Raw genomic sequence first — 70,631 nt, 5'->3', positions numbered from 1 at the left:
GTGATGCCTCACTAATGGTTGAGAATGAGAACCTCAAGAAGGTCACTAAGCTCACTCACACCTTAGCTAAGGCTTATGGTGGTGAGGACCGCTTGCTTATGTGCTTGGGTAGCCAAAGAGCTTTTCTCTACAAAGAGGGATTGGGCTATACCCCCAAGAAAGGCAAGGCGGCCTTTGCTCCTCACAAGACTAGTTTTGTGAAGAACAATGGTTGGTTTTGCACTAGTTGTAAGCAAGTTGGTCACAAAGAGCAAGAATACAAAAACAAGAGCAAAAATGCTAATGTATCCTCCATTAAGCTTGATTCATGCTATAAGCTTACTAAGGGTACAAATGGTGTAAAGGTTAAGTTCATTGGTAAACCATGGATGGGCTCAAAGAAGAAAGTCATTTAGGTACCAAAGAGCTTAGTGACTAACCTTCAAGGACCCAAGCAAGTTTGGGTACCTAAAAAGAATTGATCTTCTTTTGTAGGTTAATTACAAAGCCAGAGGAAGGCATTGGGTTCTTGATAGTGGGTGCACTCAACACATGACCGGTGATGCAAGAATGTTCAACTCAATCAACACCAATGGCAATGATGGTTATGATAGTATCACATTTGGCGATAATGGCAAAGGCAAGGTCAAAGGGCTTGGTAAGATTGCAATATCCAATGACATCAGCATATCTAATGTGTTGCTAGTAGAGAGCTTGAACTTCAATTTGCTATCTATAGCACAATTGTGTGATCTTGGATTCAAATGCATATTTGGCGTAGATGATGTAGAGATCATAAGTGTAGATGGCTCTAACTTGATCTTCAAAGGTTTTAGATATGAGAATCTATACTTGGTTGATTTCAATGCTAGTGAAGCTAGATTATCTACATGCTTGTTCACTAAGTCTAGCATGGGTTGGTTATGGCATAGAAGGATTGGTCATGTTGGAATGAAATAATTGAATAGATTGATTAAGCATGACTTAGTTAAAGGCTTGAAAGATATTGTGTTTGAAAAGGATAAGCTTTGTAGCTCTTATTAAGCCGGCAAACAAGTTGGAAACACCCATCCTAAGAAAAGCATGATGAGCACTAGTAAAGCATTTGAGTTATTACACATGGATTTATTTGGGCCAACACAATACACAAGTATCGGTAGAAACAAATATGGTTTTGTGATAGTGGATGACTACACTAGATACACATAGGTATTCTTTCTAGTGGACAAAAGTGATGTGTTTGCAACATTCAAATCATTTGTCAAGGGCATTCATAATGAGTTTGAAACAACCATCAAGAGAGTTAGAAGTGACAATGGTAGTGAGTTCAAGAACACTAGAATTAATGAGTTATGTGATGAATTTGGAATTAGACATCAATTCTCGGCCAAATACACTCCTCAATCAAATGGCCTTGTTGAGAGAAAGAATAGAACACTCATTGATATGGCAAGGTCTATGCTTAGTGAGTACAATGTGGGTCAATCTTTTTGGGCCAAAGCTATCAACACGGCTTGCTATTATAGCAACCGCCTCTATTGTCACCGATTGAAAGAGAAGACACTATATGAGCTCTAGAATGGTAGAAAGCCCAACATTACATATTTTTGGGTCTTTGGTTGCAAATGCTATATCTTGAAGAAAGACACTAGATTGGGCAAGTTTGACAAGAAATGTGATGAATGATTCCTACTTGGTTACTCCACTACAAGCAAAGCATATAGAGTTTGGAATTTAGATAGTGGTACTCTTGAGGAAGTTCATGATGTTGAATTTGATGAAACCAAGGGTTCATAAGTATAGAATGAGAACTTAGAAGATGTTAGAGGCATTCAACTTTCAAATGCCATGAAGAACATGGATATTAGTGAATTGAGGCCTAGGCAAGTAAATGATGATGAAGATGATCAAGTGCAAGTGCTCTCCAACTCAAATGTGCAAGATGATACAAATCAAGCTAGTGTAAGTGACTCTCATGACATTGATCAAGATCAAGTGGCTAGTACATCATCTCAACCCAATGATCAAGCAAGTGCAAGCAATCAAGTTCCAATCCTCCAACCAACCAATATTGCAAGAGATCATCCATTGAACACTATCATTGGTGATATTTCTAGAGATGTACAAATAAGATCAAGATTGGCATCATTTTGTGAACACTTCTCATTTGTGTCATCCATTGAACCTAAGAAGATAGATGAGGCATTGAAGGATGTTTATTGGGTGAATGCTATGCATGAAGAATTGAATAACTTCACAAGAAATCAAGTATGGGAATTAGTAGAAAGACCAAAGGGACACAATGTGATTGGAACCAAATGGGTCTTTAGAAACAAGCAAGATCAAGATGGGATAGTAGTAAGGAACAAAGCAAGATTAGTAGCACAAGGATATACACAAGTTGAAGGTCTTGACTTTGGAGAAACATATATCCCGGTAGCTAGATTGGAAGCAATAAGAATCTTGCTAGCCTATGCTTGTGCCCACAACATCAAGCTCTATCAAATGGATGTTAAGAGTGCATTTCTCAATGGCTACATCAATGAAAAAGTATATGTTGAGCAACCTCTCGGTTTTGAAGATGACAAGAAGCCCAACCATGTGTACAAGTTGAAGAAGGCATTGTATGGCTTGAAGCAAGCACCTAGAGCATGGTATAAGAGATTGAGGGATTTCCTACTCTCTAAAGGGTTCACAATGGGCAAGGTTGACACCACTCTATTCATCAAGAAGATTGGAAAAGATCTATTTGTATTGCAAATCTATGTAGATGACATCTTATTTGGATCAACAAATCAAGAATTTTGTGATGAGTTTGGAAAGATGATGGCTAATGAGTTTGAAATGTCCATGATTAGAGAATTGAGTTACTTCCTTGGTCTTTAAATTAAGCAATTAAATAATGGTACATTTATGAGTTAAGGCAAGTACATTAAGGACATGATCAAGAAATTTGGCATGATTGATAGCAAAGTCATTAGCACACCAATGGGAACAAATGGCAACTTGGATAATGATGCAAGTGGAAACATGGTGGATCAAAAGTTATATCGGTCTATGATTGGAAGCCTACTCTATGTGACCGCATCAAGGCCGGATATCATGTTTAGTGTATGCATGTGTGTAAGATTTCAAGCCTCACCAAGAGAAAGTCATTTGAAGGCTACAAAGAGGATATTGAGGTACTTGAAGCATACACCAAATGTTGGTTTGTGGTATCCCAAAGGAGCAAAGTTTGAGCTAGTTGGTTACTCCGACATGGACTATGCGGGATGCAAGGTTGAAATAAAAAGCACCTTGGGCACATGTCAATTGTTGGGAAGATCACTTGTTTCATGGTCATCAAAGAAGCAAAATAGTGTTGCATTATCAACCGCCGAAGCCGAATACATATCCGCCGGTAGTTGTTGTGCACAAATACTTTGGATGAAGGCCACTTTGAGTGACTTTGGAATCAAGTTCAAGAAAGTGCCATTGCTATGTGACAATGAGAGTGCAATTAAGTTGACCAACAATCCGGTGCAACATGTAAGAACAAATCACATTGATGTCCGCCATCATTTCATAAGAGATCACCAACAAAAGGGAGACATTTGCATTGAGAGTGTAGGCACCAAAGATCAACTTGCCAATATATTCACCAAGCCATTGGATGAGAAAAGGTTTTGCAAGCTAAGGAATGAGTTGAACATATTGGATTTCTCAAATATTTGTTGATGCACCCCCACTCATATGACATGCCTCTCCTTCGAGCAATCCAAGGTAAAAGTTGATTGGCATGGCATACATCCTTGCTAAGGACATGTTTAGTGCATCTAGTCATATTTTCAATCTTTTTAGGACCTTTCAAGGGGTTCTATTTTATTAGGCTCATTCATGAAAATCAAATGATTTTGATGTCTATATGGTATCACTATTGCTTCTATGCTTGACTTGATCTAGTGATGGCATATGACATGTTTATGGGCTTGTAAACCTAGTGTTTAATCTAGAAAATGAGCTATATGTGTTTAACTCAACATGGTACAAGATAACCCTTATTTGGAAGTATGAAGAAGCTTGTCCTTGGATCAAACCAAGTTAAATATCTTTGGCATATATTCTAGTTTGAACCAAATTTGAGAAAATAATCCTCACCTCATTGATTGACATTGATAATCTCGACCCTACAAGTAATACTATCTATATTTAGAACCTTTGTGGTCATTGATGACAAAGGGGGAGAGAAACAAAGATAGTAGCAAAGATAGTGAAAATGGGGAAGAAATGTCATAAAGGGAAAGAAACATATGATATCTTGATATACGACATAGGGGGAGAGATATGACAAAGGAAAGGGATCAACTAAAATTTTGAGCACACAAGTAGGGGGAGCAAGCTCATGAACTTGTATGGTGCATTTGAATGTGCATTTCATATGTTTGCTTGCATGGCACAAGTATTAAATTTAAACATCCATGCTTGTGTGATGAATGTTAGTTGTAAGATTGAATGATGAAATGAAATCACTAGATAACTTTCATTTCCAAGTAAGTCTTTACAGGTGGTATCTTTCCAAAGTATGTTTCCAAGTGATATCAAGTTAACCATGATGCTAAGGATGGTATAATGGTGTACTCCGATTGGTATCACGCTTCAAAGGTCCATCTTTTATACCTTAGCATCATTTGGTAGACATTGACTCCTATATTTCCTATCTAATCATATGTGCAAGCTACAATCCAAACTCTTAGCACATATGTAGGGGGAGCAATTGCTACCATATGGAGTTCATGAAACTTGTCCATATCCTCTTACACATGGTAAATACGCTTGGACAAGCAACATGGATTCAATTGAATTTTAATTCATATCTTTGTATAAGGGTTGTCATCAATTACCAAAAAGGGGGAGATTGAAAGCTCTAGTTTGGTTTTGGTGAATTGATGAAACCCTAAGTGCTAACCTAGTTTATCAAGTGATCATGAGATAGGTAGCACACTCCAAGTGGTGAAGCAAATGAAGATCATAGCATGATGATGATGATGGCATGGTGATGATCAAGTGCTTCGACTTGGAAAGAAGAAAGAGAAAAACAAAAAGCTCAAGGCAAAGGTATATTTTGTAGGAGCTATTTTGTTTTGGTGATCAAGACACTTAGAGAGTGTGATCACATTTAGGTTTGTTAGCCATACTATTAAGAGGAGTGAAACTCATATCGGAATGCAGTTATCAAAGTGCCACTAGATGCTCTAACTCATTGCATATGCATTTAGGATCTAGTGGAGTGCTAACACCCTTGAAAATATTTGTGAAAATATGCTAACACATGTGCACAAGGTGATACACTTGGTGGTTAGCACATTTGAGTAAGGGTGAAGAAGATAGAGGAGATGCCAGCGTCGGTCAAGTGACCGGATGCTGGATCTGAATGCACCGGACGCTGACTGCCTATGTCCGGTCATGCTGACCTGGTGGCACAGTAGCTAGGGTATACCATTGGATGCTGGACTGTGTCCGGTCGAGGTGGACCAGACACGTCCGATTGAGGAAAAACGGATTTGGACCCTTACTGTACTCGACCGGACGCTGAGGCTTCAGCGTCCGGTCAGTAATACTAGAGTGTCCGGTCAGCACTTAGCCATTGTGATCTAATGATTCAGTTTTAACTCAGAGTGACACGTGGCATAAATCAGTGGACCGGACGCTGAGTCCAGGGTCCGGTCAGTATGACCAGACCATCCGGTCAGAGCGCAGTGTGCCCAGTGAAGGGGTACAACGGCTCTATTTCATGGGGGCTTCTATTTAAGCCCTATGGGCGGCTATGGCTCATATCTTTGGCCATTTTCATTGACATAGCAACCTTGTTTGCTTAGCCAAAGTCCTCCCACTCATCTCCATCATTGATTCATCATCATAGTGAGATTGGGAGTGAATCCAAGTGCATTGCTTGAGTGATTGCATCTAGAGGCACTTGGTGTTCGTGTTTCGCTGTGGATTTTGCTTGTTACTCTTGGTGGTTGCCGCCACCTAGATGGCTTGGAGCAATGAGGATCGTTGAGCGAAGGATGGTGATTGTCTCCGGCTCCGATCGTGGTGATTGTGAGGGGTTCTTGACCTTTTCCCGATGGAGCACCAAAAGGTACTGTAGTGGATTGCTCGTGGCTTGTGTGATCCTCATCTTGTGTTGGTTATGTGGCACCCTATTGAGGGTTTGGCATGTGAAGCCAATTAGCGCGTGAACCTCCAAGTGAGTGAATCACCACAACGAGGAGTAGCTTGCCGGCAAGCAAGTGAACCTCGGTAAAAAATCATTGTGTTCATCCTTTGATTCTGAGGTGATTGGTCTTCATTGTTATTCATCCTTGTGATTGATTGGTTCACTCCGCGACACGGTGGTATAACTATCTTGATCACTCTCTTTACTTTACCACAAACTAGTTGATAAGCTCTTTAGTGTAGCTAGTTGTGAGAGCTTGGTTGGTTGGTTGGTGTGTCTCTTTAGTTAGCCTTTGAGAGCACACTAACATAGAGTAGTGTCATAGCTATTGTGTGAATAGACACTATCTAAACTAGAATTATGGTAGGTGGCTTGCATTTTGAGTAGGCTAGTGCAACACTTGCTTCGCCTCATAATTGACTAACCATTTTGTTAAGTGTTGTTGTAGAAATTTTATTAGGCTATTCACCCCCCTCTAGCCATTAGAACCTTTCAAACTAGCTAACGCCATGCATGTACCGCTTGTCCATTTGGGACAGATGCATCCACTCTCAATCTATCTCTGCACAAAAAATACTAAGATAGTAATTACAAAGAATTAATAAGAAATCGAGCTTGATGAACAATAATTGTAGCTCAAAAGTACCATTTTTGGAAAACATTATTGTACACTAATTATTGAAAAATTGAAATTGGTAGCCCCGGCCCTGTAAATTGAAAATCGTAGTAAAAAACAATTATTGCACAATATTAAAGAACAACTATTCTACTCTACTTCTAAGAACTAATTGTAGCATCACATACTAACAATGATGATCTTGACCACCATGGAATAATTAGCTAGGACTTTAAATGTGTTCATGGACACCAACCTTTTGGACGATGAATTCACCATAATTTGAGCCTTGTACAAATGTCCAATTGGAAAAGTGCTCTCTAGAATGAAGAAAGAACTAGAATAAGAATCAAGCAATGTAGCCATCAAAATGAAGCTAATTAAGCAACAAAATCCAAGGAGTGGATGTTTGTTACTAACCTTAAAGCAAAAAGATCAAGCCATTCTTCAAAATCCAAGCACTAGCTTTATGGTGAAGAGCAGCCACATCAATGGAGGGAAGGGTCCAAACACGAGCCTCTGTTCTCGGGATGGAAGACAGGAGGAAGGAGAGGATGGCTGCAACCTTTTTGTGTTGTAGGCTTATCACCGTCGGTTCTTGGCTAGAACCGATAGTAATAGAGCATAATCACTATTGGCTCTTGGCTTAAACCGGTAGTGATGAGTGGCCGCCAAAACACTGCCGGTTCAAGCCACAAACCAGCAGTGATGTGGTCCTTCACTGTCGGTTTTAGCCCAGCCCCAATCATTTTTTTCATTTTCAAGCTCATAACCGGCAGTGAAGGTACATCACTGTCGGTTCTCACAAATCCGGCAGTGATGATGTCGGCAGTGATGTGTAAATCTAGCATAGTGATTGTTTTTAGTAACAATTTAATACGCTCATATTTACACTATCTTGGTACATTTTTTCTATTACAAGGCACGGGTATTTACCTAGTAATACTAAAATGTGAAGATGGGAGCACATGCACATGCCAACGCTGCTTCTGTGGTGCGCCGGCGGTGACCGCGCCATGCCGCCTTAGCATGCCACAGCCACAACAGCGCCGGTGACCCTCATTGGTGTTGTTTATGGTTGGTGACCATAAAGGCATGGATCTGAGAGAAAGGATGAAGCTTCAAGCTTGTATTTATGGATCGAGTGTGAATTCACTAAGTTGATATTGTTACTTATTATGGAGTAGTCGATTAATCATAAGTTAGTATTTTTTTACGAATGCTAAGGTTAGCCGGTCTGATTACTAGCGTCCAAATCGCTAATCAAATGTCGTATGCCATTTGGTCGAGAAATTCAACGGTCGCACGTCTCATCGTGATGCATGCATGGCAGGTGATAGAGCTCATGCATGCATATGCTGTACGTGAATTGATAGTTGACCATACATGAATCTCCTATGACTAAAAAGAACAAAGTGTGGATAATTTTTGGTGCGACATTTATTTTGGTTCGTCCGTCTGCCCACGCCTGCGATCCCACGACATCTCCTGCATGCTGCTTGATTGAATATTGACTGCCATGTGATAGAGGAATCATGACAAAATAGAAAGTAGAAAATTATTATGCTATCCATATACACATTGCATGTTTGCATACACTAGCATACATGTCAACGAGCAAAAGGAAAGAGAATTAACACAGAAGGAAAGAGAATTAAGACAAAAGTAATCACTTTGTATTTCTGAGAACCTTACTAAATTTGTCTATATTTAATTACTTTCCCTCTTTGCATATGCAAAAGGGACAGCTTTTTCCTCCTTTCATTTGGTTTCATGCCCACATGTTCCATCGCCCTCGCTTGCTGTTTCTTACTGAAATTGTCCTTGGGTCTGTTCATTTTGAATCCTTTCCCCATATCCCCATTCCCCAATCCATGGTCCACCGCGACAGTAGACACCAGACACCATTTTTTGCGTGAACCATAGTTGATGTCATCTGTCTTCCATGGCTCAACCTCCCAATCCCAAGAGAAGGTCCCTACCTCTCCCTGACTGGAGATCCAGCCTGCTAGAGGATCTCCTCGAGTAGATTGGGCAGCGTCTCGTGTTAGGCCATGACGCTACGTCCTTCCAATCCACTTGCTCCCCATGGCACGCCGCCATCCCGTTCGCGACCTTTGGGCCACTGCTGCTCCCGTTCAACCTTGACTCGGACTGCGTTGGCTTCTACTATGTCTCAAAGAAGAAGGTCTTGTCCAAGATGCTGCCTGACGTGTGTGGCAAGGTGGCATGTGGCTCCTCATGTGGGTGGCTGGCGCTCATGGATGAGGCGACGTCCGTGACGCTGTTGAATCCATTCGTCGGTGCTCGTGCCCCTCGCGTTGAGCTCCCGCCAATAGGCAAACACATCATAGTGGTGTCCTCATCGAAACACGTGTCTAGGGTCCACGGCCAGTGGGTCCTCCATCCCACCAATGGCTATGGGGACGCAGATGCCACAGGCAGAGCCATCAAGCTAGAAGACATGAGGGACATGTTCTTCCGTGACATCATGCTCTCGGCAACGCCTAACGTTGTCGGTCGCGAGTGCGTGGCCATGGCCATGCTTGGGTGCTCCACAGAGGTCATGTTCTGCCAGGTTGGAGCCGACAGCACATGGACGCTGCTCAACACCAAACTAGAGTTCTCCATGGGGTCCATCGTCCACTGCCATGACAAGTTCTTGGCGATCGACTATACTAGAGAAATCTTCGTTTGCAGTAGCAACACCGTCGGCGCTACTCCAACCGCTGCTGCCACCTACGGGGCTCTGCCACCACAACTACCTAGAATCAAATAGTGAGCTACATATTATGGGTGCCATGGTGAGCATGTTTCATGAGACACAGAGCTTCACCTACAGCAGCGCGATCTACAAGTGCAACCTCCACGACCGTACACCAGAGTGGTTCAGGGTGAGGGACATCGGTGATCAGACACTATTTGTGTCTAAACATTTCAATGAAAGCTTCAGTAAAACAAGTGTATCAAAGTACAAGGAGAACAAAATCTACATGTCTGAGCCATTGTATGGGGATCCATACAACTTGGTCCATCGATTGGAGATCGTTGATATTGCTACCGGCACATCCGAAGTGAAGCCCATCTAGGAAAAGATATAGGGTTTCAAGGCTCTAGGTTGGATTCGACCCAATCTCTGGAAGGATTATTGCAAGACATCAATCATCTTATAGCTTCGGACAATATCACAAAGCTACTAAAAACTATAACCGTGCCCTCACCTCAAACATTGTCCAGATAAATGGATTACAATAAAAGAAATAAATGTCAGAGATTTTTTCCTGCCAATATAAAACATTATCTTAGCCGCATCATGGAAATATCTATAAAGTAGAGTTTGTGAGCCTACGACGACGCGCACTCTATGACTGTGTTAAATTCATAAACTTTGCTTTTTGGATTAAATGCCACTTTAACGTTGGTATTTAATTTTTATAGTATTATTATCTTATCATGCGATCCGTGTGTTTTAGTATAAATTGTTAGTTATCCCGTAGCAACGCACGGGCATGCTACATAGTAGATAGTTGAGAAGTAAAGCTGGCGGAAAGGGAGCCACCATTAGGGCTCGTTTGGGTACCCTAATACCCATAGGGATCCCCGCTCGATCTGTGGGTGGAGAAGCGCCCATGCATTTCCTTCCCTGTCGATCCCCAGTGTCCATTTGGAATCATCGCGAGCTAGAAAAAGCACGTGCCTTCTGGACTCTATCCGCGTCAATCGACGGGGAATAGAAAAAACTCCGCCGCACCCATTTATTTCTTTCCCCGTCTCCTCAGCACTCGCTCGGTCCTCCTCGCACTCCCGTGTCACCTCACCCAGGAAAGCATGGCGGCTAGGGTTTGAGCACCGCCGCCTCCATCGCTTGCGCTAGCCGTTGTCATCCTAGCCTATCACAGCGATGTCGCCGCCGCTCCTGTATCCTACTCCAACTTTGATCCGTGCTTCTTCGCGCCGCCACCGCCGCCGCCTCTAGCTATACCTGGTACTTCTTATGCTAGCCGCGTAGGTTGGGCACCTCATCCTCATCCTCTTATTGTGTGTTTCTTCTTAGATCTACTAGTCTTCAATCTTTACTTCTTAGAATCAAATCGAATGGATAGATGGATGGATGAACTAGGTGGTGGTTCTTGGGCATGGCTGGTGCTTTTGATTGAATCGTGTTCTAGGGGTGTACATCAGATTGTGTTTTTGTCCTATTCATTGATTGAGCAATTTATTTTTTGTTCAGAGATATTTTCACAGTGATGTTAGTGTCACTGGTGCCAGTTCCACCGACACCCAGGAACAATGCATACGGCTCATCATCATCAGTTATTTAGGTCATAGCGAGCTTTGAATCTTTGATGCATGCAGTGCAGCAGCATGCTTGGTGTGTGTGCTTCTCTTCTCCCGCCCTGCTTTCTGATTAGTTGCAACTGAATCTGTGGCGGCATTTTAGTTGAGCCACCCATAATAGGAAGTTGATAATGGTAGTGTGAGACCAAAATAAATGCAACAGAAATAACCTTGCTCAGTTACACATACTTCATGCATTCTTCATGCAATCCCCCACAGCTACTACACAAACATACCATACGGATACAACACCTTCTCTTTTTTTCTTTCTGCAATCTATTGTGCAGTCTAGCTTGACCAAACCTACTACTGCTATTAGAGTCAGTTTCACATGTAGTTTGGGAAAGCCTAGCTTAAACATACTAGAGTATCAAACTACAGTGTCGCTTTTAATTTGGGTTGGCTTGCAAGTCTGGAGAAAGGAAAGCAGACACTAGTTCAGCATAAGCCTCCTCACCATGTACAGCATCATCCTTGATAAGTAGCCTATTCGTTGCTACTCTGTTTCAACCTACTGATTGGCGGAACATTGCAAATATACTGGTCTAAATGTTTGTTTGGTTAATTTGAGCAGTACTCATTGATTCGTTGTGCTTCCCAAGTGCAGTGTATGATTTAGGATGATTTAGGCAGACACTACTTCAAGTCCTTGTTACTGCTATGCCTCTATTTGTTGTCAAATGCAATTTCATTCAAGTATACCTGCTGAAACATTCATTTCATGAGGCCTTGCAATGATTAAATGATGGGGCTTTTTGCAATATGTGATGCCATTTTTTATTCGTTCACGGAGATACTGACCTGAAGCCATTTTTATTCATTGAGATACAGATTAGTTATATGCTTTAATTTCATCAGTTTATTGGTTTGCAATATATGGTGACATTTTTCTATGCTACAACTCCATAAATTTATTTTAACAACTTTTTACCCAGCTGTGATGGCTGAGATGGGTGGGCATGACGTGCCTGTGGTCAATGCATAGGCCCAGCCTGATGTTGTTGAGGTTCCACATGGACCAGCAAGGTTCCAGTGGACTGGTTCTAGGGATGTAGGTGTTGTTAATTAGTGTTAGGATGACGAGCATCGAGACCGAGAGTAGTTTTGTTGGGATAAACTTGTACTGGACCAGAGCATCTTATCCCTAGATGTGATAAGATTTGGGGACTAGAATATTCAATAGAGTCTCAAATTCAGAGTGTGTAATAAGGAGTACAATTTCGACTGCATATTCAACATCTCATTTTCTAGTGTGTTAAAATTTTTGTTGTGTGTTCTCCACCAAAATAAAGAAAGAACCTTTTTTCGAAGACATAAACTTTTACCCTGTTTGCATGTGCCACTATTCCATGAGTATTTTAGTGGCAGGTGTTTGATACAGCCTTTCAGCATGTTGGAACCTGAAAGGAGTCTTGAGTCCTTGAATCTTTCTTTAGTCACTTTTTTCTTCTAGTGACATGCAGCTAATCAATTGAGTGGGCATATAACTAGATATTTTGGGTCTGATTGTATGAACATTCATGTGGCATATCTAAGATGGTTATTAGCATATTTTTGTTGGCAATTTTAAGCTGCCTTCATGTGGTATGTCTAAGATGGTTATGAGCATATTTTTGTTGTCAATTAACAGTACTATTTGCTGATTTATTGTGAGAGAAAAACACTGTACCATGGCTGATAAGCCAGGCTGATAAGTTCAAGAGAACAGGGCAATGTCACATTGCATCGACTAATAGTGCTTTTTATCATCTAATTGCAGGGTTGATTCTATATGTTATGGCCTGCTCGTGCTAGTTGTGAGAGAGATTGTAGTGGATTTATGCCTAGACACTCAAAAATTCTCTTTGGTTACGTAGTAAGATTAATGCAGCTTGTAGTTTTGTTGTAAACATATAGTCTTGTATGTTTTCTTGGGTTGCTTAACACATTTAACTGAAGCCAACGGCGATGAGACGGTTTTGAGTCGCTTTATGTTAGACAAAGTTCTTCTGTTTGTACCCTATGGGATGAAGAGTTTGTATGCTCTGAAGCCAATGGTGATGAGTAGCTTTCTGTTAGATCAAAGTTCATTTGTTTGGTTACCCTATGAGATGAAGAGTTTGTGTGCTTTGAATTAGTAAGTTAATTCACCTTTTAAATCTAATGTGTGTATTGTATCGTTGAAAGATTATTCATGGTACTGATTTTCCATATTACAATTGCATTTTTGAAATCCTTATTTTTTCTGAGTTTTCTGAATGTTTTTTGGTTGGCTGGGATTTATATCCCTGCGGTGCCCAAACTGTACCTAGGGAATTTCTCTCCAAGGGGGTTTATGTTGCCTAGCGGGATGGGGGTGGCATGTTCATGGAAGATAATCCCTTTGGAGAGCAAACCCACGTGCCTTTTTCACCACAGTATCCAAAGGAGCCCTTAATTCATGTACGATCGATGTACGATGGAGACTTTGAGTGGCTGCATGCATGAAGGCGGCATGTGCTCCCATCCCCACCAAACTGTTAATGTGTATGGATGTGCATGGCGACGGCTGCCATCGTAGCCATATCATGACCGCCGATGTAGGACTCGATGGTTAAGAAATCAGCCATGAGTTATAGTGTGTAATAATGTAGTAGGGTTTGTTCAACTATCTATTGGTGTATTGGTCGATACATTGGCCTCTAATATAGTGTGTACTGTAAGGTATGGTGACGCCTAAGAGGAGGGGTGAATTGGACAACTTAAAAATCTACTCTAAACTATGGCCTCTAATTTCACCTTAGCAAAACATATGCAAGAAAGTAATCTATCTAAATATGCAACTATCGGTCTAGCCAAGACTACACTCCTCTATCTAAGTTATCAAGCACCTTGAAAAGATCCTAAACAAGCAACTAAGGTGCCGGGATAGCTAGAGCTCACCTAACCAATCTAGTTTGCAAGGTCACACTAACCTATGCAACTAGTACTTCACATAACCGAGGAAGCCCCTACACAATCTAGTAAGTAAAAACACAAAGCCACCTAAACTTATTAGCAATGCTCAATAATAAGGCTACACAAGCCAAATTAGAGAGCGTAAATTACTTAGCTACACAAACTAAGCAATGTGACTAACAAGGTTACTAAAACCACATTAGCCACTCAAGGGAGCTACTTCTTATGCTACACAAGCAAGAAGGCAACTAGCAAGCTACTAAAGCTAAACTAGTCGCAAGAGGAACTACACAAGCACAATGTATATGAAAGTAATACAAGCTTGTGTTTTGTGGAATACAAATCACCGAGAAGATGATGAAGGCAATGTTGACACGGTGAGTTTCTCTTGAGGTTCACTTGGTTGCCACCAAGCAACATCCCCGTTGTGTCGACCGCTTACTTGGTGGTTCAACGACTAATTGGCATCACTCGCCAAGCTCGCACATGAGGCACCACAAGAACCTACCCCAAAAGTGAGGGTAGCTCAATGACACGCTCAACTAGAGTTGCTCTTCGTGATCCCCACGGAGTGAGCACAATCCCCCTCACAAATTCTTCTCCGGAGCACCGCACAATCTTCTCGCATGCTTCAACGGAGTCACAAGCCACCAAGCCATCTAGGAGGTAGCAACCTCCAAGAGTAACAAGCACCACCGACTTGCAACTCGATCACCTAGTGCCACTCGATGCAACGCACTAGAATCACACTCACTCGTAATTTGGATCTCACTCTTGCAAGTATAAGTGAGTTAGAGGGCATCCAAGCACACCTACACAAGCCACCAAGGCTTAAGGGTGCTCAACAACCGGTCTAAGGCTGGCCACCACTTCTATTTATAGCCCCAAGGACTAAACTAGCCGTTACTCCTTCACTGGGCGTTTTGCGGGATGACCGGACACGCTGGTCGCAATGACCAGACACGCTGGCCTAGCGTTCGATCTTGCTATGCCATCCACGTGTCGCTCTGTGTTCAGCTAGAGCCGCTTGGTCTCAACGGTAACTTCGCATGCCAATGGTCCAAGACGACCGAACACGCCAAACCCACGACCTGACGCACCCAAGTCGTGTTAGATCCCTCCCACATGCGTAGCCAACACCTGACCGGATGCGCCTCTGCTCCATGACCTGACGCGCTACCGCCTGAGTCCGGTCGTTTCTAGAGAGCTCCCCGAGCCTTTGTTTTGTGACCGGACATGTTAGGTGAGTCATGATCGGACGCAACATCTGAGTCCAGTCCTTCACCGCCTGCCATGTGTCAACGTTAAGCCCGCACCACTACGTCAGCGAACATCAGAGATGACCGGACGTGGCCCTTGCACGTCAGGTCACTCTTCGCGCTAGTGTTCGGTCATAAGACCGAGATCGCACGCTCTCGGCTACCACTTGACCAGGCGTGTAGGTCCTCCTAAGGCCAGCGTCCAGTCACTCACATTGACACTTTCTCGCCTTCGTTTCTTCACCGAGTTGATCCACAACAACTCCGACCACATCTCCTTTGTAAATGTGCTAACACCACCAAGTGATCAACACCTTGTGCATGTGTGTTAGCTTTTCACAAATATTTTTCCAAAGGATTAGCACTCTTTTCCCAATGCCACTTGATCCTAACACGTATGCAAAGTTAGATCGCTCAAGTGGCACTAGATGACCGATATGCAAATAAGTTTGCTCCTCTTAATAGTACGGTCATCTATCCTAAATCCGGTCATCAACTTCTCTACACACCTATGACCTGTGAAATGAAATGCCCTAGGTTGTACCTCTACCTTGCGCATTCTATTTCATCTCCTTTGATGTCGATGCAACACATGCACCAACCAATCACCAAATGATATGATCCACTTCATATCATCACGTGACTATATTGGTTCATCGATCTTGACATCATTTGCTTTTCATCGTTGCTTCGGTCCATCGGTGCCAAGTCATCACTCAACTTGCCCTTCACACTTGCAACTGGTTCATCGAGCCAAGTCTTGTCTTGATCTTCTCCACCTTAGTCACATGACTCAATGTTATGTCTCATATGCAATGAGCTCCTTCATCACATGTGTGAGCCTTGCAACAAATCCAAGCCATCTTCACCGTCATGGCATAAGTTGCTCACACAAGTATCTATGGACTAATCACCTGTGTATCTCACATTAAACACAATTAGTCCACCTAAGTTGTTACTCAATCACCAAAACCAAACAAGGACCTTTCATCTCGTCACCTCTGTCGAGCTCATTTCTTCGCGATCTTGCGTCCGGCTTGGTTCCCATCTTTATGCTTAGACTTTGTTTAATATCTTGGGTCTTCTCTTGTGCTTCTAGGGTCTTATGGTGTTGATCGTCGGATCATCATGTCGCCTTCGTCCAAGTCGTGTCTTGTACCCTATTGAACTACAAAACAATTACTTACAAATTCATTAGTCCAATTTAGTTGTGTTGGTCATCAAACACCAAAATCCAAAGTAAATGGGCTTAGGATCCATTTTCCTTACATGTATCATCACCGGCCTTATATATATTTGACAAATATAATTTTCATGAGTATGTACTGGCTTTGTCAACCATTTATTTATTTACCTCTACAATTGGGTTCTATGTCGCCCGTAGGCAGCTGGGCCATGTCACCAGGAAAACACTAGCCGTTCGTTCGCTCCTTTCTTCTCTCATGTCCATCCACGTAGTTTTTTCCTCGGCCTTATCTTTTCTCGCGTGGGATGTTCCGTTGCTTCCCCTTGTCTCCCACACGCTCCTCTTCTCTCTTCCTCCTCTCCCATGGCGATCGACCGGCCTCATCTCCGGCAGGCTCCAGCATGGAACTCGCTTCTTCTCTCTCTTCTTAAAAACATTGTCACATCATCAAAAGCACTTATGTGGTGGCTTATTTAAATGCAAATGAAACTCTGAGCAAGGTCGTGCGCTAGATATGGACTGTCGAACTGACCTACCCCTCCATCCCATTATTACTTCAAAGAAAATGAGATATTCTTAACTTTAATAACCAAATTTATATAGAAACATAGCAATATTTATAAGACATAATTAGTATTATTAGATAGATCATCAAATCTATTTTCATAATAACTTAGTCTAAGATATAAATGCCGCTAATATTTTCTACAAATTAAATCTACTCAAACTTAAAAAGTTTAACCAGCGCGCTTCACGTAGCGACAGCTAAACATGGACAGAGGGAGAATTATCATTGATGTTGCCGCTTAGGGCTTTCCAAACGCGACATCGTGTCTTTTAACCTCAAACACCACATCGACTTTCTAGTCTCTACATACACGTCACGTCAAACGATGATCTTGTAGCGCGGTGCGTCAAAGAAGCCTGTAGGGTATGGAATGCCTCGTCTAACAAAAAGTTTAGTCAGCTAGTGGAACATGCGTTATAGAAAAAATGGGCTTTGCGCTGTTTAAACGGATCACAATTGTCGAGTGCATCCAATCCTCGCGAGCCAGGCTACCAAGGATGACAGTGATGCTTTCTGCTAAGCCAAAGCAGAGACCACATATGAGCGATGGTTTGTATTGGGAAAAACATCAGTATGCAACTTCTCTGTCTAGGTGACATACGTGCAACTTTTGTTTGAGGTCATGAGAAGTGATGTAAGAAATGGCTAAAATATTGTAAGCTTTATTCTCTTATTCGTAATCCTGATGGAAAAATATGGATTTTCGGGTTCTCCCCTGAGGTGTGCTCGACGGAACCGCGTAATTTGGTGTCCTCCTTTAGGTACTTAGTGTCTAATGAAAGACGAGTACTCCTGGGAGGCATTATATTAGACGGTTCTGCCACATCTAGAGTCCTAAATATTCATTTTATTTACTCATATTTGGAGATTCAAATTTAGAAGTTTCAAATGACTTAGTAGATTTGAACAGTCTAGCTAATAGCCTACCTAATAAAAAATATAGTCCAACCGATTTTTTTTCATTTAGTAATTATTAATACAATATTTATTTTATGACCTTGTAGGAAGAGAATAGGAAGATTTCTAATGAAATATATCCAAATATGCCTATCAGGAGTAGATGCCAACGCATTTTCTAGAAATTAGAGAAAATTGACGAAAGTAAGGTGGCGTGGAGGGGGTTAAGTCTTCCCTGGTTTGCTTTCTCCTCTGTTATGTTCTTTTCAGTATATAATATCCCACCAGAAAGATTGTCCACTTCAACTTTTCCCCTCTGGTCGGTTTCATATGTTTGTGGATACCAGGTGCTAATTTTTCGCCATTACTCCCTTCGTTCTAAATTCTAAGATATTATAGCTTTTCATTATACATTGTTTTTACTATGTATTTATTTAAACATGCTTTGGAACGGAGGGAGTAAATTGACTAAAGTAGTGTATATTTAAATACATAACAAAAACTATGTATTTAGAAAAGCTAAAAACGTCTCATAATTTCGAATGAAGTGAGTAAAAATAGTCTTGGGTGGTCCAAATAGAAGATCTAAAAGTTAGTCAAGCTCTTAACTAGTTGTTAGTGTATTAACCAAACACAACTAGCTAACAATGGCTATAGGTTAACTACTCCCCGGTAAAAAAAAACTCATTTTTTAAGGAGTCAAATAATTCTAAATTTTACCAAAATCTATACAAAAATTATGCATGCATACACCTTAGCCATGGATCTAAACATGGGCGGACTAATGGTTAGTTTGATAAATTTTAGCTGAGCTAATTTTTAACTTCGGATAATAATTAGCCTTAGCCGCGTCTCATGTGCAGAGAGATGGACATGGCAGATTGGCAGAAGATATATTATATTATTGGATTCTCTGCCCGCTAACAGAAGCTAATAAAATCTTGCTCACTGCCAAACCCAAAGAGGCCAAAAGTGCTCTCATCTGAAGCGCCGAGCCAATTTCCACCGCTTGCACGGATGCAGCAGCAGTTCCCCAGAAATGTCCCTGTGTGTGCCTCGTCCTCTGTACGTCTGCGCCACGTGATTCTCCAGTCTCCTCAGCTGTTCGCTCTCCAACGTGCGAAACGGCGTTGTTACGGTAGCCGTTCGTGAGTCCTTGTTAGGTAAAGTACGATGGTCGCTATAGACCAAAACCGAAGGCAAAACGTCAAAGCAAGGAAAACAAACTGCTCCATGGATACATTCATGATCACGACTGGCTGGCGGTGCCGCATTTGCATCAGCCTAAGATCCCATAACATTTCACCGCGATCAACGGATTAGAAATGAAGCGACCTGAGTTGGTTTAGTCAAGCAGTGTGAGCTTGAAGTCTAGGCGGGTGAGAAGTCCACAGCAACCAGCAAGTTGTGAGAAGGAAAAGAAAAGGTACTTACACAGTACTTTTCAGCGAACAAATATTATTTTTCTCTTATAGTAAATCAGCGTAAACCAAATTTCAGCGGAACAAACAGGGCCATATCCGGTTATCTGAATTGGAAGAAGCGATGATATTTTGATTGGAACACTGTACCTATGGACAAACGTGCCCTTAAATCCGGCTTGATTCGCTTCTTTTTTTCATTCAAAACAGTATTTTCCTCTTACAGATTCATTCAGATTCCTCCAAAATGATACTGCCAAAAGATTTTGAGAATTCATAACCCCTTCAAGCAAAAACTTTAACTAGATTTGCATTCCGCAAATTAATTTTTAATTCAAGCCTAGAAGCACTTCAACCAAAAAGGAATTGAAATCCAGCGTAAATTTGTACAAGCTTATGCAGCATAACATGGGAATCAATAAACCAAGACCCTGGTGGCAGTCTCTTGTAAATTCACCAGAAAACAAAAAAACACAAAACTCACCGTGCCATGTGCGAACTGAGATTTGAAGTCAGTAGCTCACACAAATTTTTTTTATACAACTACCCGACCTGGCATAGTATACGTGTAGACGACACAGGTCACGCGACGACCTACATACAAAGTCCGCATTTACAATGCCTAAATTCCCTCAACCATCATGGAGTCGTAACACTCGTAAATTGCAGTAAAATTTTGACGGTTTGACCCCACCACTATCATGAAAGTGAGGAATCTCCCACTATCATAAAATTTCAACCACCCACACTTCCCGGCCTAACTTCTCCCTCCCAATCTCCCATGCCCAGCTCCACTACCACTACGGCCTACGAGCTGAAGTGAACCAGATTAGCCAGACAAAGCCATGGCAGACAGCGCAGACCCACCAACTCGAAACGAAACGAAACAATCACAGACGAACCGGAGGATGAGGAAGATAGCAGCAAAAGCGACGGGATTCCGCTCGCTTCTTCGCTCCCTCATACACCTTTGCCCACCACTTCCCTTAGCTCCTAAGCAATTGTTCATGGCTACCGATGAATGTAGGCATAACCATGGTCATACTGATAACTACTGATTGCAAGCAGCAATAATTCACAAAACCAGCAGCTTCCTCTAAAGTAAGAGCTCCAAAATTTACCACCTAACCACATGAACGAAACCAAACCCCACAGATTAGGGAAATTAGAATCGACGCACAGATCCACCCACTTAATTTAACCGTCTCCACTGGATTACAGCTTCGGCGGCAGCGGCGGCTTGGTTCCTACACGCTTAGCCCGTCCACGCCGCACTGCTTGTATTTCAGCGACTGGCTCCTCGGGCTGATGGCGATCGCGCAATCCACCGACACCTGTAGATTGGGGTTCGTTCACACATCGCGTCAGTTTCGCCCGCGGAGGTGTTTTTTAGCAGAGGCTAAAAACACTTGCGGCGGAAGAGAACGGAAGTTGTTGGTTCCCGTTGCGGGTGGCGTGTCGATTTCGTACCTGCACTTTTGGGGAGGAGAAGCCGAGCACGAGGATCTTGGCGCCGACGTCGCCGGTGATGCGGAGCTCGACGCGGTCGTTGATCGCAGCGTCGCGGATGAGATCCTGCGCGTCAGTCTGGAGCACGTTGAAGCGGTCCACAATGACGCGGGTCTGGAGCAGGCGGGTGCTGTGCGCGGGCTGCTCGAACCCGGGCACCGCCGCCACCCCGAGCGGCACCCCGTGGTACATGACGTCGAACGCCGTCGCGCCGTACCGGATGCCCACCTTGTTGGGGTTCTCGGCGGTGAAGAGCAGCGTAATGTTGAGGGAGAGGTAGGCGGCGCCGGGGGCCGCGGGGGGCACGCCGGCCGGGGACGCCGCCGCGGGGGACGTGGGCGAGGCCACCAGGAGGTACTGCACGGACACCTGGTTGAGGTCGAACTGCGGCTTGCGGGGCTTCACCACGAGCACGACGACGAGCGCGACGGCCAGGGCGAGGAGCGCCAGGAAGGTGAGCAGCAGGAAGAGGCAGCAGCAGCAGCCGCGGAAGGAGGCGGACCCGCCGCCGTACCCGTAGTGCGGGCGGCGCTGCGGGTACCAGGACCCCGCGCCGCCGTGGCCGTGGCCGTCGCCGTTGGATCGGGTCGTCATGGTGCCGGCCGCCGCCCGGGGGGTCGATGGGAGGAGGGTTGGGGAGGGATGGCTTTGGATTTTTGGAGCCTACTGGGGCATTTGCGACTGCGGGGTGCGGTGGTGGAAGTGCGGGCGGAGGCCGAGGGGAAAGTTTGGCGAGGCGAAGTGGAAGTGCGGGGTTTGGGGGGCCAGAGCTGCGGGCCAGAGCCTGGAAGTGGGGGGAAATAGGCGGTGGGGACGGTGGGCGTGCGTAGTGGGATGGGAGCGTGTACGTGTGCGCCGGTTTTCTTTCTTCCCGTTGTTCCTTCGAACGCCGTTTATTCCGCTTGGGAACTGGGATTTCAGGAGTCGAGATCTGTGTTTGCCTGTCTGGAGTAGGGGAGAGGAATGACGTGCCGATGTTCTTCCTCTCGCCTCTTTTTGAGTTTATATCATGGAAAAATGAATCCGATTTCAGGAAGGGAGGGAATAAGATTGCGATCTGGCCCCTGATAAAACACTTAAGGTCCCGTTCAGTTCCTGGGGATTGACCCCCGGGAACCACTCCCGGCCGAGTTTCATTCGACAATTTGAATAGCGTCGGAACTATTCTGGTCAGGAATGGCCCGGAACAGCGATAACCGAACAGGCCCTAAAGCGTCTAGCTTTTTCTGGTAGACATTCGCTCTATTCGTTTGGGCTGATTTGGATTATAAGCCATGGCTGAAAGTACTATTGGCTGGTTTGGTATGAGAAAAAAATACTTCGCGCTGTGAGTTTTTCTGAACAAGGAATGCGCCATGACTTGCAAGTTCCAACACATCCTTTGAAGCTTCCATGTCTGAACGATTGGCTATACGCGATTCCATTTTAGAAGTCAACTCATATTTGGATTTTCTTCGGCTTCAAACCCAATATGCCATAGCTGTGTGCTTGGTATATTTACCAAGACAAATTGCTTACATTTTCTATAACTATATATATATATATATAGAGCCTGTCTACCTGATACCTATGTGTTTTGAAGCCAACCAACACACAAGTGTTTTCAGGGAAGAAAACACATAGATTTCTCCCACAAAAAAATCGTGTGTTTTTTTGCAACCTAGCACCCAAATTTGGGCAGCCTAGCTAACAAGCAATTCCCACCTTACAAAGGAAAAAACGTGTGTTTTTTCCCTCAGTAGCACACAAATTCCATGCTGAGAGACAAACCATGTGTTTTACAAGAAAACAACACACGAATCTACTTGTAGTTATACTTATACTTGTACTTGTATTCTGCTGTAGTTGTACTCTGTTGTTGTATTCTGTCTGAGAAGAAAATACACAGATTAGTTGTCCTTGGGAAAACCTCTGCTCTCGTCTCCTGAGGGGCAAGAAGCAACAGATCGAAGGAGAAAAAGAAGCACTCACCTCGACAGACATGGTTAGCACACCCATCATTTGAATCCAATCTGCTTGTATGTGTTAGATCCATGGAATTTGTGGTCATGAGAGGGCAACAGGATGGCCTTCAGCATCAGCACTTGTGCTTGATCCAACAACAGGGCATTGTCCTAGTTCCTCACTGTGAATAAGGAGAGGATCCAGCATACATTACGTGAGATAAGAGCATCACATAGATAGCATAATCTCACACACGCAGAGAGAAAATCACAATTTTCTTGGCCAATCTCTATATACTTTGCAGGCACACCACACATATTTGTTATGCAAGAAAGGCAGTCTTGAGACAGGTCATAATGAAGGCCTGGGAAGTAGCGATCATTTGATCTGTTACCACTTGAATCACCTCCCGATTGAGCCTTCGGAATAGGTCCTTCAGTTCTTCACTATCCAAATCTGTAGCATATGGAAGAAAGAAATCTAAGTAGTCATTCCTGACCAACAGAAAGTAAGCTAGTATGTACTTCTGCCATCAACTCTGATCTTGCTGGCCAAACAGCCGACAGAGATGCAGAACCAAAGAGCCCAGAAGGGCAACCAGGCTTTTTGAGTTGCAATCTTGTAACTCTTCCATTATTTCTCTGATCTATGACAAAATTGAGGACTCTACGTCAGAAAGTTCAGAGGCACCCTCTGGAAAAATCAAGAGACAACTATCAACAAATGCATAACGTTCTTTGATAAGTTCCATACAAATTCTAGATTAAAAGCAGAGTATATAATAGATACAAGAAAGATACTAGGCTAGGCCACAACAAGATATTCAACTTCACATTTGAACTCTATGTAAGAAATATCTTCAGTGCTGATCTCAAGCTTTGCCGTAGCTAGAATCAACTAAAATTATAAACTACAGCGCTAAAAATCTCAAAGATACTCTCCCATAGAAATTCTCTTTGAGATAAAGCTACTCTTCCTTCGTTGTTGATTTATCAGCAAAGCAGCAAGAATACTGCTGCATGGCAGACTTCTAATATACGGCAGACTTCTAATTCAGTTAGATCATATCAATCAACCAATAAATCACACAAGAGCAAGTACTTGATGAGTCGTTACAAATTACTAGGCTACATTTGTAACAAAATAGCTGCACAAGATTTTTTTTTAAAAAAAATCCAACACAATGCTAACTCAACTGATTCCTGGTTTAACAAAGCTTAATGCGCATACAGTCTTAAACAAGTTTTGGGAGAGAAATACGGAGATGGGAGAGGCTTTTAATTGGCACGTTTCTGTTACCATTGTCTCAAAACTGAAGAAAATAAAATATACAGATGTCCCATGCTGATTATTGTTCCAGATGCAAGGCAAGACTTCCACAACGTTTAGGATGACTATTTCCAAGATAAACTGAATATTACTAGTAATCTTCTGGACCTGTAAAAACAAAGGTAAGTGACACCATCTCTTTAACAAATAAAATAATAAAAGTGCACAACATCTCTCTGAATATTCTCAAATATCAGATTCAACTGTTATACTCCACAAAGATACCATATTCAATTAATAATATCCACTTTGTTATATTGATGGATTTGGTGTCACAAAACCATTTGCATTAACAAATGCATTATAATGCCAGCTATAAATACAGACTAAGCATGCTACACACAAAAGAAAACAAAAGACAAACAGAAACAAAGGAGTAACTTAACACAAACATATTCCTATTATAAATAAATTACAAAACACAAATATAAAAATTGCACATTTCACATAGTGTAACTTCTAATTGCCACTAATGCAATTTACACACTAAGATAAAGATGGCCTGGGTGCAAAAGTGACCATATCTCAAAAGATAGCTCTTGGTAAAAGGCAGTCAGGAAATAGGAATAGAGAGAGCTAGATCTTACAGGTCCTCAAGCTGCTTGAGCTTGGAGATAGAGAAGGGCTTAAGTGCAATTCCACCTTTCATGATGATGATTGTCAGGATTGATAGGATATCTGACTTAACTTGCAATGGAACTCAATCACCAAGGATGTGAATAAGAGGTCTACATACACATGAACACACACAAAAGAAAAACTAAATTAGAGCTACAATGACAGCATGCCATAGAGCAAAGACAAAAAAAACATGCACTTAGATAATCAAATCATCTAGAATGGCAAAAAAAAAAATGCAAAACCGCCAGCCTTCAGTGGCATGTGTAGCACTTTGGCCTCAGCTGAACATTCAGATGGAGTCATTAAGAATTTTATAACCATTGGTGGCTACCATGGAATCCATCTAACCATCCATTCCCTGCCATGTGAAATGAGCGAGAAGAAATGGGGAAAGGAAGCGACCGCTCGGCTCCCAGAGCGAGACCCGAGATACAAATAGTGCACAAGGTGGTGGGGCCAGCCCATCAGCTTCACATCGAAACCAAGGAGCGGATGCGGCTGAGGGAGTGCACAGATGGAGCGAGAGACAGATCGGGCAGCCGTGTTGCAAACAAAGAAAACACACACGTGTGATATACCAATTCCGAAGAAGTGGAACTAGAAGCTCACAGCCAATGAGCAACTAGGCAGCCACCTCATTAACAATAGTTTGCATCATAGGCCTTTAAATTTTAGATTTAATAACTAGAAAACACAAGAAACAAGTCCCAACTCTTGTCCTACATCCAACATCCTTCATCTAACACAATCCTAAGCTAATCTTCTACCTCCAGCTTACTTCACCTAACACAAACACAGATTACAAGAGACAATTACAATAGACAATTTTTTCTGTGGAAGGACAATAGACAAAATTTTCTCCCTAGACTAGCACAAGTACAAGCAAAGATGGGGACGAGCAGCACAATAACAAATACAATAGACAATTTTTTTTTATGGAAGGACAATAGACAACATTTTCTCCCCAGACCAGCACAATTACAAGCAAAGATGGGGAGCAACAGCACAAAAACAATTACAATAGACAATTTTTTTTTCAATGGAAGGACAATAGACAGATATTGTCAAGAAATCAACACAATCACAGACATATATGGATAGGTAACCCACCATAGGCGGAGTTAAAAACTTTTAACAAACAAATAAACAATATAAATATATGTATGCATATAAAAAACAATTTATTACAAAGCACCCATAAGTCTATAAGTAGCATGAAGAAGGTATAATAAAAGATTAAAGGCCCAAATATGGTCCGAAGAGATTGCCCAGAAATATAGAAAAACAAAAGTAAAAGCCAAACAATTGACCTAGACCCAAAAAAGACTGAGTTTCCACTCATGGCCCAAATTTGCACAATAGACACACCAAAATTGCAGTAGTTTAACATTGCAATTTACTGGTAACAAGTTTGAAATCAAGAAAATGGTGACTAAGTTGGACCACTCAAGCAACCTCATAATCACAAGTTTACACAAAGATTTGCTTAAGTTCACAGAAAAGTATTTCACAACAATATATAAGGCATTTCCATCAACTAACATATAAGGAGTGGTCATTAGGCAATTAGGGGCTGCAACAACTCACCATAGAAAGGAAAGCCCATGCATCCTCTTTACAGCATCAGTAGCTTATGCAACATCTTCAAAGACAACACAAAGTTGGTCAAATGTAGTAGATCCAAAGTGGATGGAGTAGATCCATTGCCGATGATACAGAATACCTGAAAAAGTGAAAGAAAGTGTGTTCAGAACATTATTGTTTAACCAACTTTGCTGGTCCAATGTATAGCAGTACCAAGGCACAACACAAAGGCAAAAAAAATAAATAAAAGATAGAACATACAGATATGAAATATAGAGCACATACAGTGAAATAGAAAATGTGGGTGAAATACCCAATCCTTAGAACCTAATGCACTGCTACTAATATCTCCTTCTTAGAAACAACTAGCTGTGTGGAAATGTGGGTGAAAAATATACTCATTTCCAGGGAGTAGAACTATCATACTAAATTTATAGGACTGAAATATATATTCATTTCTAGGGAATAGTATGACATGGCAAACTACAGTCTATATATCATCAGCAAGCGCCGGCGACATCTCCAACAACAGATCCCCCACCCAAATCACAAATAAGTGCAAAAACAAGGGGAGCAAGTGCCAAACCAGGTACCTCCAGAGTTCTAGCAATGGCAGACGACGAGCAAAGCGGTGATGACCAGGAGCGAGACGATGGACAGAGACGGGGAGGGGCGGAACGGCGACGTCGCCTCTCAAATCGCCTCTCCGGCCAGGAGAGCTGCCGGAGGGAGACGACGATGGGTTATGGGGGAAATCATACAGGCGCGACTCTGATTCAAAACAGTAACATCCAGAGTGGGGCCGGCAAGTCAGTGTCACAAGAAAGCTAGGTGCGCCGAGGCGTCAATTGCTGATCCTGTTGCCAGAAAATTCATATGCTACAGAAGTTACTACAACATGGCATCGCCACTTTAGACATAACTGGAGAGGCATCAGATCAGAACAATCAAAAGACAAACACATAGTACTGGTGCATATGGACCACAGAAACTATACAGATGTCTATAGTTGAATGACAAGACCTAATATATAGCTGACGTACAATATAGCTGAATGACATTTCAGGGTCAGTACCAAAATGTGCACGTCCTACTCTAACTCAAAAAGACTTACCCAAGGCTATACACAGCTGAGTGGAGCATGTAAATCTTCTGGCTTCACCGTAGAGCGATAAAACATTCACTTGTGTGCTGGCACAAATCACAATTGACATGTTAAATTTATTTATATAGTATGACAAAGACAAATAACTGAAATGAACAGCTAGGACAAAGGTGGGCCAGTAAAAGACAGCACGCTTGGAGACAATGGAATGCATACTTGCCAATTTACTGCTAGGTATGCACCACAATCAGCGTAGATTAGCCCACAGAATAAGACATTCATGCATTAACTTGGAGGCACTGACCAACCAAATTTGATTCGCTCAAACCAGCAACAATTCATATGGAAAACTATATAACAGAAGAAAAAACTTACAGGTAAAGTTTTTAAAGATCACAAACACATACAAGCATGAACCTTGAGCTCTGACTTAAGACAAGCATGAAATTTGCACATATTTCACGTTCATTATAGTTCCACATATTGCACATGCTCATAACTAAAATTGCAATGCTCGTTACTTGCAATTTACATTATCAGTGATTGCGATAAGTGCCTTTGATCCAAGTAAGCAACCTAAGATCGGCACTCAAGATTTTTGGTTAATTTTCTGCTTACTGGACAGTACAACATGTATGTATTGGACATGATATTGTAAACTATGTTTTCCAGTAGCTCATCCTAGGAAGCCTAAACGAGGAGATATTAGCATGTGTATATATACGACATGTTTAAACTAAACAAAATTTTCAGAAATATGTACAATTGGCATACATCTACAAATTAGCATTGCAAAAGTTATTACCTTGCCAGTATAAAGAGAAGCAGAGTTGTTGTCTTCTGAGTTGATATCAAAACCAACTGTCATTGTCACCATTTACAGATTTACCGTCAGAAATGAAATCATCCTCCTCCATGGGTATCGAAAAAATATCAAATTTCTATTATGAAAGTATACAATGTGTAGTGCCATCCTAACTGAAATTTTGGACATTTCAACACTAAACTAAACTGCAGTTGAGTGGCAGTTCATATGTCTGCATAGTTGAATGACATCTCAGGTCAGTACCAAAATGTGCATGTCTCATTCTAACTCAAAAAAGCTTACCCAAGGCTATACACAGCTGAGTGGAGCATGTAAATCTTCTAGCTTCACATGAACTAGTCTCCACCACCATAATCAGTGCCATCTTCCTCTCACATGAACTAGACTGGTGGAGCCATAACAAAACAAAAATACAATTAATCAAGCAAATCGACACCACATCAGGAAAAGGGATCGAGGAAATCAAGCAACAAATGAGGAACACAGATCAATGGGCTAATCTAACACGATAACTTTCTGGAGTATCTTCACATACATTAGAATTTCATTATTTGTTCTTTTCCTAGTGTTTAAGAACAAAATACCTTTGGTTGGGCCATTGTACATTCTTCAGGCAAGAATAACTCGGGCTTGAAAACTCCTTCTGCAAGTAGTCCAATCAAAGTTACTAGAGACCATACTAGAGAGCACAAAAATGACAAAAATACAGCAAGTTTACATTTAGAAACAAAGAGAACACAAGTCTGCACAAAGACAGAAAACAAAGAGGACACGGTGAGCTGCTCAAACCTACAGAAAATAGAGCTGAAAATAAAAAATGTGGTTCAATACTAATCAACAATTGTACCTTTGGGCTATATATAGAGCAACGTTAGCTTCCTAGCTACAGAAAAAATTTAGGCCTACGCAAACTATAGTACTACACATTAGGATTATTCAGACATGTGTTCCTCACTAAAACATGGAAGGCAAAGGAAACACAAGATTCTGAAACAGAAAGTTGGATTGAGGTGGATACACAGGAATCAGAAATCACTGTAATGTTATTTGTTTCAAATGTGCAATTATAGGATGCAGCTATTGCAAAGCAATGCAATACTGTGATCAGGTGAAAACAAAGAATTGAAAATTAAATAAAGGCAATAGAAGCACATGTTCCCACTTTCCAACATGCCGGTTGCATACACATGCATACACAAAGTCCAAATATTATCAGCTCAAATTGCCAACTGAAAAGTTCTAACTTAATAGGTTCAAGCAATCAAGCTAAAGCCTAAAGGATGTTCTACTGAACACCAATCAGGAGTTTAGGAACAATTTGCCGATGAATAGAGTGACAAGCATCGCCTAGCAATGGAATTACAAGATTCAGTTAAAAACAGAAAGCAAATTAAAAGCAGACTCAAAAGTAGTGATGTATGCTGAACACACTAGCTATCAGATTGTGCATATCAATTTCATATCAAATAAATTACCCTTAAGAAGCTTGGTAGCAGTGTCATACATGAGACTACGCAGTCTATATATCATCAGCAAGCACACTAGTTCAACAATAAAAAGCCAAAGTGTCCATGGACAAATAGAGCCTGATCCTGTGTCCTGAACTTTAAATAACTTTAGTTGTCACTCAAGTAATATTGAAACGTCCAAACATGTGGTATCCAATAATGAAAAGTGTTTTTTTCTCATAAATTGTGGATCAACAAGTAACTAATTCAAGCCATTAGAGTACAGACTAACTCATCAGAGAAACACCAACGTGGAAAATATGCCTTACCTGGCTGCAGTGTGATCATAACAGATCAAGGAAGAAAGCAACAAAAAAAGATCACACATCCAAGAGCTATTTGACATAAGAATGCTAAATATACCATAATTACATGCCATGCTCGAGCTAACCAACACCGCCTCAGAGTAAACGACCCTTTAGCATCAAAATGTAGCAATGACAAAACCCATGCTACTTCAGTTACTGGACCAAATAAAGAACTTCAAAAATCATGTTAATGACCTCATTGCTAGCTCTCAGACCATGTTCACAGAACAGGAGTCATGCCTCTTTCATGAGCAAAAGAGCAGCAAGCGTATGGATCATATGTATATATGCTAAGTACAAAAGAAGATAATTCAGAGACTGCCTTTCAACTATCCTATTCGTCCATTTAGTATACTGGTAGGTAGTAGCTGGTAAGGTAGGAAATGCTCAGTCAACACAAAATTCCCACAAGGATTTGGAAATGCTCAGTCAACACAAAATTCCCACAAGGATTTGAAAATGCTCAGTCAACACAAAATTTCCACAAGGATTTTGCAGGCAGAAAATTGTTGTTTGTTCAGGAGGAAAAAATGTCAAAACAGATCTTGAGTTGTAGTTGCAAGTCTGAATACAACACCATAAGCAAGCACCGAAAGAAGCACAAAGCCTTGCAATATCTAAATGACTAATCCATGCCACTGCTTGCCATAGGCATGCCCCGCAGGCAAGTCCCACTTGGCACGATGCGACACGCACCTCCAGCAGCCGCCCCTGCCACAACCCTTGCCGCAACCAAATCCACAGCTAAACAAGGGGCCAACGGTTCCAGCTCCATAGATCCATGAACAGCAAGCAAAGGAGCAAAATACAACGCAAAATCCGACCTCGTCTACACCTGCCCCAACGAGGCAGCCGAGGCGTCGGCGGCGGCGCTGGTCCTCCCATCTGCTACCCCATTGATCCCCGCCGCCCGGCTACATCTCAAAATCCCCCACTCAAATCTCCAACCCGCCCACCTCATCACAGTACGAATCCACAAAACCTACTCCACATTACGAAACGGGATCGAGAACAGACCTTCGCCAGCACTCGGAAACGGGGAAGCACGACTTCGCCGGAGCAATCGCCGCAGCGCCAATGGAATCGCCTTGGGCGCGCGTCGAGGTACAGAAGGCGAAGAGGAAATGAAATGCTCAGAAATGGACAGGAGTAGGCGGTCAGCAGCACGGAAAGCGGGTAGGCGTCGACGGCGGGGAGCGCGTGTATCTGGGCAACACCGGAGGGGAGGGACAGCGCGGCCCAGGAGATGACCGAGGCCGGGATTGCCAGCGCGTGGGGCGATAGCAAGTGGGCCATCCAAATCATAGACAGAAACGGCAAGGTGGCATGGAGACACACGATGCCCATCCAGCGGCCACAAAATTCATGTGCTGCAAAACAAAAAAACACACGGGCAATGTATAGCATTCCTCGTTTTTTTATTGTTATTTTCTAGAAGATTACAGCCGTAGAAATCTTCCGGATCTTCCAATTCTGTTTCATGTGACGTACATGCGCTGCTTTTTCTTTTTTTTGTTTGCTTGTCTCATGTGACGTGTCAATCACTGATTTGCTGAAAATGTGGAAGACAACAAATAGCAAAATCTTCCATGAGATGTGTAGTCAGTCCCTTTGGAGATTCGGATTCGATGCGTTCTTAAGCACCTCCAAAAATTCCAATGGCGTTCGTGTTGATCTCTTCTCAAGATCCAGCCCAATTTAAGGCCTGTGTAGCAGTTTTGGGCCATGTACTGTATCCAGCCCTCGCTTTACCGATTTTGTTTGGAGATGGACAACCGAACCTGGCAGACAACTAGGTGAAGCCTACGTGGAACGTGGTCACTCGAACGAGCGGGCATCGTGAATGGACAAAACGGCCGCCGTTGCCTCGTGAAGGAAATCAGAGAAGTTGTCGCCGTAGTCGTCATACGCATAAAAGTTTCCCAAGCACAAGGCGCGATTCATAATCACAAGAGTACTGCTGCATATGCATCGCTTTGATTGGTATGCTACCCTGGGACTTCAGCTTCCCTTTTTTAAAAAAAAACTGGGACTTCAGCTTCCAGCATCAGTATCCGTAGTCAAAAATCAAAGCAGCAGATCAACAGAATTGTCAGTCCAGATGGAAAAAAGAAAAGCAAAACACGAATGAAGGCTGCAACGTTAGATTCAAAACACGTGAGACATCACATGGTCCAGATTTCAAAGTTTCGAACCATGTGCCTGATGTATGGCGTATGACTGTGCGAGGCACGCTTCTTTTGTCCACAAAATTCAGAGTGTTTCTTCCTCGTTTCCGCCGTGCGTCGCATCTTTTTCTCCGGCGCGGACCGCGGAAAAAAAACAGCCCGGATATGCCAAAATCACCCCGGCGCGCTCGGGCCTACCGTCCAGGTGCCCAGTCCCGTGAAGCGGCCAGCGCTGGGGTCTTTTGCCGTGCCCACGCCATCCGCGCACACAAATCTCGCGTCGGGGGCAGCAGCCGCGCGTTAGCGGAGCACACCAAGGGGCACGCCACTTTACACGCCCAGCAGGGGCGGCTGGCGAGCGCGCTGTCTCAGACATTGGGATGAGTATCTTTTTTTTCAAAGATCTATCTGTAGAAAAAATTATTTTTTAAATTTGATAGTTGAAGAAAACATAAAAATAAATATTAAATCCTGTGTCTATAGCGCTAAAAAAACGAAATTGTATTTTGGGTTACGGTTGGTTGTTGGAGACAGTCGGCAGAAATTGTACTTAGGTCGGGACTCGACAGGGAGCTCCCAGCTTCCCCCGAGCTAGGGGAACGACGCCTGCAGGCTGCGGCACCAACGCGGCCTTCGCCGCGACCCCTTCCACCTCTCCCTCCGCCGTACCATGCGCGAGGCCCACGCCCACGCTCTCCTGTCGGACACCCAGCTCCTCCCGTGCCTCCGAGATGGCGAGCCGCGACAAGGTCGGGTGCTCATCGGCCCCGCTGCCCCTCGACCGCGTCCTGGCCGCGCTGGTCGCCAGCGCCGAGCAGCTCGGGAGGCGGTGGGAGGCCGCCGCCCGAGTCCGATTCGGGAAGGCAGCTGGAGCGGCGGGGGTCGGGAAGGCGGAGGGGAAAGGGGAGGTTATAAAGATGCACACGCCGCTGTTCTACGCTACCTGCGCCCTCGGTGGCGTCCTCAGCACCGGCCTCACCCACCTCGCTGTAACGCCTCTCGACCTCGTCAAGTGCAACATGCAGGTCCGTCGCCGTCAGCGAGAGGTTCCTTTGCTTGTTCTCCTTCTCCATGTCTCAATGACTAATGTAATGGCGCTGCTGCTTGCTTCAATGTTCCTTCACTCAGGTGGATCCTGGCAAGTACAGGGACATTCCATCTGCCTTTGGTGTCATGTTCCATGAGCAAGGCCCCCGTGGCTTCTTCAAGGGCTGGATGGCCACACTGGTTGGGTACAGCTGCCAGGGGGCCTGCAAGTTTGGGTTCTACGAGTTCTTCAAGAAGTGCTACTCTGACATTGCTGGTCCCGAGAATGCTGAAAGGTTGAGGACTTTGATCTACCTTGCAGCTTCGGCGTCTGCTGAGGTGATTGCAGATGTAGCTCTCTGCCCCATGGAGTCTGTCAAGATTCGAGTCCAGACACAGCCGGGATTTGCCCGCTGCCTGATCGACGGGCTTCCGAAGATTGTCCAATCTGAAGGTGCCTTTGGGTATAGATACCGCATGGCTTGTATGATTATGATGTGTGTTATTGTTCAAGGTTTTGGAGAGCAACTCTTTAACACTGGGTGCAAATTTCAGGCTTTACAAAGGACTGCTTCCTCTTTGGGGCCGCCAAGTTCCCTGTAAGTCAAAATGTCTTGTTAGTTCTTCCATTACAGTTGCTTGTTAAGGGTCATCACTGCTCATTTCGTACACCCAGTATTTGTCATTTGGTCAGTACCAAAACTTCTGTAATTTAGTCCTGTGTGCAGCATTTGCTCTGCTGCTTTGTTTCATTGCTTACCCATGTGGCTGGTGCCAAAATACTAGTACGAAATATAGTTTTGGACTGGATGAATTGTTACAGTAACAGCTTTAAAGATCCATGCAATTCATTGTACTCTGCACTACTGTACTAGAAATCGATTTTTTTTGGGAGGAGAAATCTAAGTTATCAAAGCACATAATGATTACTAGTGTAAAGTATGTCTCTATGTATCAGATTTCGTATACTTATTTCATTTGTTGTACTTTCTGGTTCCTGTGCTAACCATGTAAAAAAATGAAAAAAGAAAAAGAAAAAGTATGTCACCAATTATTTGTTACATTTTTCTTACTAAGAGAAAAGTACAGAACTTCGAGTGTGGTGTTTATGGATAACTTGAATAAATAAATTGTTCAGATGACTACCTAATGTCCACTCACCTTTGAGGCACTGTGCACAAAACATTTGTCATGTAGAGATAATCTGCACAGAAGCCTTATATTGACCTGTGCTCCCTAAGTCCCTAATTACTTTATGTACTATCCTGCAGACACTATGATGAAATTTGCTTGCTTTGAAACCATTGTTGAGATGGTCTACAAGCATGCAGTACCAAAACCGAAAGACCAATGCAGTAAGCCACTACAACTAGCAGTGAGCTTTGCAGGGGGATATATTGCTGGAGTATTCTGTGCGGCTATATCTCATCCTGCAGACAATCTCGTATCTTTCCTGAACAATGCACATGGAGCCACCGTGGCCGATGTAAGCTTCTAGTCCTATCTCAAAATAAAGAATAAAAATTCAAGGTTGAAAAATTACTATATAATTTAAGATCACATCTAATTGTCAGACCATATTATTCTTTTCCATTTTGCTGAGTTGCTCAATTTTGGCTTCTGACCAATTCATCATACTTCCAGGCTGTAAGAACTCTTGGAATGTGGGGTCTTTTCATGCGCGGCCTTCCTCTTCGTATAATTATGGTTGGTACTCTCACAGGAGCGCAATGGGCAGCCTATGACGCGTTCAAAGTATTTGTTGGATTGTAAGTACACCATGTTACGTCTCTAAAGTGACTGTCTATGCCATGATATCAAGGCATTTCATGTTTTTTGGTTTTGTTATATAATTGTACAGGCCAACATCTGGCGGAGTGGTCCGTAGCTGTGCTGCTGCTGCTGCCTCCTCTTTGCGCCAAGAGGGTCACGGAAAGCAGAACTGACCACACTGAGAAGACTTGCTGAACCAACGCAGAATAGGAGATGTACCGCACTGAGAGGCTTTGCTGAACCAACGAAGCAGAATAGGAGATGTGTTGCAATTTCACTGAATTTTGTAGGAGTTCGAAATCAGATTGTTTAAGTTTTAGCTAGTAGAGCAAAAGAACATTCACTGTCAAGGGACTTTTGTTGGAACCTCTTGAACAGCAGACATTGTAATGATATAAACAGCTTTTAGAAATGCAAGTGGTTTAGCCATGCCTGGTATAGCAGTACGCCAGCACCCCGTCTCTATTAATCAGTGTCAAATTCTGCTTGTGTGAACATTCTATTCGTCACGCGTGATTAGGTTCGACGTTTGATTACGACCATGTAGCATGACCAAGTAGATACAATCGTTACCAAGAGCATGTGTGAAAGAACGAAAGAAAACGAGCTAGCAGCATTCTGCTCATTCACGAAGGTCACAAAGGCACAACTGTAACTGGTCGCAAAAAAAAGGCACAACTGTAACATGAGAATTTAAGCCTATGAACAAGTATTTGGATTAAAAGTGGATACAAAAATTCCAACAAGCTGGCATTTGAGTATAGTCCCGGAGACAATTTAAGCCTATGACAACATACAAAGTTTTGAGTTGAAAAGCATAAGGCAACACAAGCAAGCGTGAAACTTTTGCTGCCTGTCAATTGCTGGAACATTGCTAGCTAAGCAGTCAACTACTGCTGTTGCCCAGGAAAGCCTTGCATTGGAGGGCGCGGTGGGGGTGCTCCGGGAGTGAAGTTAGGCGGTGGTGGAATCATTGGCCGCGGACCATTTGCCATTGGTGGTGGAGGTGGTGGAGGTTGAACACCCCCAATAGGTGGTGGAGGAATCCTAGGGGGCATTCCCATAGGTGCAGGAGGCGGGGGCGGTGGAACTTGTGGCGGGGGTGGGGGAGCTTGCCCCGGTGGCCTTGGTGGAGCACCAGGAACCCCATTCCCATTAGGCAAAGTCCCAGGAGGAGCTGGTGGTGGTTTATGAGCTTCTGGCGGTCTTGGCTTGAAGTACAGTTGCAGCTGTTAGCAAAACACAAAGTATAGTTGTTAAACCAAGATTGCTAAAAAACAGCTAAATTCAAGGTAAAAAATTGTTAAAAAAGCAAACTCACCAGGTATTCCTTCTTGTCAGGATCCCAGTAAGAGAAGAATTTGCTCGCTGATTTGTCAATCTCTGTACTTGGTATCTGCAGCAACAAACAGTGTTAATAACACTAATTGACCAGTGTACCTGATGCCCTGACATTAAACTTCTGGAAGAGATTACCTTGAATGCAATGATTTCGTAGGGCTCTGCCGCAAAAAGTAGGTATTGATACCTCTTATCCCAACTTTGGACTTTCTGTACAAATAAGATGAATAGATTTTAGTGAACCAGACAGTACATACACCAAATCAACACAGCTATAGTTCAGAGGGCATGCTCAGAGTCAGAGAACAGGTTTACCTGTTCATATGATGACATGAAACGATGCCTTGGCTTGCAATTATCTTCGATTTCAGGGTAACCAATCTAAAATGAAAAATGTCAAAAGTTATTGATCCAAGCCTCCAATGTACAAAAGTATTTAAATGTATCGTAACAAAATAAATGTAAAGCAAAATTTGCAAATTATGAGGTATGATGTCGTTAGCTAGTGTTGTTGTATTATATTATTCAGTCAAATGCATAAAACTAATTACTTCTAAAGGTAAGAATAGTTTCAGATGAGAAAGACTAGTCAAGGAACAGAGTTAAGAAAATATAGGCAATTACTTGCATATTATAATTTGGATAACCTATCAACTATGCTAGTTTATCAGAGAGAATGCCTTATCAGAAGATAAATTCCAGATCAGATAAACACTTGTTCCAAAATTTAAGCTTAAGCATTCTTTATATATAAAAAGAGGCTACTACATGAAATGATCTGTAAATGCAAACAAGAAGTAACTTTAACTTAAATCAATATAAGATCATTGGCATATGAAACTTGTTAGGTGCCCTAAATTACATGAGAAAAATAGAAATACACCAAAAGTTACATGTAGATATGTCTGATTGAAGTTAAACCAAATTCCTGCATTTTTCAATATTCAACATATAACCATGTGTGAGGTGAGGACTTGGTAAATAATGCGAACACAAGGAATACTAACCTCAAAGAGAAACGAGTGTTGCTTCGTCTCAGGATCATATTGTTTGGTTACTTTATACCCAGGTCTGCCAATCTTAACTGCAAAGGGAGGAAAGAAAGCTAATGAGAACAACTGACAAGAAAATACAGTGTTGATAACTTCAGTTGTACTGTACTACCAAAAAGTGACAACAAAACAGGAGGGACTAATAGCTTATAAAAAAATTGCTCGCAGTAGAGCAATCACTACTCACTAACTCAGATAAATTTTGTCTCAAGGAACATCCACTGGTATCAGGGAAAACCAGAGAACTTCAACTTAACAGGAAATCTAGGAAAGAAAGCTAATGAGAACAACTGACAAGAAAATACTGTGTTGATAACTTAAGTTGTACTGTACTACCAAAAGGTGATAACAAAACAGGAGGAACTAACTCAGATAAATTTTCTGTCTCAAGGAACATCCATTGGTATCAGGGAAACCCAGAGAACTTCAACTTAACAGGGAAGCTTTTTATTGGGGATTGGGCAATTACAGAAGAACAAGTTCAGGTTTGCTCTTCATACTCTTAGGCCTCCTTTGGAACCCACAGATTTGACCAAAAATTTGCAGGAATCAGTTCAATTCCAGCAGAATTCAGGGGTGGAAAACACAATCCAAAGGGGATGTATTGTATAAAGTAAAATTATAAGAAAAAACATGGAAAGGTCGACACAGCAAAGTTGAAGTTGAATAATCTTCCAGGTCCACTTGCTATGCATCAATATTGGGTGAACAAAATTCCATTGATAACTTGATATGAGTATAGTTTTGCTTCAATCTTTCAACTTACATATTAACCACAAAAGGAAAGAGATTCTACTCGTTTCTTCATTCTAAACACTCTGAACAAGCATAATAGCATACTTCTAACTGATTAGACCATACAAAGTCCAAGTAACTGCAGAAAGTAAATAAGTAGACCTAGTTGGTAATTGACGATTCTAATTAACAACAACAATTTTGCGGATAAAAGGAGAGTGGAGATTCTGTTTTCTTTTTTTCACGCACCAGACTTGCGGGGGGCAAGCTTGCGCTTGTTGGGCTGGGGCTGCGCGGGCGCGTCCTTGGCCTCGCGGGCGGCGCGCTTGGCGAGGTTGGTCTGGTGCCGCTTCCCCTGCGTGTGGGCCAGGTAGTTCCCCTCGTTGTTGTGCAGCGTCAGGCACAGCTTGCACTCATAGCTACAAACAAGCAGAATTAGATCGAAGCAAATCGAGACGGGCGCGAGTTCGAAGAAGAAGCTAGGGTTTAGGGCGGGTTACCTGCCGAGGTGGTTGCGCATGAAATAGGGGTCCTTGGCGAGGTCGATGGTCTCGAGCGCCAGGCGGCGGAGGCGCTCCCGCCGGTCGATGGCCTCATTCTGGGCGGAGGCGGCGCCGCCGCTGCCGGGCTTGGAGCCCCACTCGCGATCCATGGCGTCCGCTCGGTTTGGCTCGCCGCCTTCTTTCCCCTCTGTTCGATTTTTATTTAGTTCGGCTCAGGTCGGTCACTACATTGTCGGCTAAATGAAACCGAGCCCAACTCCGCGGTCGCGGACCCTTGACAACAAGTCCTTTCTAATTCGGCCCAATTAGCGGGGAGTTTGGTTCCACCTTCTAAAAACTAAATATTTGACATATGAAGTATTAAATATAGATTATTTATGAAACTAAATGTACAGATTAAGACTGTTTTACGAGACGAATTTTTAAGCCTAATTAGTCCATGATTTGATAATGTGGTGCTACAGTAAACATATGCTAATGACGATTAATTAGGCTTAATAAATTCATCTCGTGGTTTACTGACGGATTCTGTAATTTATTTTTTTATTAGTATCCGAACACCCCATACGACATCCCCACATGGCACTTCCTAAACTTTAGTTACTGGATCCAAACACCACCTATATTATGTATCTCAACTCTAGTTTGAGAAATTTTTTTTCTTTCTCTGTATACCAGGTATATGTCCGTACATTTCATCGGGACCATAAATTTTTGGATTGAATCTCAATAATCAGATGTAGACGCGTGAGTAGAGCATCGAGAACTTATAGCCTGTTCGTTTCGGCTAAAACGATCGTGGATTATTATTGCTGGCTGGTTTGGAGTGAGAGAAAAATATTGTTATGGCTTATAATCTATAATCATTTACGACTAAGCGAACAGGCTGTTTTTATCAGACACGGATATGTTCATATTGAAATAAGGTATGATGCGAACGTGTGAGCCTCAAGTGGAACATTATTGACTTTGTATCACCGGGTATAAACGATGACATTGCAATCTTTTTAGATGTAGGTCCCGTTTGCTTGTCTTATAATCCGTACTTTTTAGTTTGTTTTTTACCTGAAATAGTATTTTTTTCTCGCAACAAATCAACCGGAACAGTGTTTTGGTTTATTTTTTCAACGAAGCGAACTGAACCGTAGAGGAGAGATTGAGATATAAATTTGTAACCTGGATCTCGATTTGACAGGTCCTTTACTCCAAGCTGGAGCAAATCGTAGCGAAGTGAGAACTGAACACGATTCGATTCAATTAGTATGCTGCTGACAGCAACAATGCCCATTTTTATGCGATCTGAATCTGTCCATTATTATTATGCCAATTTGACAAATACAAACAAGATTACGACCAGTCACTACATATTAGGAGGCATTGAAACAGGATCATGGCTAGTCCAAAGGGTAGGGGATGGTAGCGATGTGGTTGTGCGCCACGGTCCCGATCCACAGCTTGCGGCCCACCTCCCGCACCTCGCTCACCAGCTTCATCACCTCGCGGCCCCGGTCCTCGAGCACCTCGACGACGCACCCCTCGTCGTCGAGGAGCGCCAGCACCGTGTGCATCCTCTTGGCGGCCCTCCTCGTGAGCATCTTGAGCGTCAGCGGGAACTTGAAGTAGAGGGTCCGGAGCCACGGCCTCTTGGCGAACACCGCCTGCGCCGGCGTCCGGCAGCAGTCGATCGCCACCCAGAACTGGCCCTTGCCGTTGGAGCGCACGTTGTCGGGGAAGCCCGGCAGGTTCGCGAACACCTCTACCTCGCCCTTTCTTGGGCCTTCCAGCCAGTGCCTCATTATCCTGATCAAGGCCAGATGTGTGGTTTGTGTCCATATCACTCCTATGAATATGGTAGAATCATGAGCATCGTCAGATTATATTTTTGTTACCTGCAATTTGTTGTCTCGGAGAAGAGAAGAAACTGTTGGTCCTCTGAGATCTGCACGCCGTTTGGGAAGACCAGCCCCTTGAGCACGACATGGACGGCATTTGTTTCTGGATCATACCTGAGCAGCCTCCCGGTGCCTTCTCCTTCTAACAGGATGTTCAAATGGTCCCTGTAAATTCAGCTCTTGTCTGGTTAGCTAATCTTTCAGCAGAAATACAGAGGCACTAATTTTTAGTTTTTTACTCAACTGAAAAAGAGAAGCCAGAGTGTTTTGCTTTGCTCACTTTCTGCTGTATCTCATGCTCGTGTCAGTGAAGAATACGGATCCATTCCTGTGGACATCGAGGTCGTTCGCGAACCGGATGCGGTCCCCGTCGGCTTCCCTCGCGATGGAGGACGCCACGCCGCCGCTCTGGCCAATGACCATCAGACCGTAGTACGCGTCGGCGACGTAGAGCTCGCCGGTCTCCCTGTGGAACCTCAGACCGAGCGGCCGGCCGCAGAATTCCTCCTTCTCGTGTTGCTTTCTCGTCGTTGAGTTCACTCCATTGGCACAAACTTCCTCTGACCTTTGCCAAGAAATAACAAATTTACATTGCATGATGTTTTCCCAGTAATGCAGAAAATCAGATCAAATATCTTTGAGTTTGTAACTTTTGTATATATAGCAACAAACGAGTGCACGCCGGAGCGAGCACTTACCAGTCAGGATTCATGACGGCAAACGTCTCCCACCCGGTCTCCTCGCCCATCCACCGCACGACGCGGCCGTCGGCAAGGCCAGCGTACGGCCCGCGGCCCTCGAGATCGAACTCGATGGACTCCGGCCCGAACACCTCGCCGACGAACTCCAGCCTCCCACGCCTGAGCCGGCTGGCATTGTCTCTGGGCCAGCTGCCCATGACCTCCCCGTACGGCGCGAGCTCATGCTTCACCGGCCGGTAGTCGACCCCGGCCAGCGGACTGAGGCCGAACGGGTCCGCGACTACGAGGGCCAGCGCCAGGGCCGCAAAGAAGAGGTGAGGGTACTGCACGATGCCGTCACGCCCTCGCCGCCACTGCAGCTTCCTCTTCTCTTCCATGGTGGACGAAAAAGATCGGCAGGGGTTCAGTTTGCATGCAGAGGAGAGACGAGAGAGGGAAGCGGGGGAGGTTGTGATCTTAATGGATTTGTTCAGGAAACGTAGTGCGTGTCTCCATCGACTTGCATGGAAGTTGCATGAGTAACATGGATTGTTTGGGAGTAGGTGTCCTCTTGGTTCAGAAATCAGAATAGCCAGGGAACGTGGCACTTTATAGAGTTCTCGGAGTTCATGTTTTCGTTGCTTGGACGATGGTCCAAGACGAACGGTTGAACAAGCATGCCTGCCGTGTGAGATGACTATAAGCCTAAGCCTGTTTGGTTGGTGTCGTATTTTGTTACGCGTAACTTTAGGAAACTGTGGCTGCCACAGAAAATGTGACGAGCAAAATCGAAGCTACACTCGTGGCAAAATTTGGAATATAGTTGTGACAGTGAACCAAACAACTATAAAAAAAAACTATGTTATGATCAATCTTTGGCGTGGCAAGTTTTGGTCATCAACCAAATAACACTTAGGGTGGGTTTGATATATAGAAGAATCATTGCCAAACAACACGAAGAGAGTGTTTTTTGGACAATCACTCGAAACAGATTTCATCCTTTTTTTTTATTAACCTTCAAATGTTTTCAAGACTCACTCCTAATCTAAATTTTTTGGTTAGATTAAAAAACTGCTCTCTAACAACTCCTAATCTTTTTACACTTAGAAAAACAGTCAATCAAACAAAAATATCCGCGCGTATGTCGATACACCAATCTGGAGGTGGAAGGACATGAAAAGAATAAAAAGTATAATACGGTTCCCAATGCAAATGTACATGAGACAAAAAGTGCAAAAGTGATTGAGATGATTTACAAATAGTTTGAGATTTCTAATGTAAATTAAAATTGTTTTCTATATTTTAGGAGCGAGATTTTAGAAACTGTGGGAGGAATCCAACAAATGTGATCCGGACATTTTTTAGCCAAAGCATCTCCAATAGTACCAAAAAATAGTTGGTAAATCAATGAGTTTTAGAAGTGACAAAAAAAAGTTAGGTGCATATTTATTGTCTTCCTCTAACAGTTTCTAAAACCTCACTCCTAAAATATAGAAAAAAAATTTGCATCAGAAATCCTGAACTATTTCTAAAACACTCAACCACTTTGTACATTCTTTTTTTTTCTTGTACATTTACATCAGGAACCCTCTGACTTACTCTTTATTCTTCTCTCCGCCTTTGATTGGCACGTCGATTTAATTACTGGTTCATTGAGGTAGCCTTGGATAGCTTCTTGTCACTGACAGGGAGTCCCAGAAACTTCAATGGGAATTTAACCAATTTGCAATTACAGGCATCTACCATAGAATCTACCAACACCTCCTCTATGCACACTGTAAGCACCTTTAATTTGTGGTAATCATTCTGCATGCTAGAAAGTTCCTATAAAACAAAATAACAAGAACTTATAGTTTGCGATATTCTGAGTAGAGTTTTCCATGAAAAGCACACTGCAGTCATCATAATAAAAATCAATTAAACCTCCCTCCACCAGCTCAGGGCCTAAATAAACCTGCGACAACTCCTTGCTAACAATTGCTTTTAGTATTCCAGCCATACCATCGGCTACTAAGTTAAACAAAAGAGGGGACAACATATCTCCATGCCTCAATCCTCTATAGATTCTAAAAAACTATTTAGGTTAGCAGCCACTATACCTCCCCCATTGCTTTCATTACCCATCACATGAATTTTGATGTAATGGTACATTCCCACATTTTCACATGTGCACTTGTTATATAGAACTTCTCAAGAAAAAAGAACATCTAGTGAATACTCAAGTGTTTAAGGGTCTCTTAGCACTTGATTTATTGGATAAAAAATTCAAAGTCTCGGACGAAGGATCAAGGAATACCGACTAGGAGAGAATGAATAGAAGGTTTCAACTAAAAACACAAACATTAGTTAATTTTAATTAGGACAACAAGAGTCTTAAAATATTGTTCACCTCTCTTTTATATTTATAATGATTATTCTTTATCTTGAGCCAACTAGAACTAGTATCCTTTTAACTTTTGTAACTTAGCTTGCACTTTTTTCACCAATTTCTAATCCCATGTTTTACTCTATAGTTTGCAACTTTATTCACCTTCACTATCATCAAAAGTAGTTGTTTCCACCATGATCAATCTTGCATGATATCTCTCTTTTTTGGTTGGTTAGATCTATAATCCAAGGCTATATATTTATACCCAAAGCTTGGTACAATAGCTCATATGCTCTTGTACAATTCGCTTCAATATCCTGGTTGCATATTAATAGCTCTATCAATGTCGTCTCTTATCATCAAAATGTCAAAGCTTTATCATTAGCCCTACAGATTATCCTTCCTTAGTTGCCACGCTATCAAGCCTTATCTTTTTAACCTTTCTATGTTTATTTTTTAAATTCTCTCATTGAACTATATTTTTTCAATGAGGTTGTGCAACTGCACGAGGAAGGGTCGTATGTGAGGTGGACACTGCAGATCCATTGAATGATGAGCGTTGGATATGGTTGAGTACGGAAAGAGAATGGAGGAGAGATGATCTGGTGTGTACGTTTTTAGGATAATGTATTTCTGGGTGCATTTGGTGGTGTGGATGTGTTAAGCTCATCTCTGAAGAGCAAGTAATTGTTGGGTGGATGTACATGTAGAATAATTTGAACTGATGTTTATAGAGATAGAAATAGAGATAGAGATAGAGATAGAGATAGAGATAGAGAAGAGAAGAGAAGAGACAGAGATAGAGATATAGATTGGAGATGTTGTAAGAATCCGGTAAACTAGCCAAACAGTTTTACAAAAAGTGATTTTGATTTATCAGGACAACATTTTTTAAGAAAATCTAGATCTAAAATGTTTCTACGAGAATCTACAACTCTGCTAAACAGGCCCTTAAACGGGAAAATGACTTCATGGTCAAATTATAAAACCAAAAAAAAAATCAGTCTACCATGTGACGGTGAAGAAGAGAAATATATGCTGGAAAAAAGCAACAGGGAAACAAGATAAAAAAAAACAAGTCTGAATGTCACGGTTTATCTTTCAGTAGAATTGGTCTCTCTTAGAGTTTTTTAAGAGCATTTGTCTTTTTGCAATATACTTGGTTTTTTAAGAGGATTGTGTTTTCAAAACATTTTATAAGATATTTTTTTTGAAACATGATGAACCGCAATCACTTGATCGACTGCATGAGGTCCTTTGGCTCTCTTTTTCTAAACTTGTTTCTGAGCAGTGCCTCGATGCCCTTTTGGTGGAGCGTGGCAGCAAAACAACGTGGGGGGTATGATTTTCAGTTTTCTAGAATGCGCAAAAGCATTGCGTATCATTGCATTAAGAAAAAAGAGGTTTTTAGTTACTACACTAAAGGCTTGCAAGTGCTATTGGGCCGCACCTTTTGTTTTAGTTGAGCCACCAAGGCAAAATCTACTCAGCCATACCTCTCCAATGTCTCTTGCACCATCTACAACACTTGTTCATCATCTTACAATACTCCAACAGCAATAGATGCAACGACTGAGTTCAATGAAGCCACACAGGGAAAGAGAGGGCAAAAGCCCAATTTCGCCTCCACTAGACTTTACCCCCGATGCCCCCACTTAATCATCTATTGACTCTACCGCTCTAACCCACAAGAGCGAGTTCCTTCGGCTCCAATCGTCTCCGCTATCTATCCTCTACTAAGTCTAGATAAATTTAGGGTGTTAATTTGGAAATCCAAAATTTTATGAATCTGAATTATTTGACCTGAAAGGGTAACCTGAATGGCCACTCCTAGCGATAGGTATATATGAGTTTACCTTCATAACACCTATGGATTTCTTGGTGCTAGCATATATATGGAAATAGGTATCAATTTACCTTTATAGCACCTAGGGATTTCCTCGAGCTAACGCATTATATGGAAATCACAAGTAAATTTATAGAGCTTGTTTGGTTGTCTGCATTAGCTAGTATATAGGTTTGTGCAGTGTAGTTTGCTCATAGTTGATTATTCGCAGAGGCTCTTATACAGACTTGCACAATTTTTAAAAGCATGTCTAATGCAACATTAGCTAGTACGTCAAATTTGGACGTATTAGAGCATCTTCATTAGCTCTAAAAAAACAATTGGTAAATCAATGAGTTTTCAAAGTCACCAAAAAAATATGGAGCATATTTGTTGGCTTTCCCAAGAGGCGGCTACTAGCCGGACAGTGGTGGCCATGGCCCATTGGCCCTCCAAGCTGTGGTGTGGGTGGCCAAAAGCCTGTGAGAAGTCGCGGCAACCCCGATCCAAGTTGTGCCTACACGCGTATCTTTCCACGTGTCTCGATCGAATTTCCCAAGTGTGGAAAGATTGGGATTTGGGATAAGGAGTTGTTAAAGAGAGCTTTTTTTTCAATCCCGTAAAAAACAAGATTGAGTGAAGAGGGCCAATTTTGGGAAACCCTTAGAGATGCTCTTAGGTAATGCAGATCTGGTCAACCAATGTGCTACACAAAAATGTAATATTCTTAACTCCCTTATCTTTTCTAGAACTTACCTCTATTAGAAACATGAGACCTCTTCTAAAATATGGAGGCGATTACATGCAATATAATGTAAGAAACCAAACACAGTTTACCAAATACAACTTTCTTGTGTATGACAACAAAATGCCAATGAACATAGTTTACAAATACAACTTATTTGTGTATGATAACCAAACACCAAGACACTGGATATGTTTATACTATCTTGAATTGTGTTGCATACTAGCATAAGTTCTAAGTAAAGATGGCAATGGGTACGTACCCAACAGGTAGTAGGAATCCATACCCGCACCCGTCAAATGGAATTTTACCCGTCGGGTTACCCGTACCCGCGCTCGGGTAGGAAAATGCTCCCATACCCGCACCCGCGCGGGTAATTCTACTCGACGGGTAACCCACACCCAATAATAGACCCAAGATTTACATATATTTATCATACATTCACATGCAAAAATAATATCATTCCAGCAAATTACATACTAACAAATATTCATATTAAAAAAAGGCATCATTGCAACAAGCTGACATTAGCATAGAAATATAGCATCATTGCATCTTGGTCAAGCTAGTAGAAATATAGTAGAAATGCCTCATTGGCTCATTCCAGCAAGCTACAATTTAATAGTATCATGTAGCAAATAAGTTCCAGCCTTCCAAGTCTAGGCTTCTAATTGCAGCATAGTTCCTAAGCACGTAGTCCATTACAAGTTCACATACCACAATAAAATATTACAAGTTCACATGGCTTTATCCACCATGAATTAAAGAGAGACCACACAGGTTACAAGTTCACAAATGCAATTAACAGATAAGTCATCAAAAGGAAGCACAAGCACTTCATCCAATTCTTGCATCATTTGACTTGTTCTCTGTGACCAAAAGGGCGCTATGAGGCCATCTCACAACCACTTCATTTGTCCTCAAATTGTAAGTTCCTACATTAGGATAAACAAATCATAACTTAGCTATATAATATCACACTCACACTTCACAAAGTTGCTGAAAATGAACATATTTCAGTGCATATCACCTGAAACCCCTCTTGTATGTCCTGAAGACATGACCAAAAGGTTGCAGGCTGCTTATTTTTCTCATCAACTACAAAACATAAATGACCAAATGAGTTGGTTTGCATGAATAACAGTAAATATTTGTAGAAATTAACAGCAAGCTAATAGACATAAGAGCAGTGTTAAATATACCTTTATACTTGTTTCTTAGCCAATCCTGAGAGAACATTAGGGTCTCCAACATCTTGGAAGTGAGCCTGTTGTGATGCTCACTTAAAACCCTACCACCAGTGCTAAAAGCTGATTCTGAAGCAACTGTTATAACAGGAATAGCAAATATGTCCCTAGCAATCTTTCTCAAAGTTGGGAACCGAGTTTTAGCCACCTTCCACCAATCTAAAACTTTGAAATTCTTAGTATGCATGTCCAATAGCTCTTCATCCAAGTAGCAATCTAACTCAGTTTTGAATCCCATTGTTGCTGGCCTTCTACTTGCAACACGAGCACTAATGGAAGATAAAAAATCATCATTGTGTCCTGCTGCAGGTGCTGCTGCTGGAACACTATTTCCTACATCATCTTCCCCATGGTACTCAAGCATCGAATCAGCCAACAAATTCTTCACCTCAAAGAACCTATCCTCACACTCTGTACCAGTTATCCCAAGCAAATCCTCAAAGCAAATCAACAGCACTGTGTGTGGTAGAACCGCCTGAAATAACATGCTTTAGGAGGCGCTCGTCTTGCACTAGATGCTAAGCACCCCGAAAGTTAGCTACGTCGGACAGTTCCATCGAGCACACCCCAAGGGACAACTCAAACAATCCACGTTTTACATCCAGGATCCAATAATGAGAACGAGTTTACAACACTTAGTCCATTTCATACAACAAAAGTTCTCAGAAATATATTATTACAATACCAAGTTCAGAGTGCGGAATTTAAACAGTGGAATTGGAATAAATATCTAACAATAAGATAAAAGGATCCATCTGTGCCCACCAGAAGAATCCTCCACACAACAACCACTCCTCAAGCTGCACCTGCAACATGGGTAAATAAACCCTGAGTACACAATATACTCGCAAGACTTACTCGACTAGTGAGAATAATTTCCCGACTCTAAAGGGTATGATAAGCTTTATGGTTTGCTGGGTTTCCTTTTTGTGAAAAGCATTACTAGTAGTGAATCCTTATATATGTTTCTTATTAGCAGTCATGATTAGTTCATCAGCTAACCATTCTATGTAAGCACCTGTTCTACTTCCAAGCAAGAGTTTAGCAATCAGATCCATTTCACCATCTTTCATCTTACAGTTCTTACTATGGTGCTAGATCGTAGACAAGTCGTACCATATCACACGACGATTCATGAACCATTGTATCCTAGCTGGGTACCCCAAAACACATGCCCCGCTTGTACCCTAGGCACAAGCAAGACCAACCCACCACTCTCTTGTCAAGGGATCTAGGTCCTCGTCCAAACTTGGACTCCAAGACCCCACTCCTGAGTCTAGGACTTAGTGTGATGCTTAGACCTCCACCATTCCCACCTCCAATTAGTCAGTCCAGAAAGAGTCAGAACCCACGACAAGAGAGCAACGAGCTATCCCGCTCCCATAAGCAGGTATGTGCTCAGGATAATAAGTCTCTGACCTGACTAGAATCCACATCAATGGACGGTCCTTAACCAACATGGACAGGAAAAATAGTGTAACCAAGTTATACTTCGTTGGCCATAGGACATAACCTATTACACCCACCAATACCCATACCATATCCCTGCCCGGTCTCCATTTCCTTTCACAATTTTATCATGAGAGTAATAATAATAATCACCGATTGTGAGTAACGACAGGTTACTCACGGTACTGATAGCCTAAGCATAGCAGCTACTCGACCTATGCTAGTAGGACTCATAGGTAGATTTATCTATGCATGTAGTTTCAATACAAATCCTATAACATAAATGCACATCATATATATATATCCAGTGATCATTCAAAATAAGGGTTATGCACCGAGGCTTGCCTTGGGCAGGCGGATTGTCAGCTAAGTTAGTCAATGACGGCTCTAGGACCTCCTCCTACATAAGGACCTCCTCCTCATACTCCTCGATCACCTCCTCATACTCCTGTTCTCCAGCGGTCACGAACTCCACCAACTCGTTCTCTACATGCATGCAATGATAATGCAACACTTAGTATTTTGACAATAGCAACTCTTAAAATAAGAATACACATGCTAAGCTACTAAGCTGGCTCTAATAACTAAGATACTAAGCTAATCATTATCTCTACCAAATAGATTCCAAGCTCACCCTACAAGTGCTTATTTTTCATAAACCAATATCATGTCATTATTCATTTAGCCTTATGGGTATTTAGCTACCATATTAAATAGTCTATTTTAGGGATACAAAAATTATAGTGAGCACATAATAATACAACGAAGCTACTATAAAAATTTTAGGGTTTTTGCTATCGCCAATCTACCATAAAAAATCCTACAATAATTAACCTAATAATATTAAGCACTCTCAAATGATTTAATAGCTCCTGATATCAATAAGCATATATATGAACTAAATACACTAACAGATAGAGCACAATTTTAGGAACCTAACAAAATTGGTTTCATAATTTTTGGATATCTATATAATTTTATATTAATTACCAAAGTTTAGCTCAAAATTAAAATGAAAAGCTATTTCTATTTTTCACGAAAAAGATAAACCCATTTCGGCCCAACGCGGCCCACATGCGGAGGCAACCAGCGGTCGGGAGCTCGCACGCGCTGACATTCTTACGAAATGCCCATGCTTTATCAGACAATAGCGCGAGCACTACACATACTATTTCTATAGACAGTGACTTTGTAACGGAGCCCTCATATCTTTTCATTTTCGCACCGGAGAGGTCCTCGAGATGCCCCGCGCTCGCCGGCGTGGCGGGTGATGGCACTAGGTGGCACGCCGGCCATCCGAGACCCTTGTAGACCTAGCTAGGGGACCGATGCTCACCTATGGGCTGACGCGCTACGATAGGTGGTGGTTGCACGAACGGGGGTGAAGCAGAGCGGGCTCTCCCCAGCGGCGGTGACCTGCAGCAGCAGCAACCGTGTTCCGATGAGCCACAACATACAACATATAATAGAGGTGATGGGTAAGCATCAGTGACGCACCACGATCCTACCCATAGTGATGTCCTAGCCGGAGACGCCCCAAGCAAGTCTGGCCATGTGCGCGTGGCGAGCTCGATGGCAAACCGTAGCGACACGGCCATGTCAGTGGCGTGGAGGCGACACTAGGGCTATGACTAGCGTGCACACAATGAAGAGGGGTTCTAGGTGAGGCTAGTGGTGCAGTCAATTCGATGCGAGATGGTGAGGTTGGAGTTGGCCACAATGAGGTGGGCTAGGCCTTAATGGCGTGGCGACGGGAGCAAAGCTCCAAAATTAGAGCTTGGCCTAGCCATAATTAGGGTGGGGTGGGGGCGATCAGCAAGAGGACGTAAAGGCGAAGACGCGGGCACAAGGAATTGATAAGAGGTGCTGGCTCTCTAACTCACCGTGACCGCGACTCGACAGTGGTAGAAAGCAAAGGAAGAAGAGAGAAAGAGAGAGATGGGGCGCAGCGGGTGGGCTCGGCTCGTCCTCACCTTGGCAGGCACGAGCGGCGAGATCGCAAGACCCACACGTCGGCGCTAGCCGACAGGCACGTGCGTGCCCGACTGGTGTGGCCTGTGCGGCCATAGTGTCTTAATTGACATGGCGATGGTGGCTTGACCACGTGCGTGTGGCAGAGGCGACACACATAGGACCGACAACAGTGCAGAGATGTAGCAGATAGGCACGGATGTGATGATGATGCGACGGTAGCGGCAGTGTCGTGATGCGATGTGAAGCAATAGTGGACGAATGTGATGGTAGCACAACGCGGCCATGATGGCACCAACGGTGGCAGCGCGAGGCTAGGTAGCAGGGTGCGGGGACAGCGGCTTGCTGCGGTCGGCCTCAGCCAAGCCCAGGCGGCACGATCGGCCAAGCGTGGCGGTATGGGGTAATCACGTGGGACACGGTCATGGGTGGGGCATGGGGTGGCCGCACGGTGACCACGCACATAGCGCCACCATCCCAAGACATGTGACGTGCATGAATTTTAAAGCGCTCAACACGACCAAACGGTCGCTTTAGGACCTAAGCCATCTTCACCATGCTCAAGATGGCATATGAGACTACCAAGTCGAGCTATAACACTACACCACCCCTTAACCCAATCTCTCACAATAAATTGCTAAACATAGCAATGTCTAGCTGTTGGCAGACTTGAGAATTTCTAAGTTTTTGAGCTAAATTTGATTTCAATTTGCGATTTCTAAGCTAGTGGAAATATTAGCTAGTAATATCATTTTTTGACCGCAAGTATTTCACTGTTATCTATAAAGTTTGCACTTCCAACTTTATTTAAGTATCACACACATGTTCTATAGTATTTTTGTTTAATAAAAATTAGTTTCAAACCCTACTTGATATACATGAACTATCGAATCAACTTTTGTTTAGCATTTTTATTGATCATTTTGAGTTACGAAAATTGATCTACATACTTTATCACATGCATTGACACATAAACATGATGCTCATGATATAGTTTAGCAAGTTGTTTAAACGGTAACACCAAGGGTGTTACACTGTGGTCTTAAATCTAGGATCAAGAAGGGTTGCAATCCCCATGAACCCTTGAATATCAGTCCAATATTTGTCAAATTTGGCTACCATATTGGCTGACATGGCTTCCACTAGAGGATTTCCACAAGTTGACCACTCCCTAATCTCCTTTCTAACCTCAGCAATTCTAGTGAAGTATATGTGCCAGTGTTTCATAAACCGGACTAGTAAATTAAGACGATTACCATGCTGCTCTAGGAAGATAATGGTAACATCCAATAGACACGAGGATTTATACTAGTTTAGGCCAGAGCCCTATGTCCAGTCTCAAAGAAGATCGAGTGTGTGTTCCTCACTTGAATGCTCTAAAGTTCTTACAATGGAGGTGCAAGAATAGTAAAAGAGGTGGTAGAACCTATGCTAGACGAGGGGCAGCCCGAAGAGAAGCTCTAGGAGCCCTACTGCTATGGATGGAATGGTAGAGGATGAAGAATCATGTCCTCCGATGGGTACCCTGGCCGCCCTTATATAGAGTTCGAGGCTAGGGCTCATTACAAAGAGAAGGTTCCCTCGACCAAAGGGTCGAGAGCCTGAGGGAGGTCCTAACTAACTTTGCTTACAAGCTACGCCATCTTCTAGTGCTTGCCCAGGCATGGCTATCATCATGGTCTTGTGGCCACATCATGGCAAGGTCTGATGTGGTGCTACTGTGCTAGCTGTGGTAGCAATGTAGCCACGGTGATGGTTCATCTGCTATCCTGTGCAATGCGACATCCATCATGGTCTTCACCGTCGTCTTTAGGTTTCCCGGGGCATCATACCAGTAGTAGGTAGCTGCCCTAGGTCGTTGTTCATCTGATCGCTTTGTGGGGCTGAGGGTCGTGACCCCGATTGTTGGGATCAGGGCCCTCCGCCAACTAGGAAGGTCTCTAAGTTGAGACCCTTGTCATGGATCCCATCCCGTAGCAGGTGGGATAGTACACGTGTCCTGTCGATCCATATTCGAATGGTGGGTTTCATACTCATTGTCACTACTATGCGATGCTGTCTCATTGGTACGATGTGGCACAGGGATGGCATCTGACCAGACCATGGTGGTTGTCGTCCCTTTGGTCCTTGTGAGATCAGTGCGGCGTGCTTGCTCTTGTCAGAGCAAGCGTATTGAGCCATGCTCAATCTCTCCCCGTCCTGCCTAGGGGTCATGATAGGGGAGAGATCAAGCGTCTTCCATGCGGTTAAGGTGACCATAGACTTGGCATTGGCTTGGCGTGCTCGTCCTAGCTAGGCCTCGGTCGTTCGGGCCGTTGTTATCCTGATGAGTAGCGGGCCATGTAGCCTGCCAACTAATCAGCGCCTTGAGACACCTTGGGGTCATAACCCCAATAGTATCCCTCGAGCATTTTTGTGATCATGAAGTGATCATGAAAGTGCTGATGTGCGTGCTTGTATGGAACATGGGCCCATGGTCGTGGCCCACTTGAGCTTTGTTGCTCGACCCCTTATGGGCTGATGCATTAAATATGGTGGGTGGCCATTATGATTTGTCCTATCAGGACATCCTATCATCGTGGTACATGACTGTCATGCCTTGTCACATCAGTGGGCTATGTACTAGGGTTTGTGATCTAGGTAGGGCCGAGCGTTCTCATCGACGCTGTGTCACTCTTGCCTTTGGGAAGATCTTGATTTTTCCTGACCTCGCGTGGGTATCTGACATTGGCTATGACTCCCCATGGTTTGCTATGTGGCATGGGGTTTTTAAGGCCATTGGGTCTGCTTTCAGACCTATAGATAGGGGTGTTCCTTTCATCTAGTCGTTATATAGCCATTTTGATGAGTTGCTTCCCCAACTCCTTCGAGGGGCGTGAGTTTGAAGGAAAGAAAAGAGAGAGATTATCGAGGTGAGCTGTGTGGTTCTGGTCATGCAGCCCCCTAGGAGTCACTCCCCCCAACGCTTGGTGTTAGAAGGAAATTTGCGTGTAGGGAGGTGAGAGGCAGAGAAGATGTTAGTTCCTCATAAAATCATTCGAAACCCGACATCTCCTCCTCTTGCCATCCCTGTTTTTCTTGGTCCATGGGCTATGGTAGCGCGTCGAGATCTAGAAGACAATCTGTTTATCTTTCTCATGCCTCCACAGCCAGTAGACTAAGAGGCGCTCGCTGTCACCTTCATTGGTGTTCGGTGTTTTATGCCCCTTATGTGGCGTGACCGCACCTGTAATTGTCAGGCGGTGAATGAAGAGGGATTCCTCCTCATCCACACCTTGCCTCGTAAGCGGTTCATCCATTTTTTTTGAGGATATTCGAATTCTTTCTCCATGATTTGTGGTTTTTTTATCGCACCGAGCCCCTAGGCTAACGGGTCGGGGTTGCGCTTCCTGTGCAAAGTCGCCGAGTAGGAAGGGTATATATATATATATATCTATTTTTTTCTTTCGAGGAGTCATTTTCTTGGCCTTTGGTTTGCACTGTTGTGAGGACTTTTTGCAACAATGCCCTGGCTCATAGGTTTTCAAACCTTTCTTGTTTTTTCTGCGTGATCGAGCCATGATCACGCTTTGGGCTTCACATTGCACGTCACCCTAGCCTCTTTGCTTCATCGATCTCTCCTGAAGAGGTCATAGACCCTTGACGGTTTGTGAATCTCTGGAGTAGGACTTAGGTCTGAGACCTAGGACATAGAGCAGAGTTGGTCGAGGCTTGGCCCCAACCTAAGTTAGGGTTGTAGGGACCCAACTCTATTTTTCCCTGGCGTCCTTACCGACCTTGAGAGGTCATGTTGCCTTGTAACAGGCAGGTCTAGTTTCGCCCCATGTAGGAAGAGGCATGTCCACTGTAACCACATGGTTAGAGCGGTGCGCCTCATCAGGGTCTATGGGTAATCCGAGTGGGACCCGATATCCTCCCTAATCGATGTGGAGTTTGGCTGTGCCTCACATGAGATGTCCCATAAATCATCGGTCATTAATCTCATTGGTCCCCAACCACCTCCACAGCGGCCATAGGGCAAGATGCCTCCCCCAGAAGGGGTCAACCTAGGAGACTTCGAAGCGGATGACTCAAACACAGGGAGAGATGGTCGTGTGGCTCCACACCACCGATTAGAGCCACAAGGGCCCATCTCCTCCCTACCCCTATCCCTTTTGTGGCCTCGAGCCCTTCTAAGGATCGGCCAAAGAGTGGGTTTCCTAAGTACGATGTGGGGTCATGGATGTGGAGGGTCACTCGGTGTGTGAACCTAGGGGGTTGTCGACCTCCCCTAGCCACATCGCATCTTGGCAGTGCCCTCTTGTAAATGGTCGTGCGCCATAAATCATAGGCACATGAATCGAAGGATAATGAAGGCAAAAGGTTTGAGGCTTTACTCGGGATATATTGCCATGCTGGCGCCCACTGCTCAATCTTCTGCCCGGCTGCCTTCCCTACGCTACAAGAAGATGGTTAGTAGTTGGCGTATCAAATTGTGCGCATTTGATGTACCTTCTGTGACCGCTGTTGGGTATTATGCTGCCTAGAAGACTAAACTATTGTGTCTTCTGCCTCTTGATTGTGAGTGTGCCTTGGGGTTCACGCCCGTCTTGAATGTCGACTGCCACCTTCTCCGCCTTTGTCTTTGCGCTGCCTATTTAAGTCAAGGGAGAGGAGGGTAGCAAGTATCAACCCCATTTCCCCCTCACTTCTGAAATTTCCCCGGCATCCAATCCAAGTGAGAGAATGGCTATCTTCTTCGAGTGTTGTGGCTCGTGGTCTGTCCTAGCGGCTCCACCACCGCAAGGAGGGATCTTCAGAGACTAGGCTCCATTGCAACCTATCGGTGTTTGTCCTCCACTAGTGTTAGAGGGAGTTTCACGAAGATGGAGAGGAACGTGGCCATGGGAGGCCCAGGTCACTGGGTTCCCCCATGGTTGGCGGGCACATGGCTCCTAGCTCTAGGTTTGGGAGCATTCGAGCATCGACTCAGTGGCCCTCTTGTTGGCTCGTCGCCAGGCGTTCCTCCCCTAGTTCTACCAAAAGCGGCATCAGGGCAGTTTCTGGCAGGCTCCTCTTCCTCGGATGTAAGAGGAAGCTCTGTGAGGTGGTCATCCCAAGGCTTCTCTCGACAGTCCTCTCCTACTCATGGTGTGGCTCTAAAGCCTAGAGACACCTTGTACCGGTCTTTCTGCTTCATGAGATGTCCATCGTGAATGGGAGGGGATCCAACGATTATTGTAACATTGGGTCCATTTAGTCCTGTAATGCACTAGACTAGGTATCTTTGTTCACGGCTTTAAAAGCCAGTGATTCTAACATCTTAGGATAGTGTTGTGATCGACAAAAGTATGAGTCCTTGAGGCTCCGATGTATGTGTTGCTTTTTTAGATTTCCCTCTTGTTATTGCCAATGTCAATTTTATTTCAGTGATCCTTGGTGTGAAGGGTTTTTGCCCAAGTTTTTTGCTCCTTGTGTTGTTGATTCTCATAGATTGTTCTATCCAACTAGGCTCATTGTGGAGCCATTGTTGGACTATGAGAACTCATGTTCACATGCTATGGCATGCTCCGTCACAATTGAGAGGGGCAGCGCGTTTGTCATTTCCCACTAGGCCTCCTTCTAGAGGAGCAGTTGCCGTAGACCCAGATGAGGTGGCCTTGGTAGACCGTTTGGGCGTGCGCCGAGGCGCTTGGCATTCCCGAGTGGGTTGTGTTTCTTGGAACCATAAGGGTTCCTTAACGGTTTTGTTTGACTAGATGACATGTCCACCGTGGTCGTTCGGGCGAGCGTAAATGCTCTGTAGGTGAATCATGTCTTCTGACTTGGGCCTTGTTAAGCTCGTTGTGCGGGGTTTGCTTTTGCCAAGGTCATTTGTTTGGTCTTCTTTTCTTGAATGTGCAGGGTCGGTCGCGAGCGACTGTGTGCTTCTGGCTTAGGATAGGCTAGCTTGCTCGAGCACTATGCCCACTAAGGGTTGCTTAGTTGTTGCAATGCTTGTCGCTTCCACATGTGATGTTGCTGGCGTGTGATCCCACATTGTTGCGTTGCCGCCTATGTCCCTCTTGTTCAGGTTGGAATGTGCTCCTTCTCCATTAGCCTTGTGAACGTGGGTGCATGTTCAAGCCTAGGGGCTAGCCTATAGAGCTAAACATTATGAGGCCCGATGTTGTGGTCGCTGATCTAGTTTGATGTAAGGGAAAAAATGAGGAGAGGGCGTAGGCCTCGATTTTCCCCACCCACTCGGGCAGAGTGGCGCTTTGTTTCCTTTCGCTCCCAATCTGCGTGAGTGCCTGACTTTGCCCTGGAGGTGGTTCAGGAGGCTTGTTCTGAGAGGCATCTTGTTGTGGTGGGGAGCTTGGGAAAAAGTTTGTCATTCCATCCTATCACAGGTATACATGGAGAAGCTCAAAGCAGGTCTCTCGTCCAACGATGGACGGTGATTAGAGTCTTTGCACCTAGAGTGCAATCAGCGTATTCGCTTGTCATTACACCATTCTTCTACTTACTTTCCATCTAAATTGGAAAGTGCTTCATCCCCATGGGTCTATGCTTGCGAATGCATGTCTCAGCCTGAGGGCTGGCCCATAGGGCTAAAATGTGCATGATCCATTAGAACGATAGGATGGCGGAGGATGATCGCAGATCTAGCATGATGCGAGATGAAAGCAAGAGAATGACATGAGCCCCCTTTCTTTTGCTCCCCTAGTCCTGAGCAAATGAGTTTCCCATTTCCTCTCAAGCTCGTGCGTGGGTGCCTAGTCTTTCCTAGGAGCTGGTCCATTGGGTTGGTTAGGGTGTCCTGAGCGAGTGGCCATGATGTGGGTTACCGGCTCATCATGGCATGGGAAGCGATCAGAAAATGCTCAAGAAAGGGGTAACTAGGATGGTGACAAGCAGTGCTATGTTTTGGGACACATATATGTGTCCTCACGCATGTCCTTCATGGGTGACTCGTGTCCAGCTGTTGGCGCGAGCCAGAGCAAGACGCTTAGGGATCAAGGCATCTCCTGGATGGAGTGCTCAAGCGCACTATCTTGTGGTTTGCTCCGTAAGTTGGTCATGATTTTTTGAAGCTAGGGGTGAGCCTACATGTGTATGTGGATGTGTTTGGGTAGAGAGGCTAGAGCTAGATATAACATTACTGACCGACGTGTCGGGAGCCATTGCGGATCTGGTAGTCGTAACTCAGAGCACGTTAAGCCCCTAAGCATCTGTTCATGGTGGAGTTGCTGCTCGAGGCGCTGCAAGCTCTCGAGCGCTTTCTTGAGCTAGAGTTGTCGTGGTCCCTGGGCCATGAACCAATGAGGTTGCTTCTCCACCAAGTGATCGTAGCTCATGAGGATCGACCCCCAGGTAGCCTTGGTCCGTTCCTTGCCGGCTCGATATCCTTGATGGGCCCATGATCCCCTGAGGAAGGCCTCTTTGCGTCCAACTTGGTGTAGTTTCTGGCTAGAGGAGCTCATGTGTTTCAATGCTCGAACCCTCCTAGCACGATGGTTTCTGCTCTCGATGGAGAGCCATTGTGACCTATCGCTGTGGGAGCTGGCCTTGAGTGCAACCCTGTTCGATCCACTCATCATGGCGCACGGTGAGTTTGGAGAGCCTACTTCCTCAAATGCACATGCATCTGAGCGATGGCTGATGGTTTGTGGGGGTACATTGTATGGCTTGTCTGTTACACAAGGTTAGACCTAGGTTTTGGGTTTGGCCCTACGTGGCATGGCACCGGTTGGCCACCTAAACACCCATGATGCTACTGTGTGGCGGTGGTTGACTCTGCTTCTTATGCGTGCCCCGGCTCATTACGTCCTACCAACAACAGAGGCATTGTTGAGAGCATGGTTCGATCATCGTGTCCAATTTCCTCATGCGGCGAGTCTGGACTAGGCAGTGGCCAATGATGGGCATTGACCCATTAGTTCGAGCGATCTCGTGATTCCCTAGAGGGTTGCGGGCACCTTGGGCCATTCATCGGGTTAGGTCACCATGAGCCACCGCCGTTTGGCTCCCTAGGTGGAAGTCTCGATCATGGCTGGTGGTGAGAGAGGGCCCTGGGCCCCCTACGTAGGTAAACTCTAGGATGTAGCCTCTGTAGGTAGTTCTAAGAGTGCGCTCGCCATAGGCCATGGGACCCAAATTCCCAAGGTGGAGGTCTAGGCCGTGGCCAAGGGCGGGCACTAGCGTCGACCCTTTGGTGTGGTTAACCGCATGGTTCCCTAGAATGATGTGGCCGATCATGGCCATTCCTCGAGCGAGTTCATCATGAGCCATGGTCCTTTGGTTTCTCAGACAGGAAACTTGGCCATGATGAAGGTACCGTGATGCCTAAGAGGGGGGGGGGTGAATTAGGCAATTTAAAAATTCTAACTCTAAACTTTTTCTAATTCTAGCAAAACCTATGCAATAGATAAACTATCTAAATGTGCAACTATGGTTTTGCTAGTGTGTTGCTATCTCTACCACAAAAAGGAGTAAAGTAATCAATGTAAATGTGGAAGCTAAAGAGTAGGGTAGATATTTGCAAACTCCCATCGACGACTCTGGTATTTTTACCAAGGTATCGAGAAGTGCGCAAGCTTCCCCCTAGTCCTTATTGGAGCCCCTCGCAAGGAATCCCTCGCAAGGGCCAAGCTCCTGATTGGGTAACTCTGTGGATAGCCTCGGGCCTTCCCCACGCGCAAGTGGGTCTCCGATGTGCCTCTCGGCAAGCCTCTCCCGGATGCTTCTCGCCATCTTCACTATCAAGCTTCCGTCCGAAACACCGCAGGCCTTGTTCCCTCTGGTACACGGTGGTGGCCACACCACAAATGTGGTTGGTGTGATCTCGCAAGACTTCAAGCCTCTCTGATGTACAACACTTGTGCTCGCAAGCACGGGGTGGCAAGAGGTATGCAAACCTCACTAAACACTAGGCATAAACCTAGAGCAAGCGCATAAGCGATGGTCTAATCAACCTAAGCACTTCACAAAGCACTTATGCTAATCACCTAATAAGACACTAAGCACTATGCATGTGGAGATCACTAAAATGGTGTATCAACACTCTTGGTATATTTCCTCAGCTCCACACATCTCAAATGGCCGGTTGGGGGTTGTATTTATAAGCCCCACTGAGAAAGTAGCCGTTGGGGTTGAACTCCTGCAATTCTGCTACTGACTAGACGCTGAATCATCCTGATCGGACGTGTCCGGTCATCCCGACCATTGAGCCAGCAATATACTGATCGAACGCTGGCCAGTGTCCGATCGCCTGCCACCGGATGCATCCGGTCACATATTTGCCGCTCTAGAACCTTACTGTAATCGATCGGACGCTGCTGTCCTATGTCTGGTCGATTGCCGTCAGCGTCTGGTCTAGTGTCCGATCGCCTATCTACCGAGCCACTCGCCCAACGTTTGGTCGCAGCATTCGGTTGCTTGTCCAATGTCCGGTCCTACATCCGGTCACCACAGTGAGCTCATTTCTTTGTGATCTTGCATACGGCTTGGTTCCAATCTTCATGCTTGGACTTTGCTTGATCTCTTGGGTCTTCTCTTGTGCTCCTAATGTCTTGCTTGAGGTGTTGATCATCGGATCATCACGTCGCCTTCGTCCAAGTTACGTCTTGCACCCTATTGAACTACAAAACAAACACTTGCAAATTTATTAGTCCAATTTGGTTGTGTTGGTCATCAAACACCAAAATCCAAAGTAAATGGGCCAAGGGTCTATTTTCCTTACAATCTCCCCCTTTTTGGTGATTGATGCCAACACGACCAAAGCAAGCAAATAATAAGAATTTGAAAGTTTAAAAACTACCTACTTGCTAGGATGCAATGCAAAGGGCAAGTTTATTTGATACTTACAGATACCAATTGAAATCATATAAGATATTAAGGAATACCAATTGAAGTCAATTGTAAGATACCAATTGAAACTTTTACTTAAAAGCTTGTCTTGCCCTTGCAAATGTCCCCATGTGATATTATGGATTAAGGCCTAGCTTTCTAAAAAAAATCTTCTATTACTTGGACTAACCCATAATTCACTTTCCTCCCTTTCTCGGACCCTTACCACTTGTAGACATCAACTTGATGTTTGCCTTTGGTCCTTCAAATTCTCCCCCTTTGGCATCAAACACCGAAAAGGAAGACATTAGTAGCACAAGGGAGGGTCAAATTTCGTGATCCTTTGTGTAGAGAGTGAAATGGACCACAAAATTTGACTCTCACATTATATAGACTAAGCTCCCCCTAAATATATGCATTCATATGGTAGAAAGCAAAGCATATGCATAATTAGCAATTTATTGTACAAGAGAGTTTAATCTATATAATGCATGGAGAAAGCATATAAATATGAAATGAAATCAACATGATGATGCCAATTGAGGAATGATGCTTAACTCTACGGACTCCAATTTCCTTACAATGAGACTACTACACATGTGATAGATTTGAAAAATTGATACCATTTGAACAAGTGTTAGTCTCAAAGCATCCAAGCTGTAGAATTAAGCTCCCCCTAAATTTGTGCACACAAGTGTTGAATACTTGTAAAATTTGTGCACATTGATTTAAGTATCAAAATACCATTTGAAAGATGACTTCTCATGAATGAGAGAATCATTTTCAAAAAATGATATTCGGGAGAGATTATCTACACTTTGGACTTTCGCACATATTAGATAAATAATTGTAAAACAAGCTATGTGTCGTGCTTCTAAACAATTTTAAACCATGTAGGTTTGCTCCAAGGGTTGACAAGGAAACCGAGCAAGCCTACCATATGATATACCTATTGAATGCATGACAAAAGATTTAAGCATGTAAATGCAAACATAGGCATGAAAAATAACTAGCTGCTTTAAGAGTATATCAATTGAAAAACAAACAATTGAAATGAAAACTAATTGAAAGTAATGACATCTAATTACCTAACATGGGAAGGGGAATTTGGGTCCATAGTATCCACTAACCTACTTGGCAATTACTTTGTCCATTATGATGCACCCCATGAAATGCACCCATTATTTGCCAAGTCTCCAAATTCCCTGTTGTCCGACGGACTGCTCACTTCCCTTTCGGGATCCAAACCTTCTTGGTGCTCTTCATGTTTGAAATGATTTCCTTTGGCACCCAAAAGCGTTTGACCCCATTGTTGGCTTGCTTGTTCACCTTGATGGCCACCACCTTGTTATTTTTCTTCTTCAAGAGATAAGGTGTGGAGGCCTTCTTGTCCACCTTGTTGGTGTAGGTGTTGGAGAGCTTGCTTGTTTGCCTTTTCTCCTTCTTCTTTGCTCCTCCCCCATTCTTCACCTTGCACTCATAGGACTTGTGACCTTCCTTGTGGCACACGTAACAAACCATGGTTTGTCCTTCATCAAGCTTCTTCACTCCCTTGATGGTGTTATCTTGATGAAGTTGGGTTTGCTTCGCCTTGCCTTTCACTTGAGTCAAGTCCTTGGTGAGGCAAGCTACTTCTTGCTTGAGTTACTCATTCTCCTTTGCAACCTCTTGTGTGCATGTATCTACAACAACTTTCTCAACACAAACTTGGTTGCATAAAGGTGAGTCTAAACATAAATCATTACAAGAAGTAGAGGCATCCCTTTTAGACATGTTAAAGATAGAACTTTTCTTTTTAGATGCCTTGGTGGGGGTTGTGCTAACGGCTTCAAGACTAGCAACTTTATTAGTTAGCTCATCACAATGTTTGCACATGGTTTCCATTTTAGCGAGCAAACTATTATATGCTTCTTGTGAGCTAGCTAACTTTTCTTTTAATTTTTCATTTTTCTTTAAGAGTTGCTCATCATTGATTGTGCATGCATTTGTTGTTGCACTAGTCTCAAGTTTCTCAATTTTAGTAGATAGTTCAACATTGAGATTAGCAAAGTTCTCATATTGTTCAAGCAAGGTTTTGTATGCTTTTTGTGAACTATCTAGCTTTTCTTTTAAACTTTTGAGCTTCTTTTGTTGACTAGTGCAAGCTTTAGCATAATTAAGATTTTCTTGCACAAGTTCATGATAAGAAGGCATATCATCATCACTCTCACTCTCACTAGAGGAAGAGCTTTCGTTACCTCATGCCATAAGACACACATGAGAAGAGCTTGATGATGAGTGCTTGCAGCCTCACTTCTTGTGATGGGGTTCTTCTTCACTTGAAGAATCATCCCATGATCTTATTGATGTGAGGGCTTGGTTCTTGCATGCCTTCTTCTTTGTCTTGGGTGTGGGCTTGTTTGGACAAACTTCCACAAAGTGCCCCAACTCACCGTATCCATAGCATCCTCTCTTTCTTTGCTCGTTTCTTTGATTAGTGAAAATGAGGTCTTGAATTTGGATGGGCGTACCCTTGACATTGAGCCTTATGATCATCTTCTCTCCACTTTTTTGATAAGTTTGATTGATTCTTCATCAAGGTCGGAGGTGGAGGAGGAAGATTGATCATCATCACTTGATTCTTGTTCATCATCATCATCATCATCCTCATCTTCTTCTTTACTTGAGGAGCTTGAGCTTGAGCTTGACTCAATTTTCTTGCCCTTCATCTTTTTCTTCTCGCTACAAGTGAGAGCTTTGCCTTTGCTTGATGAAGATGCTTCTCCTTGACCCATCTTACATGACATTTCAAATGCCACTAGCTTGCCAATAACAATGCCCGGAGTCATAGTGCTCAAGTTCTCCATATTGTGAAGGATGGTGATGATGCTTGCATATTTCTTTTATGGTAGAACAGAGATGATCTTCCTCACGATGTCCGCATCATCTAGCTTTAATAATCCTATTGAATGGAGCTCATTGATGATTAGATTCAATCGAGAATACATATCATGAACAAGCTCATCATCATTCATAGCAAAGGAATCATAATTTTGCTTAGCTAGATAATGTTTTTGCTCATAGATATTACTTGTGCCATTATAGAGCTCTTGGAGTTTTAACCAAATTTCATGTGCCATATTTAAGGTGAACACTTGGTTAAACACATCCATGCTAAAAGATTCAAACAAGCAGTTCTTAGCTCTAGCATTAAAATGCATTTCTTTTTCATCACTCTTTGTGGGCTTTTCGGGATTCTTAATGGGTTTCATCCCGTCACGAGTGACTCTCCATACACCCAAATCAACCGCCTTAAGGTGGCAAGCCATTCTAGCTTTATAGTACAGGAAGTTAGTGCCATCAAATTGTGGAGGCCTAGCGATATCTATCCCAATCACTCTACAATAGCATCGGCTCAACGGCGGTTAAGCCAAAGGTCCAAATATGAGCCAACTGGCTCTGGTACCAATTGAAGGTACAGTGATGCCTAAGAGGGGGGGTGAATTAGCCAATTTACAAATTCTAACTCTAAACTATAGCCTCTTTTTCTAATTCTAGCAAAACCTATGCAATAGATAAACTATCTAAATGTGCAACTACGGTTTTACTAGTGTGTTGCTATCTCTACCGCAAAAAGGAGTAAAGTAATCAATGTAAATGCGGAAGCTAAAGAGCAGGGTAGAGATATGCAAACTCCCATCGATGACTCTGATATTTTTACCGAGGTATCAAGAAGCACGCAAGCTTCCCCCTAGTCCTCGTTGGAGCCCCTCGCAAGGAATCCCTCGCAAGGGCCAAGCTCCTAGTTGGGTAACTTCATGGATAGCCTCGGGCCTTCCACACACGCAAGTGGGTCTCCGATGTGCCTCTCAGCAAGCCTCTCTTGGATGCTTCCCACCGTCTTCACTATAAAGCTTTCGGCCGAAACGCCGTAGGCCTTGTTCCCTCTGGTACACGGTGGCGGCCACACCACAAACGCAGTTGGTGTGATCTCGCAAGACTTCAAGCCCCTCCGATGTACAACACTTGTGCTCGCAAGCACGGGGTGGCAAGAGGTATGCAAACCTCACTAAACACTAGGCATAAACCTAGAGTAAGCGCATAAGCGGTGGTCTAATCAACCTAAGCACTTCGCAAAGTACTTATGCTAATCACCTAATAAAACACTAAGCACTATACATGTGGAGATCACTAAAATGGTATATCAACACTCTTGGTATATTTCCTCAGCTCCACACATCTCAAATGGCCGGTTGGGGGTTGTATTTATAAGCCCCACTAAGAAAGTAGCCGTTGGGGTCAAACTCCCACAATTCTGCTACTGACCGGACGCTGAATCGTCCTGACCGGACGCGTCCGGTCGTCCCGACCATTGAGCCAGCAATATACTGATCGGACGCTGGCCAGCATCCAGTCGCCTGCCACTGGACACATCCGGTCGTAGATTTGCTGCTCTAGAACCTTACTGTAATCGATCGAACACTGTGTAACATCCCGGTTTTTCAAGTGACCAAAAATATGAACCTTTTTTCTTTTCTTTTCCTACAATTGAGTGAAGCATGTAGATCTAGGTCTAACTTGAGTCTAACTCGCTAACAAATCGTTGCATACATGTAGGTTGTTTATAGGAGTGTGCTGGAGTTCTTAAGCTGGTTTAGGGTTTTATGTTGGAGTGCACAAATCCATAGCAAGAGTTCCTCCCAATCTCTCTCTTGAGCTGCATCTCTTTTCCATCCGAATATCTTCTCAAACTTCCCTTTGAGTTCTTCTCAAAATTCTCCCTCAAATCCCCCTCCAAAATTTCCCACTCGAAATCTCCTTTGAAAGTCATCTCAAATCCCATTTGGAACTCTTCCAAGCTTCAGCTCAAATTCCCCTTCCCAAATTCCCTAAGTCACAAATGATTAAAAGGGGAAATCCTTTTCCTTTCTTCTTCAAACCAGCCCAGCCGGCTCTTCCCCCCTTCTCTCATCTCAACCCACACTGATAGCAGCAGCCAAGCCCAGCTCACAGCTGTGGCCCAGCCAGCCCAAGCCACCCTAGGGAGACCTAGTGAGAGCAGGGAGCTCCCAGCGCCGCCGCCGCTCGCATGCTGCACGACGCGCACGCCAGCACCCCCTCATCGGTGCCACACCTGCTCTGCTCCTCGATTCGTGCTGCATGTCCCTCCCTAGGCACGGACGCCGAGGATGACTAGAGCCTCCAAGAAGCCCTAGCGTGTAGCGCTATAAAAGGCCCCCACAGCGCCGCCCCTTCTCCTCCATTTCTCAGCCGCCACCGCCATCCCTCTCCCTCTTCCTCCACGTGAGCAGCCACTTTCTGATGTGCCACTAGTTGCCTCGCCACTGCAAGCCCCTACTCCACCTTGCCATGCCTCGCATCTCACTGGAGAGCATGCTACGCCGAAGCTACTGTCGAAGCCATGGCGCCGCCCGCGATGCCATGCTCCCCGGCCGCCCAACAAGCACCATCTCGGACCTGAGGCTGAGCCTGAGGCTCCGTCCTCTGTCTCCTCGCCCAAGACTGCGTCGCGTCAACATATGTGGCCATGACACCAGCCTCACCACATCACTCAACGCTCATGGCCATGCCGAGCCTGTCCGCCACCGCGCGTCTGCCTCTTGTCCACGAGCACCATCTCGCCCCTGTGTTTGCATTGTCCTCGACGTTGTCCATGGCCGTGTCTCTGCGAGCGCATCCACAACAACCACCACAGGTCAAGCCCGAGGACCCCACGACATCCACGTAGCTACACCACCTCGTCGACGTCCACCTCGAGCCTCTGCTCTGCGTCTCATCCTCGGTTGTGGCCACACCAAGCCCCAACCCTGTCTCGGCCACGATGAGCCTCTCCACGCCGATGTCGTCATGCTCCACTGAGGCTGCACCGGTGCCCTCCACTTTGACCCGCACCAACGTCACCATGGCCGAGAGCAGGAGCTACAACTAGAATAGCAAGCCTTCGCCTTGATGCGCTGCCGCAGCATGTTCATCCATGCCCCAAGCACGGTGGCAGCACCTCGACGTGCCCCCATTCCAAGACCGCAACGACTTACCTGAATAGTCGGTGAGCACCCAAGGCCTAGGACCCCATCTTTTCCCCTCCCTACCATTACTCGTGCTGAGCCCGGCCTTCGTGCCACTGTTCCCACTATCATAGGGAGGAAGCAACCCCGTAACGCCACCATGCTGGAGGATGATAGCACCACCTGGCCATGTCCATCCTTGTGTCTAGCCTTCGTGCTGTGAATCCTTGCCTTGCAGGGAGGCTACACCTCGTTTCTCTTGGTGTGGCTACCCCATCCTGCAACATAGGTGCTTCGTCATCTCTCAGCCGCTTGCTGCCATGTTCTAGGACAAGCCACAGCTGCCCTCCACCTCCCCGCTTTCATCAAGGTTGACCCCTCGAACCTAGTTGACGCCATACGTGACGTCGGCAAGACCCTTGCCTTTCTTTTCCATGTTCTCTTCATACTTGTTGACTTTGATCATCAATATCATTTATCTACATTGTTACTTGATCTATCAATATCCATTATCTATACATGATCATGATCTTTATTTATTCTATGCCTGTGTCGTGCCTTCGCCACCGATCTATCTATCTTCTTGTGATTGCTATGGAGAAGTGCTACTCCACGTCGCATCGTGTGTGGTCGGTTGTCGAGTCGTGGTTCGTTGTTGTGCCTTGTGGTCCTTCGTGGGTTGTTCGTGTGTCTTATGTGGACCGTGCCTTCGAGCCGGTTGGGAAACGTTGTGTTCATCCATCTCGGTCATGGGTTTATCCCGCTGTGGCCGTGGTGCCGAGCATAACTCATTCCCTTGTGTTTTGTTGTCTTCGTAGTGCCATGATCGAGAGCTCCTACCTATGTCCCTAGGATGCAGTCACCATGGACTTGATGTCCTTATCAACGCGGTTCTCATCCGCACCATTCGAGCCCTATGAGACCTAATCTAGTGGGATATGAGATAGGGGACGACAATCGTGGTACCAGTGGGAGCAACTCGTGTAGGTACAGCTTGTGGCCACGAGTTCACCTCGCCATGACCATTGGGCTCTACCTCTCTTTCTCTTGTTCTTGTCCTAACCACCTCATATGTTTGTACCACTTCTACCATGGTGTTCCTTCAGGTCTAGCGATGACAACCACATCACTACGAGCCGCAGGAATAGCCTTATGCCGTTTAGTTGCACGGTTGTGGTGCCCTATGAGTTGGTTTGGATTGTGGGTCATGCCTCCTTTCATCCAACTTTTGTCCGTTCCATGATGAGTTGGTCAAAGGAGTGTGGGTTCCATTCTTTCTTCTTCCTCTCTTGTTCTAAATCCCCGTCGATCTAGTAAGATGTGGAATGAGCCTTTGGCTTGTTTGGTGTTTGTTGCTCTTTAGATTCCACTTCCCCGATTCCTATCGTTGCCATGGCGAGTGGATCAGAGGAAGGCAAATCTTGTGTTCCCCTCTTTTGGTTCTATCATGCTTAAGCTCTTGTATGCTTGTACCTTCTTCGACCATAGCATTTCTATGGTTCATGCGGTGACAACCGCACCGCTAAGAACCCTAGGGATGTCTTAGTGCATTTAGTGCACCTAGGTCGTGGTACCCTACAAGTAACTTGGACACTCATGTTCTTTGTGTGTTGCTCCCTTCCAATGCCTCATCTCTTGCCATGGCGTGTGTATTGGAAGTAGACCACCTCTCCTCTCTCTTCTCTTCTCTCCCTGTTCCACCCTCTCTTGGTTCTCATCAAGTATAACGGCGTCCAGATTGGGAGAGAACGGAACTTCTCCTGCTTGTAGTCCTTTCGGTTCTCGACAGTCTCCATGGCGCACGAATCAAAGACCGCGAGCTGTGGTGTTTGCTTGGAATGAGCTAGGGCCTATGCCATTTCTATTTAAGCCGTACCGGTCGACACGATCAACCCAGGAAGTACTGGCTAGGCTAAGACCTAAGTTTGTGCTTAGCAAATCACCACTTGCATTTCTTTGGCCTAGGGATCGGACATCCGCCAAGAGGGCTAAGTTGTTTCCCCTTTTTGTGTTCTTCTGGTGTAGTTCTTCTGCGCCTTGTTGCCTCTCTTTCCGCAGTCTTTCTAGGTTTAGTGGTCTGATTGCTCTTTCGCTTGTCGCTATTTCGAGGTAGTTGCATCAAGGATAGCGATGATCAGATCGGGACCGTTAGAGGAAGGACATGTGGGTGGAGGAAGTACCATGGAGGAGTATGACTACAAGCGCGCCGAGGATCTCAGAAAAGACATTTAACAGGTGTTCCATGTCCCACCCAACCTCGTAGAACCTATTAGACATGCTACAATGTAGATGCTAGTGCTTTACTTTTATGCAAATGAACTATGATAGGTTGCATGGTAGATTGCTTGTGAGCCATTACCTTGTCGCAACCTATTCCCCTGCACACCGCTATTAGGCTAGACGCTCGCATTCTACTTACTGCTTTACTTTCACTATGCATTATACCTATGATGTGATGTTTGGTGAAGGGATAACATGAGTGGATAAGGCACATTGTGCTGATAACTTGGTAAAGCTGGATAATGAACTTGGGGAGATCTTGGCGTGCGTCTTAGGTGTGTGGTGAGGGTTGAGTCAATCAGATAGGATCCTACGATGAGTCTTTGGGGCAAGTCATGCCGGTGGGGTGCAACCTAGGCATCCCTCATGAGAGGTACCTATGGCGGGTGCATGTGAGAGCAGACGGGGTGTTGGTTATCCCCGGTGGAGGTGCCATTGAGGCACGGGGTGTTGGTTATCCCCTTGAGAAGATATCCTGTCCAGTCCCCCTAAGGACTGGTATGTCTTGAGAACCAGAATCATAGGACCCTTCGTGCACACCACTCGCTCCTGATGGGTGGGAGACGATTACCCGACTGACTAGGGTGGTGCCACTACTACTAGGTTGGAAGGTGATAGTGTAGGGAGGTATGGGCATGGGGGCCCACACCCTCCTAAGACAGCGTAGTGACCTTGGGGGCCCGGTACTACGTCTCACAATCTCAGCGTTTCAGTGGACTTTGGGGTGGCCCTGGGCTGAGTGGTAGGGTGGTACCGTACCAGTTGGGAGGTAGTCAGCATCAGCCTAGGCGAGGCACCGCCGATGATGGTGATCTTGTGGATTTCCAAGTGTACACGCTCTGCAGAGTTGATCAATCTATACGTATAGCCACGTCCATGGATATGGACATTCCTATGACCTACGCTTCACTTGATTAGTGAGAGGAGTCCTTTCTACCTTCCCCCTGGGTTTTGGTGTTGGATCTGGCGTTGGCTGTTGAGGCAAGGTATGAGCGGGAGTCGACCTTGCTGCCTAGAGAGTGAGAGTGTGGTGAGATGTGTGTGATGAGATGGGTGAACGTGTGGATGAGATGGGTTAAAACTTGATGAACTATTATTATAAAACCTTATTGAACATGCATAGGAAACCTACAGCCATATATAGGCCTTTTCATCTACCCTTGTATTCCACTTACCACAAAGCATACACAAAAGCATAGGGTGGGAGACAGTGGCCAGTACAAATCGTACTGATAGATTTTGGACAGGTTTGGACGAAATCTACAAAGACCACGAGGACTTGGATTAGGAGTAGATGGTCTCATGCCTACGCTCAAGTGTGGTTGAGAAGATGGAGTCTACGCCCGCCGACATTCTACGCCAACTCTGATGACTGCCGTGAAGAAGGAGCCTTCACCCGCTGATGCGCTACAACGACTCTGATGAAGATGTGTGTGTGTTTTCACTAGATTAATCGATGTAATAGGTGTGTTCACTAGTGTTGTAAATCTTGTGTAAACTTGTAAATCTACGATGTATGACTATGATATCAGCTAATAATTGATAATGAGATGGATTGTTCTCATGATCTACTACATTATAAATTGTATCTATGGTCTTCCCTTCGAGGAAAATCGAGATCGTTTCAGTTGGTATTAGAGCCATACTT

At 44.1% G+C, this 70,631-nt stretch overlaps 5 protein-coding genes and 1 long non-coding RNA gene across 6 annotated transcripts; 1 reads left to right on the top strand and 5 right to left on the bottom strand.

Moving 5' to 3' along the window:
* Nucleotides 1-20,450: 20,450 nt before the first annotated feature.
* LOC136540905 (uncharacterized) lies at nucleotides 20,451-21,668 on the bottom strand. The gene is made up of 2 exons (XM_066532943.1): nucleotides 20,850-21,668; nucleotides 20,451-20,713 (listed from the first exon to the last, which is right to left on the bottom strand). The coding sequence occupies exons 1-2, from the start codon at nucleotides 21,480-21,482 to the stop codon at nucleotides 20,627-20,629; spliced, it is 720 nt and encodes a 239-aa protein (XP_066389040.1). The 5' UTR covers nucleotides 21,483-21,668; the 3' UTR covers nucleotides 20,451-20,626.
* Nucleotides 21,669-22,541: 873 nt separating this feature from the next.
* LOC136535960 (uncharacterized) lies at nucleotides 22,542-24,851 on the bottom strand. Its single transcript, XR_010779064.1, has 3 exons — nucleotides 24,749-24,851; nucleotides 24,132-24,269; nucleotides 22,542-23,525 (listed from the first exon to the last, which is right to left on the bottom strand). It is a non-coding gene; the product is annotated as an uncharacterized lncRNA (long non-coding RNA).
* Nucleotides 24,852-28,393: 3,542 nt separating this feature from the next.
* LOC136535959 (uncharacterized) lies at nucleotides 28,394-31,460 on the bottom strand. The gene is made up of 3 exons (XM_066528410.1): nucleotides 31,131-31,460; nucleotides 28,882-28,940; nucleotides 28,394-28,682 (listed from the first exon to the last, which is right to left on the bottom strand). Exons 1-3 carry the CDS (start codon nucleotides 31,458-31,460, stop codon nucleotides 28,652-28,654), a joined length of 420 nt encoding a protein of 139 aa, XP_066384507.1. The 3' UTR covers nucleotides 28,394-28,651.
* A 1,017-nt stretch (nucleotides 31,461-32,477) lies between these two features.
* LOC136535958 (mitochondrial phosphate carrier protein 3, mitochondrial-like) lies at nucleotides 32,478-35,549 on the top strand. The gene is made up of 6 exons (XM_066528409.1): nucleotides 32,478-33,306; nucleotides 33,410-33,771; nucleotides 33,863-33,906; nucleotides 34,579-34,793; nucleotides 34,952-35,076; nucleotides 35,169-35,549. Exons 1-6 carry the CDS (start codon nucleotides 33,013-33,015, stop codon nucleotides 35,251-35,253), a joined length of 1,125 nt encoding a protein of 374 aa, XP_066384506.1. The 5' UTR covers nucleotides 32,478-33,012; the 3' UTR covers nucleotides 35,254-35,549.
* A 201-nt stretch (nucleotides 35,550-35,750) lies between these two features.
* Nucleotides 35,751-38,912, bottom strand: LOC136540904 (uncharacterized). The gene is made up of 7 exons (XM_066532942.1): nucleotides 38,709-38,912; nucleotides 38,458-38,627; nucleotides 37,429-37,505; nucleotides 36,737-36,802; nucleotides 36,557-36,631; nucleotides 36,402-36,476; nucleotides 35,751-36,309 (listed from the first exon to the last, which is right to left on the bottom strand). Exons 1-7 carry the CDS (start codon nucleotides 38,858-38,860, stop codon nucleotides 35,971-35,973), a joined length of 954 nt encoding a protein of 317 aa, XP_066389039.1. The 5' UTR covers nucleotides 38,861-38,912; the 3' UTR covers nucleotides 35,751-35,970.
* Nucleotides 38,913-40,007: 1,095 nt separating this feature from the next.
* LOC136535957 (protein STRICTOSIDINE SYNTHASE-LIKE 13-like) lies at nucleotides 40,008-41,837 on the bottom strand. The gene is made up of 4 exons (XM_066528408.1): nucleotides 41,302-41,837; nucleotides 40,884-41,168; nucleotides 40,601-40,768; nucleotides 40,008-40,511 (listed from the first exon to the last, which is right to left on the bottom strand). The coding sequence occupies exons 1-4, from the start codon at nucleotides 41,679-41,681 to the stop codon at nucleotides 40,106-40,108; spliced, it is 1,239 nt and encodes a 412-aa protein (XP_066384505.1). The 5' UTR covers nucleotides 41,682-41,837; the 3' UTR covers nucleotides 40,008-40,105.
* Nucleotides 41,838-70,631: the final 28,794 nt, after the last annotated feature.

This window comes from Miscanthus floridulus, chromosome 2 (genome assembly GCF_019320115.1).
Source record: "Miscanthus floridulus cultivar M001 chromosome 2, ASM1932011v1, whole genome shotgun sequence".
In the NCBI taxonomy this organism is placed as follows: Eukaryota; Viridiplantae; Streptophyta; class Magnoliopsida; order Poales; family Poaceae; genus Miscanthus; species Miscanthus floridulus.
This window is presented reverse-complemented; position numbering and strand designations above follow the sequence as displayed.

What these genes read in the sequence shown, in the direction of transcription:
- LOC136540904 (XM_066532942.1), bottom strand. Translation starts at nt 38,860, where the DNA reads ATGGATCGCGAGTGGGGCTCCAAGCCCGGCAGCGGCGGCGCCGCCTCC. An exon ending in AACACTCGTTTCTCTTTGAG is followed by an intron (nt 36,803 to 37,428) that starts GTTAGTATTCCT and finishes TTTTCATTTTAG; the next exon opens with ATTGGTTACCCTGAAATCGA. An exon ending in ACGAAATCATTGCATTCAAG is followed by an intron (nt 36,477 to 36,556) that starts GTAATCTCTTCC and finishes TTGTTGCTGCAG; the next exon opens with ATACCAAGTACAGAGATTGA.
- LOC136535957 (XM_066528408.1), bottom strand. Translation starts at nt 41,681, where the DNA reads ATGGAAGAGAAGAGGAAGCTGCAGTGGCGGCGAGGGCGTGACGGCATC. An exon ending in GCCGTCATGAATCCTGACTG is followed by an intron (nt 41,169 to 41,301) that starts GTAAGTGCTCGC and finishes TTCTTGGCAAAG; the next exon opens with GTCAGAGGAAGTTTGTGCCA. An exon ending in AGCATGAGATACAGCAGAAA is followed by an intron (nt 40,769 to 40,883) that starts GTGAGCAAAGCA and finishes CTGAATTTACAG; the next exon opens with GGACCATTTGAACATCCTGT.
- LOC136540905 (XM_066532943.1), bottom strand. Translation starts at nt 21,482, where the DNA reads ATGACGACCCGATCCAACGGCGACGGCCACGGCCACGGCGGCGCGGGG. An exon ending in TCTCCTCCCCAAAAGTGCAG is followed by an intron (nt 20,714 to 20,849) that starts GTACGAAATCGA and finishes CCCAATCTACAG; the next exon opens with GTGTCGGTGGATTGCGCGAT.
- LOC136535958 (XM_066528409.1), top strand. Translation starts at nt 33,013, where the DNA reads ATGGCGAGCCGCGACAAGGTCGGGTGCTCATCGGCCCCGCTGCCCCTC. An exon ending in TTGGGGCCGCCAAGTTCCCT is followed by an intron (nt 33,907 to 34,578) that starts GTAAGTCAAAAT and finishes ACTATCCTGCAG; the next exon opens with ACACTATGATGAAATTTGCT. An exon ending in ATGGAGCCACCGTGGCCGAT is followed by an intron (nt 34,794 to 34,951) that starts GTAAGCTTCTAG and finishes TCATACTTCCAG; the next exon opens with GCTGTAAGAACTCTTGGAAT.
- LOC136535959 (XM_066528410.1), bottom strand. Translation starts at nt 31,460, where the DNA reads ATGGGCATCGTGTGTCTCCATGCCACCTTGCCGTTTCTGTCTATGATT. An exon ending in GTTTCCGAGTGCTGGCGAAG is followed by an intron (nt 28,941 to 31,130) that starts GTCTGTTCTCGA and finishes GACTACTTGCAG; the next exon opens with AAGGAGTTTTCAAGCCCGAG. An exon ending in GTACAATGGCCCAACCAAAG is followed by an intron (nt 28,683 to 28,881) that starts GTATTTTGTTCT and finishes TGGCTCCACCAG; the next exon opens with TCTAGTTCATGTGAGAGGAA.